Here is a 72,089-nt window from a genome sequence, read left to right on the forward strand (position 1 = left end):
ACATCGCCGCATGGGACGCTAGTTAATACTACGCTCGACAGCAGTTAACCTTAGCCTACTGTTAGCTAGCAGCTGGAGTAAAACAGTTAAAATGCTGACAGCTAAACAGTGTAAAAGTGTGTCTGTATTTCACTGTAGAGGATTGTAACACCAGACTGTACCTGGCGTTGTCTGAAAAACACAGACTCAGCCTCGCCTCGCCAGCCTTGTGGGGGGGGAGAGAGAAGTGTCACCTTTTTCAGCCCTTCTGAGTTTGCAGGTATGCAGCTAGCAGCTAGCAGGGCAAGCTAGCTACCGGCAGGATCGAGACAGGATAGGTGAATTTAGTTGAAAAAGCATCTTATTGTCACGTAAGGGCCCTGTTCATGTTGCACATACATTTTAATTAGGGGTCCAAGCCCGAGTCTGGAAGAACCGGCGGTAGCAAAGTTACGCTGCTCGCACAGCTACGCCACTCGCACAGCTACGCCGCTCGAACAGCAGGGCTGTGGAACCCTATTGTTTTCCTAAGGTTTCTTATTATTATTTTTCTCTGCGTAAAAGTGATGCTACAGCCTAAACCGTACATGGTAGGGGGGTTGGGGGCGGGGGTGCCATTTTCAGAACTGGTCCAGATCCCTGCAAGGACCTCGGAAAAGAAAAACCAGCCACTTCCACCACTAGGTGGCGCTATAGCAGAAAAAACGTGTTTGGCCTTATAACTCCCGAACCGTACATCACACAAAAAATACACATATCCACGCGTTCCCTGAATTCAACTGAATCTCCTGATATACACGCCCATTTCCGCCTAGACTTTTATGCCTACTTTTTCTAACTCCTCCTAGACCGTGCGACCGATTTGCACAAACTTGGTACCTAGCATCTCCAGACCGACCTGACAAAAAGTCATCAAAAGAATTTTTATTGGATTAAAATTGCGCAAATTACGCACAAACAAATTTGTGTAGCTAGCTATGAAATCACGGACTTTGCCATACCTCGGCCAAAATAAATGCTATCATTTCGAAACTTTTGATTCTTGTTTGCCATGACCCTCTGAGGCTCCCTAACCAATTTGTCAAAGTGGGTGTGGCTTATGGGACTCAAGTTTGGATTCACCACTTACACTAATGTGAGCAATTTTAAATTTACAGTGTAGATGTACAATGGTTCATGGACCTCAAGTACCAAAAATTACACACATGGACCACTAGCTGGCGCTATAATGACATCAAACGTGTTTTTGCCTGTAACTCCCACATTCCACATCGCACATTAGAAAACCTTACATCGAAGTGTTCCTTGACTCGAGCTGAATCTGATGATATAGGCCACGCCCATTTCCACTAAAAGTTTTTTTCGTAATATCACACAATGCTCAAAAACAACTTTTTATATCTCCTCCTAGGTCCTGCGACCTGTTGGCATGAAACTTGGTACGCAGCATCTCCAGATGCATTATCAAAAGAATTTTGCTACATTAAACTTTTCTTAATTTACAAGCAAACAAATTTTCGTAGCTAGCCACAAAACACGAACTTTAGCATATCTCGGCCAAATTATAAAGTATCAGAGCAAAACTTGGTATTGTTGTTCCACATCCCACTCCAAGCCTCTGTACTAAATTTGATAAAAACCGGCCGTTAGGGGGCGCTATAATGAACGTAGATGCGTTTTGGCAAATAAGTCAATGCATTTAAATGGATGCATTGATGAAAATGAAAAAATTGCAATGGCAATATCTCTGCCGCAGTAAATGCTATCATCACAAAATTTGAGATTATTGTTCGATATGCCACTCTGCGGTTCTACACCAGATTTGGTGATGACCGCCCTTTAGGGGGCATTATAATTGAGGTAGAAGCGTTTTGGCCTTTTACTCAATGAATGGGAAATTTGCCATTGCATTTCACTACACACTTTGGAGCTCGCACTTAGTCAAATTTCCTGACTTTTTGCCTCGCCGCCGTCGTGCTTTGGGTTCTCCTTTCGCAGGCTCCGCTTTCGTGGTCTCTTAGCATCGTCAGGGGTGACTTGCGCCAGGGCGAATTGGCGCCGGGGAGGCTTGGCCCTAACTAGAACTGCTTGCAGTACTAGTTAGGGCCCGAGCGCCGACAGCGACAAAGGCCCTATTGGAACTTAAGGAATTATTAGGGCACGAGCGCCAACAGCGGAGGCCCTATTGAAACTGAAGGAATTATTATTATTATTCTTTATCCGGCAAATGAATTGCCTTTTTGAGGGGCTTAACATATTCAAAAGTCTGGTGAAAGTTTACATATTTTAAGGGTTTTGTACGGTGGCCCTGAAGTGCAAATCAAAACAGCAAATAGGAAAACACTTCAACAAATCATAAAACACAACGGCAAATAGGAAAACAAAATGGTAAATCAGAAAACATATATTACAATATTCTGTCAGGAACTTTGCCCGCAATGTGCGAAGGTAGGTAACGTTACCGACACTGATAGGCTTTAATGTAAGCAATAGTTGTTTTCTCTTATTTATCCCATGTCAATAAATTAGTAAAATAGTCCAGTAAACACACAAACTACAAGGCTACAACCAACATATGAAAAGTCATAACACCATTGATAAACACCCACTAACACAATAAAGGTAGGTGTAAGTGTGTTAAATGGTCAACAGTTGTCAGTTAAGACCATGATGAAGAAACTACACCACTACACAGTTACATGTAACTGTGTAGTGGTGTAGTTTCTTCAGTACTTCAGTACCTTCAATATATTAGATCTCTACTCATATATTGAGGAACGTGGCGATGGCGCGCGTACACGGTTGGCGGGGCTCCGTGTTTGCTGCGCTTGTTGCACTTTTTATTGGATTAATTCATTTCTCCACGCATCTCAAATATCGGTTGATCAAGCTTTCAACACCGAGAAAATCATTGCTGCTATTTGACAAAAAACAAAGCATATGTGCGCGTCTTGAACAGAAACAATTCCAACGCCAGAGACAGCACACAAACAAACATTGCCACCTGAGTGGCTACTTGCTGTTCATTTGCGCTACAGCTGTATTTTTTGCCTCTATAGTTGGATCCTTAATACCCAGAACCCGACCAAAGTCTGTAAGAAATGTTCAAACACTAAGCTTTGTCCCCAACAAACTTCATCTGTATAACTTCGGATATGGGCAACTTACCATTTACCGCTCATTTTTAATCTTTGGTCCAAGGCGCACTTTACACACGACAACATGTCACTCCAACCGCATCAAAGCAAACAAATCTTGTCATATACCTTTTCCTCCTGGTCTTACTCGCGGGAGATGTGCAGCTCAATCCAGGCCCAGGCCTTGTGGATACACCTGTTGACGGCGCGACGGGCCTCCTTCCTCGCCAGCGGGTGGAGTCGCCTGCCCCGGATGCCACCGGTTTCCGGACCAGCGAGGACGGGGCCTGGCACTAGCACTGGGATCTGAACGTGCAGTTCCGTGACATCGGGAGGACGATGAAGCGTGCAGAGAGGCCAGCCTGCGCGGTTGAAGGGTTGACGGAGGCTGGGACGGCAATGGACAACAAACTAGGCCTAACCAGTACCCTGGACCGCTCAGCTGACAGTGCTAGCGGGCAAAGAACAGCTGTCCTCGCCAAAGTAAGACCGCTCCAAACACAAGCACTGACCAAACAGAGACAGACTCTATTCTTTCAAACTGTTAATCATGCCTTAGTGGTTTGGGATCCTACGGTAAAACCTAAAGGTATTTTGGGAGATCATTTAAACATCCAAAGCTTATTTCCCAAGCGAGACCAGATCAGGATATTGTTGTTTGAGTCCAATATCGATTTTCTCTGTATTAGTGAAACTTGGCTACATGATAAAATTTCTACCAGCATAATCGATGTTCCAGGATATACATGTTTTAGAAGGGACCAGACTGTGGGCAGGGGTGGGGGTGTACTGATATACATTAAGGACTCATTTAATGCAAAGGAAATTTATCCAACTGCAGATATTTCTACTGAATGTCTATGTATTAATGTAATATTGTCACAAAACATGCAATTTTATATTTTAGTGGTATATAATCCTCCCTTGGCGTGCACTGCAACGCTATGTGAAAACCTGGATGCGCTGTTTAAGAACTTTAAGCATAACAGCGAGGTGCTTCTCTTCAGAGATTTTAATACAAATTGGTTAGACAAACACTGCAGAAAAAAACTGAAAAATCTCATATCCAAACATGACTTCAGTCAAATGATTGAAGCCCCTACATGTATCACCAGGAATAATCAAACTCTGATAGATTTAATTTTCACGAAAAAACCTGACAGAATCATAAAAACATATAATTTAGTCACTTGTCTTTTAATTGCAAGAAAACTGACAAAGAAAAGACTAGGTGGCTGGCTAGGTTTATGAATCGAAATCAGAATTCATTTAAACTTGAAATCCCTCGTAAAAAACTGACTGAATTTGAGATCGAGTTAAAGGGTGTTAACTGGGATGAGTTCCAACAATATGACCAAGTAAACGACGGCTGTAATAAGCTTATGTCCACTATTGAGAGTATTGTTGATAAATACACAAAAAAGCAAAAAAAAATCCCAGAGAAAATTCCAGCTACCATGGATGAATGATAATATTACAAAATTAATGAAAAGGAGGGACCATGCCCTGAAAACTTTTATCAAGACTCGACGAGACATTGATTTGAAACTATTTAACGGTTTGCGTAACCAAGTTGTTAAAGATCTCAGAATGTCCAAATCAAATTATTACATTCAAGCTTTATCAGAGGCCAAAGGGAATGGCAAAATAATTTGGAAGCAACTAAACAGCCTACTAAATCCAAAGGGTAACGCCACCCAAAACAAATATGAACTTAAAATGGGTGAAAACATCGTCACTGATTCAATAACTTCTTCATACAATCTGTTAACAACCTTGCATCAAGCTTTCCAAGTAGGAACGATATAGGTCTAACAACAACAGATCAAGATCAAGACAACTCATTTCAGCTCAGTGAGGTCGGTCAGACAGCTGTTCTGAAAGCTATACAGGACCTAAACACCACCTTCTCAAAATATATTTATAATTTAGATACAGATCTTATAAATATAATAAAAATATAGTAGCATTCTGGTCCAGCCTCTCACCAATGTAATTAATATTTCCATTAAATCCAGGCAATTCCCAGATGGGTGGAAAAATGCTTTGGTAATACCTCTTTTTAAATCTGGAGATGATAAAATGTCTTGTAATTATAGACCTATTAGTCTTCTTCCAGTTTTGTCTAAAGTCCTGGAGAATATTGTTTCAGAACAACTGATGCACTACCTTGAGACAAACCATTATCTGAGTCCTCTGCAATTTGGATTTAGGCATAATCATTCAACAGAATCCGCTACTTGTTTATTAATCGAAAATATCAAATCACTTGACAAGGGAAATGAAGTTGGTGCAGTATTTCTAGATCTAAAAAAGGCATTTGATACAGTAAATCACAACACCTTAATTTCAAAATTAGCCAAGTTCAATTTATCCAAACAGTCATTGTCCCGGTTTGAATCATATTTAAAAGGCCGTGAACAATGTGTCATAATTAACAATGTGAGATCCATCTTTCTCAAAATTGAAACAGGGATCCCTCAGGGCACTGTTTTGGGACCCATATTCTTCAGCCTCTACATTAATGATTTGCTAGATGTATGTCCAGATATAGGTCTACAGATGTATGCAGTGGTTTATGCATCTGGTAATACCTGTACTTCTGTGGCTGACAAACTAAATGCCAACTTAGACAAAATATCATCTTAGCTGGCCTCATCTTGTTTAACTTTAAACACTAAAAAAACAAACTCTGTCTGCTTTTCCATTAAAAAACTACCTCTAACGAATGTACAAATTAATGGTGAACAAGTACCTGAAGTGAAGTATCTGGGAATAATTATAGACTATTAGTTGAACTTCAAAAGTCATATCAAGAAAATCTGTAAAACCGTTAAGGCCAACTTGGTCTGTTTTATGATAAGAAACTGCCTGACTCTTGACTGTGCTTTTATTTTTTTAAATTCTATGATTCTTTCACACATATCGTATGGCTTGACCACATGGTCCCAAGCTCACCAGACATCAGCTAATACCATAGAGTGTCTTTATAACCGAGCCTTGAAAGTCCTGGACAAGAAGAGAATAAGGTACCATCACTGCCAAATTCTAAGCAAACATAAGATTTTAAGTTTTGCTAATTTTATCTCCCTGCATTTTGTTAAATTGGTCTTCAAATGCCTAAATAACACTGCCCCCCCCCCCCCCCTTTGCAAAACAATAACAAAACAGCAAAGTGGTACCAGAACCATCACCCGAGCAGCGTTAACAGGCAATTGTAGCATCCCTTTCCGTAGAACATAATTTGCCCAAACTGCTTTTTCAGTAAAAACGACAAAATTATGGAACTCTCTGCCAGACCACTTGAAATGTATCCCAACATTAGCCACCTTTAAAAAAAATACCAAATTGTGGCTAATTCAGGAACAATCTTGCTCTCGTATTTAGTTTTTACACTGTGCTCTCTTTGTATACTTTCCTTCCTTTTTCATTTCATTCTTTTTTATTTCATATTTGTTGTATTTTTAATAATAATGTAAATCTGTATTTTTATTTTTAACCAAAAGCCCTACTAGGGACAAGTGTCGTGAATTAGCTTTGGCTAAAAACACTATGATACATACATCAGATGACTGTTGAAGCTTATCTATGTTTTTTTGTATCTGTCCCTATCTAAATAAACCTTTAAAAAAATATACTTGTGATACAATTCTAATGTTACCAGGACAGGTTGGATAATTACTGGCCTAACCTAAAGCTTTCTCCTTCTGTCTGCAGATAACTACTGGCCTAACCTAAAGTTTTCTCCTTCTGTGTGCAGTCTTGAAGCAACACCATCATCGGCAGCTGTGTCTGATCGCCCTTCATGTTGAATATACTTGTGTACAGTATATATAGTAATGTTTGAATAAATGTGATAATAAATATACACGTTTCGTTAATGTCTTTTTAGAGCTTGTATACCTAACGAGTTATTAAAACAGGTAGCATCTGAATATTATAACTATTCAGTTAGAAGTTTCCTGTGTCCAGGTCATAATTTGATGGAAAAATAAATGTTGAAAAACAGTTTATATTATATACACACTCAAAAACTTAAAGACACAGACAAACCAGTTAATGGATTTATTTTTTGAATGGCAATCTCTAATATAGCAAATAATCTATTCAACATCTCTCTTTGGCCTCTGTCTCCCTGCTTGTCTTTTGCTTTCCCTCTCCTCCTCATCTCTCCCTTCTGGTGATGCTAGTGCAGCCTCCGTTTATTCCTTAGTCCCCTGTTAAAAGACAGCAAACACAAGAAAAAGATATTTATCGTTATGAATCCTATAACGGAACGTTATACTTGTTACATGGGAAACTACTCATACATTTTAGCTTTCATTTAACGTTGCTAGTGAAGTTAACAAGGTGCAGCTTTACTTCCCATCCTCCAGCTACAACTGATAAACACTAATTTCTAAATCTCTGCTAACGTTACGCATATAGAGTAACGGCTTATAAAAAGAGATGAAAATGCCACCGGACATTAAACTTTACGAACACAAATGGCATAAAAGACAGCAACCCAGCTAGTTAACAGCATAATGTTAAATGATAGGTTCAGTTAGCTTAACGTTAGCTCGGGGTGTATCTACCTAATTATAATAGCAATTTGTACCAGCATTAAATCGTTAAGCTTTACATTGAAGTAACACATTAACGGTGATAACAAATGTACAACAAACACTAAATATACTTACATTTAAATGATAATTGTGCCATCAGCGATGCCGCTCCAACTCCTGCATAGGTCCACCATTGTTTTTTTTAAACAAGCCGGCAAAGTTGAAAAAAAAGTTTGAAAAAAAACGTGTTTTCCTATTTGCTGTCGTGTTTTCCTATTTGCCGTTTTGTTTTCCTATTTGCCGTTGTGGTTTATGATTTGCCATTGTGTTTTCCTATTTGCCGTTGTGTTTTATGATTTGTTGTTGCGTTTTTGTAATTGCTGTTGTGATTTGCACTTCAGGGCCACCGTAGATTCGGGAATAGGCGCACAAAAATGGCTCGCTGGCGCCCCCTACAAAATTAAAAAAATTGAGCCCCTCTGCAAAATTCGGAATGATTGAGATTTCTCTTGGCACAGCTACCAGAAGACTTATAACTTTCAGACAGGTTGCTCACGTCACATTTACGTTGTCTCTCTCAGTTGGAGGCTGCGCAGTAACGCACCGGAAAAGTGCTTCTAATATCCTTCACTGGTCTCCGTCCAGAGCAACGGAATCTGTTGGTCCATTCTTATATACTGTCTATGACCCTAAACCCAACAGGAAGTCCGCCATTTTGTCTTGAAAGTTCGAAATTAGTGAGATTTTGGCCATTTCCACATGTCGTACTTTAACGAACTCCTCCTAGAGATTTCATCCGATCAACTTCAAATTTGGTCTGTGCAATCTTAAGACGTTAAAGATGAAAAGTTATTAAAAGTAAAACTTTTCGTCATAGGGCATGGCCGTGGCGGGGCGGCCATTCTGTGCGTTTCGCCATTGAAACAGGAAGTGGGTGTAACTTGAGTGTACATTGTCCAACTGGCTCGTAACTTTTCAGGATTCATAAGACTAACTCTCTTCCTTGAGATTTCATCCGATCAACTTCAAATTTGGTCTGTGCCATGTTAAGACCTTAAAGTTATTAAAAGAAAGCCCCCAGGAAGAGCGCCATGTCTTAAAGCCAGCATGGGCTTAGCGGATAACATGGCCCTGAAAGACGTTTCACATAGACTTTGCATGGCGAAAGAAACTTAGAATATTTCAGCGGATCATTTTTTGGGGGTACATCAACTTACCAGCCCGAACACTTAAAGGGTCCTTGTTTAAAACGTCACGTTTTTAAAAATTTTAACATTCACTAATCCAGAGTTATTAAACTAGGTATGACGAACGAGCATAATGGACGTGAGCAGACACGCGGGACAGCGCCCGCACGCTCACATGACTGTTCTCCCGAGGTCCTGTAGCTGTAATAATGGATATAGTGGTTGTAATTCACCATGTGTTCTATTAATACATCCATGGTATTAGCGTATGATACACCTGAGGGATGTATGTATGCTGTAAAGCCTGTAATGTGGATGTAACGTCATGTATGAAGCGTTTCCCAAACTGGCGGGGCTATCGGCTAGTAGCTATTAGTGGTAGCTAGCATGGATGTATTAAGAGAACGGTAACACATACATAGCTATATGCCTACATAACGTTACTACAGACATAGTGATTACATCGCCTTGGTTCTCTCTTATGATAGCTACATCCGAGGGCTGTATGCTGTAAAGCTTGTAACGTTGATATGGGATGAAGCCATGGATGAGCTCTGTTCACGAAACTGCAGGCTAACCTTAGTAGCTAGGGCTAGCTAGTAGCACGACATAATGATTAAATCTCCTTGGTTGTCTAAATACATCCATCGTTTATTTAGATAAGCATGTAAACGATCAGGAACAACGAAAACAAAATGTTTAACGTTAGTGAATATTTTATACAATGAAACGGCGAGTTCATGAGTTCGGCAATTGTAAGAGACACGAGAGATAAGCTCATAAACGAGCATGTTGCTACTGGTTTCTACGACAACACAAACAAACTTGCTGATGCGCATGTCCATTGTGACGTCATGGGCCAGTCAACGCGGAAGAGCCGAGCTCCATGATTGCTTCATGCGCTTTTGAGCACTCTCATTGGAATGCACGGGGCTTCCCGCCGAACACTGTATCCAGTTCTCTTAATACATCCATGGCATGGCCGTGGCGGCCATTTTGTGCGTTTCGCCATCGAAACAGGAAGTGGGTGTAACTCGAGTGTACATTGTCCAATTGGCTCGAAACTTTTCATGATTCATAAAACTCTAACTCTAAGGACATTTACTGGACAATATTGACTCAAAGTCATAGTGCCCCCTAGTGGCAACAGGAAGTAGGCCTAAAAGTCAAGGTGCTATACTTTAACAAACTCATTTCCCATCATCCGATGGACTTCAAATTTGGTCTGTACCATCTCAATACCTTAAAGATGAAAAGTCATTAAAAGAAAAACTTTTCGTCAAACGGTGTGGGCGTGGCGTGGCGGCTATTTTGAGTGTTTAGCGATGAACGAGAAAGTAGCTGTAACTACAGTGTACATTGTCATATCTGCTTGAAATTTCCCACAATCAACAAGAGTCCAGGCCTGAGGACATATACAGGCCAATATTGACTTTTGGTCATAGCGCCCCCCGCTGGCAACAGGAAATCAGCCTTATATGACAAACATCATCTAATTTACATGAAACTTATAATGTGTGGTCTACATGTGATACTGAGCCTCCCCCTATACTTTAACCAAGCCCACTTACTCAGGCCACGCCCCCTTTCATAACATTTGAACTATTTAAGGTAGAGTCTTGTGTGAGGCATCATTGAACTCAGCAGATAGTTCCTTATTCATTGGTGATGGTTTGGCCCACCCCCCTATGCTCAAGCCACGCCCCCTTTCATAACTGGTGAGCCGTTTAAGGTAGAGTCTTATGTGAGGTATCAATGAACTCAGCAGAGACTTCCTTATTCATTGGTCATGGTTTGGCCCACCCCCCTATGCTTAAGCCATGCCCCCTTTCATAACTGGTGACCCGTTTAAGGTAGAGTCTTATGTTAGGTATCAATAAACTCAGCAGAGACTTCCTTTTGTATTGATAAAGGTTTGCCCCGACCCCTATGCTTTGGCCACGCCCCCTTTCACAGCTAATGAACTATAGGACTTAGATTCTTGTGTGAGGTATCATAGAACTCAGCAGGGAGTTCCCTTTTCATTGGTGACAATTTGCAGTGTCTGAGTGCCGCGCAAATGCATGGTCGCAAGGAGCGGCGTCCGCCAGTAACCCCGACGCGTGCAGAGGCGCGAGGGCCCGTCCAACGCTGCTTGCAGCTTTAATTGCATTTTGTGTCTGTTAAGAGGCACTACTAACTTTTTTCTCCTTTTAATTAGTCTGTATAATTTATATTCCCACTTTGCAAGAAATACAATGTTTGATGTGATTTAATAGCATAAATATTGCCGGTTTTGGGACAACTACTGCCAGATTTATATATTGCTTGTCTTACATGATATGTCCAAATTTGAGTTTAGGAACATCTGTAAATAGCGGTGTAACTTTCGGGTTTGCACGTGGTTGGGTTGGTTCAGTGGCAGAGCAGGCGCATATATATTTAGAGGTTTATGCCTTGACACAGAGGTCCAGGGTTCGAATCTGACCTGTGACAATTTCCTGCATGTCTTCCCCCTCTCTCTCCCCTTTCTCACCTATCTGTCCTGTCAAAAATTAAAGGCGGAAAAGCCCAAAAAAATAATCTTTAAAAAAAAACTTTGGGGTTTGCACCAAGATGCCCCTGGTCGCCGCCTATTCAACCCAAAACTCTAACTGGTTTAAACATCCTTTGTCAACTCTCTTTCGCTATTATGCTCTTCTCTAGAGATGGAGTAGTGAAACAGCAAAGAGGTTTGTATGGCCAAACAGTAATAATCCCCCATTGCACAGGAAAACAGTGAGTGCATACATACATAAGTATGAGTGTGTGCATACATAAGTATGGTAGTTATTGTACAGGCAGGACTGGGGTGTGTAAACTGTGATGGATGTTTACCATATACAGTTGGTGTAATCATTTAACTCTTTGTTTTTCTCTTCAGTGAAAATGGTTTGTTTTCAACCTGTCTGATCACTTGACTGCTCGTCTATCTCGTTTCGTCACCAAGTCAATGTCACTGTCTCATTATTATCAAAAATGATGGCCAAAACTATGAATGTAAGACCCAGGTTTCAATAACTAAGATGTGTAACGGTAGAAACCTATATTCGCTGACTTTGCTCCTGACTGCCTTCGTATATAAAGACACTATCTATTTCTATCTATATATTATATTATTAGGGCTGTCAATCGATTAAAAAAATTTATCTAATTAATTACATACTCTGTGATTAATTAATCTAAATTAATCGCATACATAATTTTTGCCCGGTGCCTTAACCAATACTTTTTAAGAAAGTTAAAAAGAAAAAGAAACAAGGGTACTAAACAACAGTCGGCAACATTAAAGAGGGCTTGTATTGCTAAGGCCATATGGTCAAAATTAAATGATTAATAATAATGTAATAACTATAACAATAACTTATTTCACTAGTAAATTGCTGTTGAATGAGAAAAACAACTACCAGATGGGAAAAGGGCCTTTAACAACAACTTTGAATGCACCACGACGCTGTAGGTTACCAGTTTCATTGAACGCACCGTCTGTGTTTTTCCGACAACGGCAGCTGCACATTGCATCCCGGTGTTGAATCCTCTACAGTAAAATACAGTCACACTTTACACTGTTTAGCGTTAGCTGTCAGCATTGTAACCGTGTTTAATCCAGCTACTAGCTAGCGGTAGGCTAACGTTAGCTGCTGCAATGTTTCTGTTTCCTGTAACGTCTGTTTCAGAGCATCCAAGAGAAGCACAGACATATCAGTGGCACCGGAATGAGGCGCGGGAAATCCGCGTTGCTATTCGGTCTGGTAGATGCAGGTCATGAAGGCACCTGTGCTATATTAGCACCGGATTTCGGTACCCAACCCTATTCAGGAAGAAGATTTTTATAAGTAAATGTTCCAATGAATGATCCAGGCAGCGCATTCTCGTCTCCCTCCTTCATTTTACAGTCGAATGGTGGCTAGAACGGCTCTTGGTCAAAGTTCAATATGGAATGGATTAATCTGCGTTATTTTTTTTAACGCGTTATTTTGACAGCCCTGTATATTATATTTCCTTTCCAAAACTACTCACCACTCCTATTCTTGTGTTGGTCTGGAGTGGCTCACTGGTTCCTGTATCTGTCTTCAAAAGTGTGTCTGTCTCCTCCTCTCTGCTGCAGTGTCTTTGTAAAGTCATCTGATTTGGGGCAGAGGGCTGCACTGCTGAAGCCACAGATAAGGCCTTCACATAAGGAAGGGGTGGAGATAGCCATCCTGCCACCTACTGCTGCAGCATTAGCTATCTGAACCCTTATCAAACCACACAGGCCTCCCTCCTTCATTCTCTGTCCTTCTGTTCAACTATGGGGTTTTTCTCTCACTCCCTCATTTGACCCTCTTATTCTTTCTCACCTATATGTCTCTCTGTTCCATCATGCAATCACAAAAATGCCAGTGTTGATCCATATCGAGGGGGGCAAAATGGCCGAAGGGGAAATGAGGCTAATTAAACTGATAGGAGAAATAAATGTTCGTCTATGTGTTGTGTTTAGCTGGCAGGCTCGATCGCCATGTGCTGTTGTACGCTCTTGTCTGTGTGTATGTATGTGTATCAGTCAGCAGTGTGGAGAATCACTATGATAAGGGAACAGATTTAGTATGAATTGCTGCACAGAGTGAAAGCTATCTGTACTGAACAAAAATGGATCTGACCTTGAGGGAATCTTTGAGAAAAATACACAGGCGTGTGTGTGTGTGTGTGTGTGTGTGTGTGTGTGTGTGTGTGTGTGTATTGAACTGAAGCAAGTTTTTAATATAGCTCAACGTTTGTGGCTGTTGATCTCCTAGGAGGAGTATTTCTTAACAGACAAACACAAACTTATATACACACACACTGGACATACAGTAGCAGTGAAATGCGAACTTACCTCTGTGTCGGTTGGTGGTTTTGTCAAACATTAGTATGGCATCCTCTACCTAAAAGAATAAGGGAAAATGTGTTCATGTGTTACATGTGCATGTAATACATGTGCACACACAGTACTAAACAGAAACATTGCATCTTTAAGGGCAGCACACAGAGGCAGCTTGTGAAGTGTGTCAGAACACATGCAGCTATGGTATTTATTTCACAACACCATTGTCATTGCCAGTTGATGCATGTTGACATTTTAGGATAGGTCACTGTCTCAGCATCAGCGCATATCAGCACTCCAGAAAACCAGCATTTGTATCACATTCACTTTCCTGATCCTGTAACCTGACTGGATATTTTTTCTGTCTGTCATGTCTGGTGTGTGCCACTGTCGTCAAATGACATTGGTCAGCTCGTACAATTCCATGGTGTGTGTTGAATTTTAGGATCCACTAGCATTGGGGTCTAGGGATGTAATGATGTTTGATTAGTGTGTTTCTCTCAAATTCTTCAAGAAATAAATACAGATCAGTGACAAATGAAAGTGCGAACTAACATCAGGTGCCTGCACAAAGCCTAAATAACATATAAAGATAATACCCACCAAGCCACAGCCTTTTTATCCTGCTGCTGTCTGAACATACAGAAGTATCCGCTCAGGGGCAGACTGGGACCAAAATTCAGCCCTGGCACTGTAGTCACACCAGCCCACATTACCATGCAGCCCCACCCACGGACACGTGTATTCACTAATTACATTTGTGTACAGATGGTGAAATAATATAAGCAGTACCTTATGTAACAGATTTTTAAACATTTAATGTAAGTAACTGGCAAACAATGCTTACTACTTTTTAAAGAGCACATGTTTATAACAAATGTACACATACTGTCTGTTTATGCCGTTTGTATGCTGTTACAGATATATTTTTGGGCACCAATTTATGGTAAAAACGTCTATATTTATGGCAAGGAAATCACAAAATTCTGGTGGCAGGTAACAATTTAAAATACAAAATATAATGGAATATTATTATATTCAGTAGTCCAGTAAGGGGGCTTTCACATCTGGGACATGGGCCGATACGACAACACTTGACCCCAAAGTCCAGTTGTTTAATTAGCATGAACAGGGCTTTATGGTCACTTTTTTTCCCAAAGAGCACGTTTTGCTCCCAAGTTGAAAAATGTAGGCTTGACTTACAGAGGCTACTGCTTTTACTGCTAAATTGTACAATAACACAATCATGTTATGGATACAAAACGTTGTGAAGTGTAGGCCTAATGTTTTCTATATTCTATTGATAAAAAATGATCAGTGATGTTGAGACTACAGTGTAATGGACCACCACAGTTCATACATACATGTGAACCGCGGATTAATTGCAGAGTTTAACCTATAGTGTAAAACTAAACACTACGTGAATGGGGCACAGCAGAAAGACGGAGCAGAGCGACGCTGCTTGTTCACTTCGCATCAAGTGTTAAAACCAACTGTACCAAAACACCGAATTAGACTACTATTTAACGCGACAACGAGACGTTTTGAACCGGTAATGAAACTCATTACCGGTCTCAATTTAATACTGATGCCGTCAGACGGCCGCGCAGACGGACAGCAGTCAGAGCTCCAGCTCTCTGCCCATCAGCAGTGGCTTCTCGCTGCTGCAGCCGGTCCCCCAGAGCAGCATGATCACCGGGAGTGTTCGGTACAGCCTGAACCCTGCAAACGGAGATCCCGTTTGAAGGTGACGTGCTTGATTTTGACTGAATGTCCCAATTTGAGTAACTTCTGATTGGGTCGGTCGGCCCATCTCGGGACCAGGCCGGCCGTTGCCGACTGGCCAAATGCTTAATATTATAACCATAGTGAAATTGTGCAAGCGATAAAAACCCGTCCTCGTCGGCCTGTAAAGACAATTTATTTATATTTTTAAAAAAAAAACATCTGACCGGCCCACATTAATAAAAATGGTCCAGCCCCTCTGGCATTTGCCAGAGTTGCCAGATGGCCAATCCGCCCCTGTATCCGCTGCCATAACACCAGACTACTGAGCAGCTTCTTTCCTTAGGCTACATCCACACTAATATGTTTTAGTTTTGAAACGCACAACTACATTTACGCCTCGCGTCCATATTACTCCAGTGTTTCCAAGCCCCTAAAACAGAGACATTTGAAAATGCTGATTGGGTCTTACCAGTGTGTTTCTTCACGCCCTTATCACATGACCCTTTTCCGGAAGAAACCAAAGACATCATCCCTAAATTCTATAATGCTACTACTGCCTACATGCGCAGGCATCTATCTGCTGATTTTACATTTCCTTTTGAAGTTAACAGGAAACACAAGCTCATATATATTGTGTATCAGCTTGTTCAGGTCTTCGGGTCCTGAAGCTGTCCATGGGTTTAATGTGTTTTCTATGAAAGATTTATGACCTCTATGCAGTAACATTCAACAACCCATGTGGTCCGTGTGACATAACAGCGACTTACCCTCAAAGAGGGCAGGGAGACATGTGGCACGATGGCCCATTCGTGCGAACAATAAGGAACACTGAGTGAGTGTTTGGGCTGAGTGGAGCCGAGACCACTACGTAGTGACGGTCAAATGAAGCTTCGCGAACCACTGCCCTTATTTTCTGAGCTCACTAGATGGCACTCTCTGTTCAACAAAGGGTTGAAAACAAACTGAATTGCCATTCCTTTAACCTTTTTCTTTGAACAGAGAGCGCCATCTAGTGAGCTCAGAAAATAAAGACAGTGGTTCGCAAAGCTTCATTTGACCATCACTACTACTACCTGTCACAGCCCTGTCCTTGAGAATCCCTGATCTAACTGACCAAACTGTAAAGACTCCAGGCTCACTAGTCCCAAAACACCCTTAAAAGTCACGCATCATACATTTTATGAGTTGTTGAGTAAGAGGGAAAGATTATAAACTTTGTAAAAATGCTATCTATAACAAATTTATAATTATTTGTGCCTTGCTGTAAATTTGGCAAATGTAATACTTTAAAGGTCCAGTGTGTAACGTGTTTAGTTGTTCATTATCAAAATCTGTGTTGCCCGTTCACAAACTTGTCCGTTTACATGAATACTTACCACCACCATCAATTCCAAGTATTCCTTTTGGCTTGAAATGTTACATTTGCATTCACATGAACTGGGGTAGACGCTCCATATTCATGCGCCATCTTGAAATACGTTAGCCGGTAAGGGACATCCAGGACATACTGCTCCGTCTTTCGTGTTTTCACTGTCACATGATAAACTCACAGGTGCTGCTAATGCTGCTAATGGGTATCGTAGCTTCCCGGCCCCGGCAAGTTTGAAGAAGGAAACATGGAGGACCACACGTATTCAAAATCCAAATTTCAGGAACAGCAGTCTTCTTCTTTGTCCAGAAAAAGAAAAAGGATATTGAAAAGAGCAAGAGACCGGCTTTTTGTAGCGTGAAGGATTCCGTAGCTGTAATACGTACTTTAAACTGCGTGGCGCGAGAGAGTTGATTGCGATATAGAGAAATTAGAGAAATTCCTACACATTGGACCTTTAAAACTTTTTGATATTAACGAACGTCCGTTACATTCAAGCCATTGCAAAATGAGTTGCTACAAAGCTAATCAAGACTATCAGCTCCACAAAACTCTCTATGTATTTCTCAGTATGGCTATATTGAGAAGATTGTGTTGTCCCGCGACTTTCACGCGCAGAAACTCACGTGAAGATAATTACCTCTTCTAAAGAGTCCATCATGTTTTTTTAATCCTTCGTGTCCTCCTTGGCTACTAGCAACTGTGTGGAGTAGGGGTGGGGGCTGTGCGTGATCACGGAAAGCTTGTATCATGTGGATTCGCTGACAGTTTTGTTGTCATTACTTAGAATTCCTCATGGGGGAGACAGAAACTACGCACTATAGCTTCAAGTTGTTTCTTTCTATCAGTGTCGCCGGACGCCCTAATCCTGAACGCACCATGAGTTTTTTTTCTGTGAGACATTGCAACACATTTAATGATAATAATGTAATTTGTTCACTTGGGGAAATTCATTTCTGTAAATTTTATCGGCACAGCTTTGAGTGGTTTAATACACCGGTTAATGTGAGAACTAGTGAGATACTCTTGTTCCCAACTTTACGTAAGTAAAACATTACAGTGAGCATGTGTACAGAACTGTGAATAATCGCTGATACATACACATAGTGTGCCTACAGCACACTGAACATTGTTTTGTTTTTTGCCCAACACACGTCCAAAACAAGTTCATCCATTCGCCCCTCAGTGGTCACTACAGATATGACTAAAATATTTTTACAATGTGTGAAGGAATAATAATAATAATAATAATAATAATAATAATAATAATAATAATAATAATAATAATAACAACAATAATAATAATAGCGCCTGCTGGCCGGTCCCCTGGAAGCTGACTCTTTGTTGAGGAGATCAAAGCGAGCATAAAAGGTATTAAATGAGGTATTATGCTCATCAGGCAACATGTTGCGCAACATGATGCGCTCCTGCTTTTGTAGCCTGTGATGGTCTGGATTGCCTGCCACATGTCTTTGGTGTTGTTGGCGTTGAGGTCTCTCCCCAGTCTCTCCTGATGCCTCTGCTTTGCATCCTTAATGGCAGCTTTCAGTCTCCCTCTGGTGATGCTGCATGCTCACTTGTCACCTGACTGAATGGTAGCTTTTTTGGCTCTGGACAGGACCCTCGCCTCTCCATTCATCCAGGCTTTCTGGGTGGTGAATGATTTTATTTTATTTGTGATCACCACATCATTAACACGTGTGATATGATGTCACTGAAGATGTATATTCCTCAAGATTGCCTCATTAAATTATAGCATTATACCAAATTATTTTAACTTAGTTGAGAGCAAGTTATCTCTACCACCATGGTGAAGACTCCCATGTCATTTGGCATGGGTATGCTCCCCCATGGACAAATACGAATGTTTTGGTCAGCACTGTTTTTCCCCAGTCCCACATCACACTATAATTTCCACTTCCACTTGAGATGTGAAAATGCAACGGCCAGTTTGCCAGGCAAATTAGTAAGCTCATCCATGCTCCCCACATCTGGGGCCTCATTTATAAAACTGTGCGTAGATTCTATTCTGAAAGATTTTGTGCGCCAAAAAGTCAGAATTTTCGTACGCAAAAAAAAAAATTCTGATTTATAACACCTTGTGGCACACACCGGTACACACTCTTCCTGTTATAAATATGGACATGCGTTACCTTATGTGGTCGTGCACGAGCCTCACGGTCCTCCCATGGTCGTCCCATATTTGTCCTAATAAGGTCCACGTTAATCAATCAATGAATATAGCAGCCTTGTAAATAAGCCCTTGATGACCAATCATGAAACGGAAAAATGGGGAAAAAACACGATTCAGTGATTGTGAGATCGAGGTGCTCCTAACTGAGGTAGAACATCGAAACAAAATCCTGTTTGGAAGCCTTAAGCCTTGTGTGGTGTTCATATTTTTGTTACACAGCCTTAATACTTAACAGATTTAGCTCAACTACCAATGATATTTACATCATTTATGGTTCATATTTGCTATTTACCCCTGTGAAATCACATTTATGATCATATGATAATTTTTTGTGAGAAAACAAGGAAATTCAATTATAAAAAAGGTAAAAAATAGAAACAGGATTTTTGATCATTATTGGTGCATTTCTTAGAACTTAATCAGAGCAGGTGAAAGTGCTTGAAATGTAACAATTTTGTAACTTTGTGTGGGAATAGCAGGTGCAGAAAGACATTCCCACACACAGACACCTACAATCAGACACGCCCACATATAGACGCACAGACACACACAGAGACGCACAGACACATAAACACACACACACACACACACACACACACACACACACACACACACACACACACACACAGCAGGCCCATTTAGGAGGAGGACACAGTTAAGTTTCATAGCACCTACAATTATTACACTCGGGTCCAGTAGACCCGAACACCTTATATGTAATAGTTATGTGTAGGGGGTTGTACCGTGTGCGGAAGGTTGCGGAAAACTGGGCACATTTTTACACATGAAAATTCTTTATAAATCCCGACTTTTGCAAGGAATGTTGCGACGGCAAATTTCACTCTGCTTCACGCAACTTTTTCTTGCGTAACAGGTTTTATAAATGATGCCCCAGGTCTTCCAAGGAAACAGGCAAACAGCAAACATGTTAACTCCCACCGATGAAGCAGTCTCTTTGCATAAAACTTGAAAATGACACGCTCAGCTGTAAATTGTTTTTCAAATTATTTTGAAAGAGAGATCATTAGATTGAGGGACAAACAAATTAATTATAAAATGAAAAGAGGCTTCTCCATTTTCCATTTTAACACAAAAAACAAAAAAAACTCAAAAACACTTTGACAAACGATGAGCTTCTACTACAGTAGTACTATGGAGTTTTATTCCTATCTTTATTCAAGAGCGCATTCTTTCAACTTGAGAGCATTTCTCATTGATTTTACATTCAAATTTTTTAATAATTTCCCTCAAAACCTTGCTCTCACACTCAAATAGCCACTGCTCGCATTTGGATTTGCTCTGCTTCTGCTCAAACTTTCTGCTTGGACTCAGATATGTTGTTGCTTGGACAGATTTCCTGTTCTCAGCTTTGGCCCTTCTCCTCACACTCAGGCTGCTTCTGCGTGCTTGCAAATCTTCTCTCGGATTTCTCCTGCGCTCTCGGATTTTTTTGTGTTACAACATAACTCATAATTCCCCAACCAATAGAATGTCAGGTGTAGTGTTGATCAATGAAATGATCCCTGCCCTGTTGAGGGTGCGTTTGCTTTACGTTAGAACGTCCGTTGCGGACGGCTGCTCTGTAACCGAGTTTATTTACCCCCGCCGTCCATTGCTTTATTATTAGTACAGTATACAGTATGTCAACAATGGTCGACGCACTTTCACCCGCACCCATCAGGAAACGGGAGAAATGTTTGAAGTGGGACATATCAAGTTACGTCCACAACTACGAGGGTGAGTAACATAGCACATAGCATGTGGCGCTAGCATATAGCCTAGCTTGATGTCCGTAAACAAATAGATTTAGCTAGATTGATCGACATATGACGGACAGTATGTGTGTATTTAATGACCCAACTTTGTATTTTTTCCTCGTTTGGTTAAACATGTTCCTGGGGATTTGGCTAATTTCATGTTTCAATTTCATGTTATAGCCAATAGTAAAACCTAAACCGTAATATAACTGAAAAAAACCCAAAAGAAACTGGATTGTTTGTATCAGTTTTTGTATCACTGTTCTTATAACATTAGTATAAAAATAATAAAATTCATATCAGTCTGTATAGAAAGTTGTAAGTACAATGTCACTACTATAATAAAACAAAATAGCAGTTATTTATTTGTACCCTAATGAAATCAATACACAGCAAACTGAACAGAAAAGAACAAGGATTTTGTTTCAGTTTCTCTTCTTCCAGAGACCTGTACTACGAAGCAAGATTTGGCATTGATGAGGTAACTTCAGGTTCAACCCAGGGTTTTGTGTATCACGACGGTGGATCAGTTGTTACTGGTTTAAATCACTGTGGTAACTTATGCTGATCACCTAACCTGCTCGGGAGCAGGTTATGTTGAAGTTTAGAGATCAAAGAGTGTAAAAGCACCCAATCAGTACTCGATTGATAACGGCGTCACCGTTCTTAGAAGATCCGGTGGCGCTCGGTGCGCGGAGAGAAAGAGGTGCGCTCATAAAAGTTAAAACATTTAGAGACCGACAACCCCGTTAACATTCCCTGATGGGTATTTTTATGAAAGATATAGATTTTAAGCGGAGGGAATTACGTATAGGCTATTTGTTGACTTGGCTTACCACTGCCAGGGTTGCAACTGAAATAATAGGCTAAAGCAACAACAGTTTATGGAAAGCACAAGTGTAATTATGATCAGATCTTGTGCCTGACTGATGGGGAAGTGATATTTCTTTTTTTTAAAGATTATTTTTTGGGGCTTTTCCCTTTATTTTTGAAAGTGGATAGACATGAAAGGGGGAGAGAGATGGGGAATGACACGCAGCGAAGGGCAGCAGGTCGGATTCGAACCATCGAACCAACCAAGCATTGTGATTTACGCATAACAGCGTTGGCTTTTTTTTGCCAGCTTTCCTTCCTGTTTTATGAAGCAGCGACTGTATTGCGTTTTGCCTGTAAAATTGTGTCTGTGTTCTTCATATTTATGTAGTATTATAGTTTGCTCTTCTTATGTAAAATATGCGGCTCTGGTAGATGTTTGTGATTGGTCACGATGTGCAAACACCGCCTCTTTTATGTGAACATGCACGTAGCTGGATTGGGAAGTAGAATATAGAGAGAGGGGTGATGAAAACTGGTGAAAATAACAATGCAACAAAAATAACACAAAGAAAAACTGTGGAGATAACGGAGAGAAATCAATATTATGACAGTTAGTCCATGAGCCAGGGGGGTTGATCGGTATCATCGGGGGGACAAATGCTATCATTGTTTTTTGGCAAGGTGTACACCTCTAGTACTAGAAAAATCACGATAGCAGTGCAGGGGTGGTAGCGAAATCACTTTTTTTCAGCTCATGAAGTAACTAACCCCCTAAGATAAATTCTGTTTTTGAAATCTGGTGTATATCTGGTTTAGGCTCATGATAGGGATATTGTCAATATTCTATAATATGGCGCTTGGTATCGTTGGAAAGGTGACCTTTTAGGCTTTCATTTAAGCCCAGTACTGAATCTGTCTGACAAACACAGAGGTCACATGACTTCTTTAAACCAGAAATAACACACATTTTCTCACAATTTCTGCCTAAACTGTATGCTTTCTTTTATCCCTGGGGCATGAAGGAACATCAGGGACACAAAACTCAGCAACTTCAATACTCAAGGCACTCTGATGATTCAGAAAATGTATAATATACCCATACTATTTATTTGTGAGAGCCTTAAATTAGACTTGTGCAGCCAGCACACGTCTTCAAAATAGAATAGAGCGAATAGAATGGACAAATGGATGGAGCCTTATTAGTTGTAAAAGTCAATAAAGAAACAGGTTGTAAAGTGAATATATTTAATCAAAGACTGGTTTGTATGTTGATATCCATTATTTTATTATCTAATCATCATCATTTTCCATATCGTCCTCATCTTTATCTGAACTTTCTACATAGGTCGTCTAGTTTTCATACTCTGTCAGTTTACACGTCTGTGCACCTGAGGCCATTTGCAAGACACATACGTACATCATGGGAGTGAACACTTTTTTGTGCAGTTGCAGGCGAGTAGATCCAGGACAGCTTCAGGTGCTGGCTGGCCTTCCATCCAGTGCAGCACCAACTGTTCACCTTCCTCCTCTGTCTCCATCTTCCATCCTCTGCCAGCAGGGCTTGGCACTTGTGGGTCCTTTTCTTCCGAAATGGGTTTCCTCAGGAGGGTGGCTGGCGTCTCCCTTATAGAGGAGACACACCAGCCCGATAATCGGCCGTCAGACAGTCTAGCGAGGTCGGTGACTCGAGTCTGTTCGGTGTGTCCCGTGCCGTCGGCCGTCCGAGGAGCCGTCGCCCTTCATTTGGGCCGACCTGACATGCTCAGTCAGAGACAGGGCAGTCAGGACTCACCCGGAAATGGGGAGTGGATGAGCCTCTCAAAATCTGATGAAAATCTTTTAAACTGACCTTTGTCAATCTGAAAGCCAGATTCAGAAACTGCACGGCCTATTTCTCGCTTAAAATGTTTTCAGAACCACGTTTCGGTGAACTATTTTAGTACAATATGAGATTGTATTCTGAACAAGCCGCCATGACAGTCTGGCTGTGAATTTCCAGAGAAAAAAGAACCATGTGACGCGTTCGTCCAATCAGCTGCCAGTTTTCATTTTCTGGGAAATAATCAGACTGTTAATGGAAACAATACAGAGCAGCGCCCAGTGCTTAATTTGTAAAGTGGGAGGTCCCGGAGCGCAGAGGGGGGGTGGATCCGGCGACTCAAAACGGGGGTTGGAGGTAACGGAACCAAAAAAAAAAAATTACACCTGCCTACGTAGCTTCTCTGACTCTGACTAAAAAAGCCTAAACAACGCTGTGTGTACATCAGGGCAATGTTTATTTTTATTTGAGAATGTGCACTGCATCGGTGTGAAATGTAAAAAAAATTAAAAATACACTGCAACGATCATTTTCACAAGCAGCAATTATCCATCGGACAATTAAAACAAAAAACCCACTGTGGTCTCCACATTCTTGATCGGCAGAAATGATTTTTGCTTGTTTGGGATCCGACTGGCCAGTGTATTTGAAAAGTTAAGCAAACTTTGTTGTCTTTTTGACATTTTTCTCCTGAGTGAAATGAGGCTATAACAGCAATCTCAACCAGCACAAACGCTTGTGTCACTTGGAGTGCAGCGCCTCGCTGTTGAAGTGCCTCCCCTCCCTCCATCCCTCTCCCCCCTCTGTCTCACCCTGAAAATTCACCTCAAAACGCACTGAAAATGCAAACACAAGACTTTTGTGGAACTCCAATAGGGAATAAAGACTAACAAGACAGATAACAACATTGAACACTACACAAACAGTAGTTTATTTTTTTCATTTAGGCGATTCATTTTTCATAGTGACACAGGAGGTGCCGGATCCAATAAAAAAGGTTCCGGATCCAACGTCGTAGGTGCCGGAACATGTTCCGGCGTGTTCCGGCTCAAATTAAGCCCTGGAAACGCCGCCTGCTGCTATGGAGACGTATTACGTTTTGCGCACGCGCAGAGCGTACGCTCAAGTCGGCATCGCCTCAGTGTGTTCTGAGGCACTTTTTGGACCTCAGGGACCAAACTGATCAGTCCGACTGGCTTTTCTGCCGATGGTTGGCCCGTCTGGTTGGTGTGTCAGGGTCTTTAGAGATATGGTGAGAAGCTCAGTCATCCGTGAGGAGCTCGGAGTAGAGCCGCTGCTCCTTCGCGTCAAAAGGAGCCAGTTGAGGTGGTTCGGGCATCTGGTAAGGATGCCGCCTGGGCGCCTCCCTAGGGAGGTGTTCCAGGCACGTCCAGCTGGGAGGAGGCCTCGGGGAAGACCCAGGACTAGGTGGAGGGATTATATCTCCAACCTGGCCTGGGAACGCCTCGGGATCCCCCAGTCGGAGCTGGTTAATGTGGCTCGGGAAAGGGAAGTTTGGGGTCCCCTGCTGGAGCTGCTCCCCCCACAACCCGATACCGGATAAGCGGACAAAGATGGATGGATGGATGGATGGACAAAAATGCATAAGAAATGTACCTAGCATAATTCATCTTATCGTAGGCAAAGCACCATGGGATCATGGTTCTTATAACGTGGAGGTGCAACTCCCAGTCCCCCCTCACAAGACGCACGCAGAAGGCCAAGTACTACATCCTCTACCATGTCAATGTATGACATCCAGAATGGAGAGAAACATTGTTGTGATGGAGGTGTTCTAGAAAGTCTGCCCACAGGGTTATCAGCTCAGCTGAGAGTGGACTTTGCAGCAGATTGGTCATCTTTTCTTGGTTCAGGTCACTGGTCATGTCTTTCACATGGCAGGTTTCCGACGCCTGACCCCTTTTCAGAAATCGCTTCACCAGGGGGTGCGCAAAAACCAGTCCTCTCTCCATAGCCTTTGTGGCAGGACGAGATAGCTGCCGCGTAGGCTTTGACTATAGACGGAGCTAAATCATTATCCACCAATGTTTGGAGATAAGTTAACACGAGAGGCAGGGGACACGATATGGGGTCCGCACCCTTCTCCGTGCACCAGCGCTGGAAAGCAGACCAATGCCCTGCATAACAGCCAGTAGTAGAGGGGGCTCTGGCGTTCTGGATAGTGCGCACCACAGCAGGGGGCAAGCCTAATCTCTGCAAGCATTCCCGCTCAGCAGCCAACCCCACAGCCACTGGGTTATCACCGGGGGGTGAAATATTGCGCCATTCAGCTGTGACAGAGCATCCTCGCGCCATGGTAGTTGCCAGCTCGCGCCATGGTAGTTGCCAGGGAGGGCCCACCAACATCTGAACCAGAGTCGGGAACCAGGATGCGCTCATGCGCTCCGGTGCCACTAAAATGACTGAGAGATTGAGATTCTCTTCCTGGATGCGTTCCAGGAGGCGAGGGATCAGAGGGACTGGGGGAATAGTGTATAGGAGGGTGGGTGCCGCTTTCATGGTCCTCCGTCCCCGTGAAGCCTGCCAGTCAGGAGCCGGCTGCCGCTGCGGAGGGTGGGAGGCAGGCAGAGGAGCGGAGGACGAAGCCTGGGAGGAGGACGCAGCCGCAGCAGAGGCTGTGGAGCATTTCCTCTTTGGCGGTTGTCGTGGCAGTGGCGCTGCTGCAGAGGAGCCACCTTCCAGGTGCCGAGCCTTCGCAGCCGCTCTGCCTCTTCGGCCGCCTGGTGAAGGTGGGACGTGGCCGTCTGTGGGCGGGGCCCAAATAGTCCATCGGGAGCTATCGGGCCGTACAGAAGCTCGTGTCTGACCTCCGCGGGTAGCTGTGACATGTGGTGCCAGATGTTTCGCTGGGCCACAGTCTGCCACGCCTGAATCCTCGATAACACCACCGTGGACGCAGTGGCGAGGGTGAGGATAGCGGTCATCGCTTTTCCGATCTCTGTGGCTAGCTCCGGGGGGAAGAGCTCCCGGAGTGGTAGCTGTGGCGGAGACCGTAAAGCGCACCAGAGTGGAGCCTGTTTGGACGGCGACTCCTGGGTGTAGACATCTCCACTCAAGAGGCCGCAAGAGGGGGCTGGAAGCTCAGCCGGGAGCGCTATGCCTCTCTGGTCCACTGCCTTCTTTATGATGTCTGGCAGGTCCAGGAAGAGAGCCCTGGTGGTGGAGGGTGGAGCTGCCTGTGGCAGAGGGGAAGACCGCTAAGGCAGTGCCCCTGGCCGTTCCGGAGATGGGGAGAGCCGCAGTGGGAGGGCATCGATCCCTATCTCGTGGTCCAGTTCTCCCAGGAGGGAAAACCGGTGAGAGAACCGTCATCCGGGGGAGACGAGTCATTGGACTCGTGCCCGTTGAAGACGTCCTCTTCCAGCAGATCCAGCAGGTCTCACAGTGAGGGAGGAGATCCGGCGGCAGGATGTATCTGTTTATATACAGTTTCTGCGGACGTAGTTGAAAGCCCGTGCTGGACACAAGGGCGGGAAAGAAATCTTCACTTCTTCAACGCTTCTTTCTGACATTCTAACTGAAAGTGGGTGAATATCAAAATACATGATAGAAACAAAGTGTTATGTTGACAACACTATTGAAACAATTACTTTTTATTACAACTGTACATGAATAAATAGGCCATTTGGCCCTGGACTAATAGGGTATTCTATTTTTCCATTCCATTTTGAAGACTTGTGCTAGCTGCACAAGTCCAATTTAAGGCTCTCACAAATAAATAGTATGGGTATATTGTACATTTTCTGAATCATCAGAGTGCCTCGAGTATTGAAGTTGTTGAGTTTTGTGTCCCTGTTGTTCTTTTATGCCCCAGGGATAAAAGAAAGCATACAGTTTAGGCGGAAATTGTGAGAAAATGTGTGTTATTTCTGGTTTAAAGAAGCCATGTGACCTCTGTGTTTGTCAGACAGATTCAGTACTGGGCTTAAATGAAAGCCTAAAAGGTCACCTTTCCAACGATACCAAGCACCATATTATAGAATATTGACAATATCCCTATCATGAGCCTAAACCAGATATACCAGATTTCAAAAACAGAATTTATCTTAGGGGGTTAGTTACTTCATGAGCTGAAAAAAAGTGATTTCGCTACCACCCCTGCACTGCTATCGTGATTTTTCTAGTACTAGGCCATACCTTGCCAAAAATCACTATGAGACTTTGTCCCCCCAGATGATACCGATGGCCCAAATTTGGGGTCCTGGCTCATGGACTAAGTAAGATTTTCTGAGTTTCTGAGCTACAGTCCATTCAATTTCATGTGTTGCCTGTGTGTGAAAATCTATTAAATTGCAAAAACAATGTATGAGAACTTGCAAGTTCATTTTGATAAAAACTTTACTCTAAAGTGCCACACTTTAGAGTCCACTATTGTGAGTTTAAGTCAATTTCTTTGTAAAGTATATGGTGCTAAAACAGTCTCATAAGTATTTGTAACTTGTAAAACACAATTCACAAATGAATACAGAGTGATTTGTATTCGTAAATCTGTGTTGTATCTGTGCCTCTACTTTGTGACTTGTGAACTACAATCCACAAATGAATGCAGAGCGATTTGTATCTGCAAACACAATCCACAAATGAATGCAGAGCGATTTGTATCTGCAAACACAATCCACAAATGAATGCAGAGCGATTTGTATCTGCAAACACAATTCACAAATGAATGCAGAGCGAATGCGTATCTGTGTCCGTGTGTCTAATTTGTAACTCATATTTCATCATTTGTAAATATATGTGTAAATTTCCTTCTATTTGTGTGGGTACTTCTGAGACTGTTTTTCCACGCCATTGTTGTCACAAAACAATTTGTGTGTTAAGTGACGATCCCAGCACTCTCCAGGAGATGGCGGTAATGCAACACTTATGGATGCCAACCGCTGTTAAACTACATAGAAGCCCATAAAGAAGTCTTGTGGTCGACTTTCAGGAGGGCTTTGGCGAACACTGGACTGTGACTGGGCGAGAGATGGCAGAGGGAAGTGACGGAGTAGGAAGCGGGTTGGAGATGGATGAAGGTGGTGGCGGGAGTTTTGAAACTGGAGATTGGGATGTAGTTAGGAAAAATAAACGCAAAAAGAGTAAGAATGCTAAATCGGATGATAGTGATAATGATTGCGTGCGTAGAGCAAATGTAGCAGGAAGAAGTAGAGATGAGTTTAAGGTGTTAGTCAAACTTATGCAGGAGGGTGCTTCGTTTGGTGCATGGAATCCAATTAAGTTAACCAGAGCCATCGCTAAGGAAATTGGGGCGGTACGGAGTGCCAAGGTATTGAGAAATGGAGCAATGTTAATCATGTGTAAAGATGGTGAACAACTAGGGAAAGCAATCCGGATGAGTATAGTAGACGACAAGAAAGTACAGTGTTCTGCGTTTAAAAGTAGAAAGTTGGTACGGGGAGTTGTGACAGGGATTCCAGTAAGGATATCAGACGATGACATCAAAGGTAATTAAACGAATGTAAAAGTAAGTGAGGTCAGACGTCTGAAAGCTAGTCGGAATGGGATTAAAACAGATAGTCTATCGGTTCTGATCATCTTTGATGTAGAAAGGCTTCCGGATAAGGTGTTCATAGGATATATGTGCTATGATGTGAGGCCGTATGTCCCCCCACCCCTACGATGTTTTAGGTGTCAGAGATTTGGACATGTCGCGGCGGTGTGCAAGGGAAAACAGAGATGTGGCAGATGTGGTGGAGATCATGAATACGGCAAATGTGAAGAGGGGGCAAAGCTGAAGTGCTGCAATTGTGGAGGGGAACATAGTTCAGCGTACCGTGGATGTGAGGTTAGTAAGAAAGCAGAAGAGGCGCAGCGAGTCAGAGTTACCCAGGGAATTAGTTATGCTGAGGCAGCGAAAAGGGTTTCAGGAGACAAGCAGATCACAAGGCAAAATGATAATAAGAATAAAGATGCAGGAAAGTGTATCAGTTGTGATAAGTTGAAAGAGGACACTTTGATTGTGGGTAAACAGGATTTTGTTCTGTTTATGGCAGAGATAATCAACTGTTCAGCACAGACAAATAGCAGAAATGAAAGGATCAAAATAATTGTCAAGTCAGCTGAAAAGTACCTTGATGTGACAGGGTTTCCCTGGGAAAAGGTTAAAGATATTCTTAATGATGATGTACTAGTTTCTCAGGGATGGGCTGGCCCTTCCTAATGGTGTTAATTGTACTTCAGTGGAATGCAAGAAGCTTAATAGCGAATGGTCAAGAGTTCAAGAAGTATATAGATAAGATATAATAGCACGCAAAATACTGAAACAGCACTTGATCTAACTTTTGTATCCAGTGCATTAGCAGGTATATGTACGTGGAATGTGGTGAGGCATACGACAGTGGGTAGTGATCACTATCCTGTGAGGACTGAAGTTGGTACTAAGATTCTGTTTGAAAAGGTAAAGTGCATTCCTAGGTGGAAATTAGGAAATGCTAATTGGGATGCTTTCCAAGACGAAAGTTCAAACCTTTTATGGAATACTTCAAGTGGGGAATCAGGTGGATATAAACAAGTTTAATGGTGATATAGTTAAGGTAATAATACAATCAGCTAAAGGAAACATTCCAGTAAGTGTAGGAGCTAGACGGAACAAGAACGTACCCTGGTGGAATAGTGAATGTAGGGAAGCCATAAAAAGCAGAAATAAAGCATTTAAGCAACTCAAAAAACTCCATTCTTTGGAAACTTTGGTTGAATATAAAAGGGCCCTGGCTGTAGTAAGGAGAACAATTAGGAATCAAAAATGCTCATGTTGGAGGCTGTACTGCAATAGTATTGGAAGAGAAGTACAGTTGTCAGATGTCTGGGGAATGATTAGGAGAATGGGGGGGATCCGTGGGAATTATGGAATTCCAGTTTTGGTTAGTGGGGACAAAATGGCTGTCAACAATTTGGAGAAGGCTGAGCTTTTTGCTCAAACATTTAGGAAAGTGCATAGTTCAGATAATCTTTCAGAGGAGATCAGGCAGTGTAGAAACAGAACACTAATGGAGAATCCCAGAATAGTGGATGCAGCTGTAGAGTCAAGAGATCCATTAGACTTGCCTTTTAGTATGTTTGAGTTGAAAAGAGCAGTTTTTGGTGCTCGTCAAACCACTCCTGGGAAAGATGGTGTGTGTTATAAAATGTTGGAACATATGACAGAGAACTCACTAGCCAAAGTGTTAGAACTTTTTAACAGGGTTTGGGAAATCGATCAACTTCCATCAGTGTGGAAACAGGCGATAATAGTGCCTATTCTAAAACCAGGGAAAGACCCCTCAGATCCATCTAGTTATAGACCTATTGCCTTAACATCACATTTATGTAAAATCATGGAAAGAATGGTTACTGAAAGGTTAACGTATTTCCTAGAAAGTAAAGCTCTTTTTTCTCCATATCAAAGTGGGTTCCGTAAAGGTCGAAATACAATGGATTCAGTGTTGTGCTTGGAATCCGAAATTAGGAAAGCACAGACCAATAAGGAAGTAGTGATTGCTGTATTCTTTGATGTGGAAAAGGCATATGATATGCTCTGGAAAGAAGGACTGCTTATTAAGTTGAAATCCTTGGGAATTGGTGGTAGAGTATATAATTGGGTTTTGAATTTTTTATGTGAGAGGAAAATACAAGTTAGAGTAGGTGCACAATACTCCAGTGTTTATGAGGTGGAGAATGGTACCCCGCAAGGGTGCGTTTGTAGCCCATTGCTTTTCAACATTATGATAAACGATATATTTTGTCATGTTGATCAAGGTGTGGGAAGGTCTTTGTATGCGGATGATGGGGCTTTGTGGATAAGAGGCCGCAATGTGGCATTTGTAAATAAAAAGGTACAGGATGCTGTAGCTCAGGTGGAGGGATGGACAAATAGATGGAGATTCAGACTGTCTGTGGCAAAAACTCAGGTGATCTGTTTTTCTAGACGGCGTAAAATGGCACCCATGATGGTAAAACTGTATGGTCAAACTCTTGAACAAGTAAAAGCAATTAGATTTCTGGGTGTATGGTTTGATGAAAAGCTCATATGGAAAATGCATATAGGAAAGATTCAGATTAAATGTAAAAAGGTTATCAATGTACTCCGTTGTTTGGCTGGACAGGAGTGGGGAGCAAACAGATCATCTCTTCAAAATATATATTGGGCTCTCTTGAGACCAGTTTTAGATTATGGTTGTATAGCTTTCATGTCAGCAGCAGAATGTCATCTCAAGAAGTTGGATGTCTTACAAGCTCAAGCTTTGAGGATTTGTAGTGGGTCTTTTAAAACATCTCCAGTTTCAGCGATGCAGGTGGAAATGGGGGAGATGCCTTTGAGAATAAGACGGGTCAAGTTAATGCTGGCATACTGGGTTAATCTCCAGGGACAATGTGATTCGCATCCTGCAAAGGGAATTTTAATGGATTGCTGGGAACACAACGAGTCAGATTTCTTTAGCTTTGGATGGATTGGTGATGCTAAAGCAATGAGCATTGGATTAGGTCAATTACAATATAGTCCTACTGTTTCACTCTCCTCCATTCCTCCATGGTTATTCCCCTTGCCAAGTGTAGATCTTAGCATACAACAGGAACTGAAGAATAAGTCAGAACTTCTTCCAGTATGGCGCATAGTCCAGAATTATGTTAAAAAGAATTTATCAGACTCTGTTTTCATTTTCACAGATGGCTCTAAAGATCCAGAAAAAGGGTGTGTAGGTGCAGCAGTGTATATCCCGGTGAGTGATACATCAATAAAGAAAAGGTTATCTGATCATTTATCAGTATACACTACAGAGTTGATGGCAGTGTTACTGGCATTACAGTGGATAGAGGAGAAGGGATTACCCAAAACTGTTATTGCATCCAATAGTTTTTCTGCACTTTCTAGCATTAGAACAGGCCGATCATCATCTAGAACAGATATCATCAATGAAATATTTATTGTATTGTACAGAATGAAAATTAAGGGTTTATTTACAACTTTCATTTGGGTTCCTGCCCATGCAGGGAAATGCGAAGGTGGATATTCTGGCCAAACAAGCACTTAAGATTACATATGTAGACCTACAGGTCCCAATGAGCAAAGCGGAAGTTAAATCATTCATCAGGACATATGCACAAACAACCTGGCAGGGGTATTGGGACATTAGTGAAACAGGAAGACATCTTTACAATATACAAAGAGGTGTTGGTGATGGGAGGAAGGTGGGCTTTAAACGTCGGGAAGAAAGTATCATTACTCGTCTTAGAATTGGACATACAGGTCTTAACTATTCATTATATAAGATAGGCAAACATTCTAATGGAAACTGCGTATACTGTCATCAGCCAGAAACTATTGAGCATGTTCTAATTCATTGCAAGGAATACGACACCCAGAGAGAGCACCTTTTTCAGACACTTTGTAAGGCAGATCACCATGCATTTTCTTTGTCAGGGCTTTTGGGGACGCCAGCTGGCAAGGTATATCACTGTATTATGAAGTTTCTCAGAGAAATTGATTTGGTAAAGAGGATTTAGTCTGCATATATCTCTCGTTCACACTCCAGTCCAGTTGGTGGCGGTAATGCACCTTTTAAGTTGGTTTGCCAACCGCCAATAAACCATAAAGAAGAAGAAGAAGAAGAAGAAGTCTTGTACATTTTTTCAGAGACGGTTGGCAGAAACTCCTTGACGTTACTCCAGGTAAGTTGATATTATTAGGACTTTGTCGTCAAATAAATTACATTTATGTTTTCAGCATCATTGGTGCAGTGCATTTACAACGTGCTTTGTGTTGTTATGGCAGCATTGACAGTTTACTACTTTTTGGAGCGTGCTAACGTTCACGTTCTTGTAGCCTACAGCTTGAACAGCGATGCTAACTTAGCTCTTTAAAGTCAGCCCTGTAACATGCTTTGCCTGGTCTTTGTATGGAATGGGCAGTCTTAAATGTTATTAAGCACTCCTTAAACCTGTAGGCGAGCTAGTGAATATATTTGGTATCATTTGAAACTAGACGATCGAAGAAATCTATGAAGGTAAATATGGTGCAAAAAGGGAGAGCTTGTAGAATACAATGTGAGAACTTGCAGAACAAAAAATCTGAACTTGTATGTTAAAATTTGCACTTGTAAAAATTGAATTTGCACTTGTAAAAATAAAATTTGCACTTGTAAAAAATATTCACACTTGTATGTTAAAATTTGCACTTGTAAAAATTTAATTTGCACTTGTAAAAATAAAATTTGCACTTGTAAAAAATATTCACACACATGTATTCTGAATACACAAATGTGTAGATTGATATTTACATGAACACAATGACAGCTGCAAACTTATAATGCAGAGCGGGATCAGCCAATCAGAAGACGAAGCGGTCTTTTCTGTTCTTCTTCATGTCGGCGAAGATCCGCAATGGCTCAACAAGAAAGGGTAAGTTGGTTCCAAAAGCTTTGTTTTGGTAGATTTTTAACGTTACTGTGATTAACAAGTAAATAAATGATGCCACAGACACCTCACATTCCTAATAACGTGTTACGTTAGTAACAAAATAAGAGTCAATGAATGCACTTTGGCTAACATTAGCTCTATGTTAGCTAGCTAGCTAGTTGTATATCGCTAACGATATAACAATGCAGTATTCAAATGCAGTAGTTTCAAAGGCTTCCAATGAGGCTCCAAACATCTACTACTGAGGACTCGCCTTGCATTGTAACGTCAGCTAAAGTTATGATTTACCCGCTAGCAGTTATTTATTTAACATAACCTAGTCTGCTAACTAAGGTTAAGGTTAACTCTGAACTTGTAAAGTTAATAAGTAAGCTAATTATCAATAATATCTACATTTCATAAAGTTACAAACTTCATAGCCATTTTTAGCTTTTGGATTTAGGCAAAGGAGACATTAATAATTATTACATGGGATGCGACAGCCGGATACACTGTTGTTCCAGACACATAAGGCTCTCATTAATGTCCTGGTATCATTACCTCGACGTTAGCTGCTTAGAAAGCTGTTATTACATTTTTGAAAATCACAGACCTGAAAAATCAACATTTCTTTAATTTTTTTTACAACAGTTAGTTAGTGTTACATGTGCCTCTGGTGTGTGTTTCTTGTTTTCTCTCTGTCTCTCTCTCTGTGCCTTGTTCTGCCCTCCTCCCTCTGCCTGTTGAACACCTGAGCGTAATCAGTGCTCAGTTAGAGTGGGGGGAGGGGGGGAATAATAAGGCAGAGAGTGAAGGGACAGAGCCACATGGAGGGCACGCCAGCAGCACACTTTAACCATTTTTCTCCACAAGCAGGTTTGTGTTTCCCAACCTCCATACACACTTGTAGTGTTTATTTTGTTAGTTTGGGCTGGATATTAACAGTAGTTCAGTTATCCCTCTTTGGTTTGTTCTAGGATTAGGTTACCCCTTTTTAGGTAATTTAGGGGGAGAAGTGGGGAGTGATGGCCCATTGCGAGGTTGGTCCAGCGTCTTCCCATCTTTTGTTTTTTTTGGCTGGGGTCTCCGGTCCCTTTTTTGTTTCTCTTTGTTTGCTACTTGGTAATATTTTTGCATTATTTAATCAAGCTTGTTGGTTAATTGTTAACCTTGTGTCTGGCATCCTTTTTTATATGTTGCATCCTCCAATCCCTTTTGAGCCTTTGTTTGTTTCTGTAAATGGAGGCCGTAACAACAGTACATTTATAGGGTGACAACAGTCCCCTTCATAGAGAGGCAGAGTTGCGGTTGCGATCTGTATTACCATATTTTGTAGGCTCACATCCCATGGCCACCCTTAGATTTGTCACATTCGTCGTCTGTTATGAATGTGTGTTATGAATGTGTGTAACGTTATATCAGTGTCTGTTTCTTACTGAGCTTGGTCCAGTGTCTATGCCATCATGTATAGTCATACGTTATTTTTCTCTCAGGAACCACATGATGCTGCAATTGAAAATGCAGTGAGAGGTCTTCTCAGCTGCATCCAAAACTGTAAAAAATCCAATGCGGAGAGGCCTAGCAGTTCTCTAAGGCCCATGGAATCTCCTGGAACTAGCAGTTCCGTCAACAACCCTGTTCATCGGGAAATGCAAAGGTAAGTTAATATGCGCTTAAATTAATCCAATTCCAGGATTTTGTGTTTGTCCATGTAAATAGATGGCAATTAAGTTTTTTTGACACTTTAAACACATTTTAAATTGCAATACTGGCCTGTTTTTACTCCATTGTTCATTAAATAAACCTTTTACACCCAAAAAATACAGGAAAAACTCTTAAAACATACAGTTTTGTCTAGTGTTACGCCTTGTATCAAAAGGTTAGTATCAATTACCAAACTGGGGTCTGTTTCAGAGAGCAGGTTTAGTGAAAACTCTGAGTTTGTTAACCCTGAGATGAGGGAAACTCTGGGTTTTCTGTTTCAGAAAGAGAGGTAACTTAACCTCAGAGTCAGTTACTATGGTAACTGAGTCTGTGAACCTAACCTGGTCGGGAGCAGGTTTTCTTCACGAAACCCTGAGTTTCTCTCAGTCTCCTCCCTCTGACACAGTGTCAGAGACTGAGAGAAACTCGGGGTTTCTTCTCTCTCATTTCCTCATTCATTCATTCATTCATTCATTCATTCATTCAGTCTGTATCAGGCGCATTTTCATGCAGTTTATCTGCATGAATAAAAACTTAATAAATAAAACTTATTGTTAGGCAGATTATAAAAGTTTTTTTCTCAAACATGTCATGTCCTTTTGTCGACGATCCCGTTGATGAAAAGCTGTATTAATTCAGAGTTTACGTCGGGAGATGATATTGAGTCCTGACTAAATGTATTTTCATTTCCACATTTTTTCACAGTCCATCAGATACATGTAGATAGGCTACCTTATCCGTCCTCATATCACTAACATCCACTATCGTGGACATGCTTTAACATCCCAGCAGATTCTTTGTCGCATTACGTTTTTTGCAAACGGCATTTTTATTTATTGGTGATGTGGATCATACTGTAATAGTGAAGCCACTGTAGCCGTCAGAAAAGTGTGACTCGCTCTGAAACATTTTTTAAACATTTTTTGTAGTGTTCCCTGGACACAAACCAGTGCCATTAAAAAGAAATAAATTATTATACATTATAGTTCTGTTAATGATCATGGTGCAGCCTCAGAATGGGATATAGGCCTAGTAGTAGCTTACTTTTTCGCCCGCAGGATTGCACCCAAATGAAATTATAGGTGTAATACAATTCCAGTATTCACCAGTAATATTACATATATAGTTAAATATGTGATTAAATATGAAATTAATACACTGTTAATGCTTACGCATTGACTCGAGCAGCAATTTTCTCCCACACCAATTCTCTCTGTTGCAGCAGTCGCTTTATTAACGAAATAGCCTACATGTTAAAACTTGCTGTATGTGCGCATGAGTATTTCTGCCGACCAGTTTGTTTGTGGTTGTTACCATGGTGAATCGTAGTATCATGGCGCCATTCATGCTACCTTTTTATTGTGGTGGTGCATGCGCGTGAACATACACTGAGTTGATTGAACCAACTCAAATCAGCTGTTCTGGAACCGAAAACTCAGTTTCCCATCTCAGGGAAAATTAACTCAGACATCAGGGTTACACTCAGAGTTTGTTAAACCTCCTTCCTGAAACGGACCCCAGAAGTGTGTCTATTGCTATTATTTTGCTGGAGATACCCCATAACTTTTTTTACCCTGGTGGCATCGATACTCTGCAGTTATTCAACTGTAAAGTGCTTACTAATACTGAAATGCAGCCATTGTTAAAAATATCCCAAGACCAACAGCTGATTCTGTCAACCTTGTTGATTTTGCTCCCCCCTCTTATTTTTCAACTTGTTTCAAGATCTTTTCCAGCAATATATGCTGGAAGCCGTAAAAGAAAGGCACCTGAACCTCCAAGATCAACTTCTAAAGTAATAGAACTCCAGTTCTGCCTGCAGCCAGAGAACTCCGATAGGACACCAAAAGACGAAACCATGCTCCTGCAAGCGGGCTTAGGAAGGAGAACTGTACATGTTAATGACGATGCTGATCACACTGAGGTACGCCATTTTTTTTTACAGCATGACACTTTAGTTAGTATGAAAAATATTATCAAATCAAAGAAGATATCATTGTGGAGATACAATATCATAAATGTAAAAAAAGAAGTGTGCTTTTTGGGCATTATTTTGTACATGTGACGGTTGAAAATGTTTCGCTATCAGTATGGTAATTTCATTCATTGTTAATGAGCATTGTTATTTTCTGTCTACATGTCTACTGTAGTTTGTGAATGTAGCCTGACACTCACCATTGGCAGGGCTTAATCCGAGGGGCGGGATAAACGGTTGTCTTTCAAATTTCCTCTGCACGCTACAACCAACCAGAGCAAAAACATCTTTGTTTTCAAGTAGCAGGGAATTAACACGGAACCGTCGCAACTCTGCCGTCATTATGTTAAGCCCCGCCCACCGACTCTATACACGATGTGATTGGCCTGACCAGAATTTGGTATATCCAGCTTGCAAGCCAACGGAGAGTTGCAGACGAACCTGGCTGCAACTTACATTTTCTGCTGCTAGGGTGCATCTATTTCTATGATTTCTAGGCTACTGTTCATGGGCTGTTTTGGATCAAAAATCTCTTCTGGAAGGTTATAGGACAGGTGTTGAGTTTAGGTTAGATTGTAGCAAAAAGTTTTTTTGACCGTTACAACATAGCAAAGTAACACACAATTATAGAAACATATATGTAAAGTTAAAAGTTTTGGCACTGAATGAATAGTAATTAAGTAGCCTAACTTCTGCTACAAAGTGAAAACATTAAGTACCCTGACAAAATTAAAGACAGCACAAAGCAAGTGATTGATTCCAGCCCCCAGCATCATGTGTATGGAATGTGGTATCATTACCCACTTTCCATCATGTGTTTTGATCTTCAGATAACCAGAGTTCTGCTTGAGGAATACCCTAAATTGAGAAATTTGCGTGGCGGTTGGCTTCTCCAAAAAGCTGCAGGTGAGCTAATTTACACCGGGCAGAAGAGTTGAGCCTCCATACCTGTTCAGTACTTCATATTTGAAAACTTTTGGAATAATAATGAACTTCCATTTTTGCGCTTTTTTAATTTTTTTCTTTCAAAGGAGGCAGTGGACAAAGGAAGACTACTCCACTGGCCCATGGTTCCCAGGGCTACACAGCAAAAATATTGAAGTCCTCCTCAAACAATGGAAAGAACATCATCTATATTGTCCCCCTTCAAGAAAAGATTGACACAACCCCCTTGCCATATGATTCACCGGAGTTTCAGAATATGCCAAAAAATGACTGCATGACCTGTGGCACATCAGTTCCTCTTCAGTTGCTGCCTTTCCACATTGAATCCTGTCAGTGTCATGATAATGTAAGTGATCTGATTCAATGCTGTTGCTAAGAACAATACATTCCCTTAGTTGTTTAAGGCTTTATAATCTATACCTATTCCTAACATATAATACATGTATTTGGGTTGTGTTCTGCATATTAGTTAGATATTACATGTTTGTAGAAAAAATGATGATACTTTTTTTTCCCCATTCCTTGTGGAGAATTTTGAACTTGTGGCAGAAGAGGAGAAAGACCAGGAACCAGATGTTATTTGTGTGGTAAGCAATTATTAAGATTTAAATTAACAAAGTCACAAAAGCTCAAATCAATGCTGAAGTCTCATTGCTTGAGTCCAATTCTCACTTTAAATGTTATTCTGAAATCAGTTAGTCATTCTAATCTATCAAAAAGGTACTGGCCCTGATGTTATTACTTGAGATTTTACAAGTGAAAAGTGGATGTCAGTGTCGGTGGGCTCGTCCATAATCGGAGGGACCTGATGTCCGAAATACACCCGGTGTGAATTTCACTCAGCGCCTTGATTAAAGCTGAACTGCTGCATAGATCACGGTAGCCACACACATCTGCACGGGCATCACACTGCTTGTCTCTATTTTTTTACGCAGTTAGTCTATAACATAAATACCTCATTGTACCCGAGGCAATGTGACCAGCAGAGCAACCTTGTAGGTGTTTGTACTAGTGTTAATTTCGTCAGAGTAAATATGTTCGTCAATTAACTTTTTTTCCATGACTATGACGAGACTGCACCAATGTCCAAAAACGCTGACTAAGACTAAATGAACATGCATTATTGTTGACGAAAAAGACGAGATTAAAATGTTTTGCATAAAATAAAAACTAAGATAAAATCTCTCTACATTTTCGTCTACAATCGTCTCTACTTTTTACCAATTGCTGCTTGGTTCCCAGTACCCCCCAATCAGAAATGTCAAATAATTTATTTAAAAAGACTAAAATGTTTTGACTAAAACTGGACTAAGATACCTTGTTCCCTTTTGACTAAAACTAGACTAAAATGACGAGACTTTTAGTTGACTAAAACTTGACTAAAAAAAAATGTGACTGAATAAATATGACTAAAACTAACAAGGACATTTGGCACAAGACTAAGACTAAATTAAAAATAGGTGACAAAATGAACACTAGTTTGTACATATCACATTAAATTAATCAAATTAATGTATCCATAATCCTGTAGTTAAAACGATCCAGTTAATAATTCAGTAATAGCCTACGCTTTCACAACCTACCAACTGCATTACATTAATATCGATGCAGTGAAGCTGGCAGCAACTACACAGAGCAAATATGGAGTCTGTGTAGCAGGTTAAAAAAAAACCTTGCACAACTTGTGTGACGCATTGCATCCCTGCCCCATGTTTTGGCTGTAATATTCATGTATCTAATTTAGTGTCATGTGAACCTGGTTAATCAAGTGTTATACTAAACCTCATTGTTGACTCCGCAGGATTCTTGCCCAATATGTGGAGAGCAATTTGCTGCTGAGGCGATGGCCCTCCATGCAAGTTCATGTGGGGAAAGGTAATGTCAACATGTCACTGGAGTATCCGCAACAGTTGACACTATATTTTACACAATGGCAAGTGAAACAAGGCCCTTTAACACCAATTAAAACCATCACCAAGTCACTAAAGGAGCTGCAACACAGCTCAAAGTCATAACTAGGGTCCTACTAAACTCTTGGCCCTGAGAATTGCATTACAGACTGAAATCAACCATTTACTTTGTAATTTACCTTTTTTTTCTATTAAATGCAGAATTTAGGTGAGCTTTGCATTAATTAGTTTGATAAAATAGTGCAATGAAATGTTTATTTTTTAGCTTTATTTATCATTTTAGATGTCTGTAATGCATTTACAATTTTTGTTTTTGTCAATAACATCAAAATGTGTGTGGTTTTTTTTTTTTTTTTTTTATCATCTAGTTTTCCTCTGAATTCCATAATGGCGGCTGCATCTGAAAACAGCACTTCAGCACCAGAGGTTTCCACAAGCAGTGTCACTGAAAGCAGCCTTGCTAGCCCATCCAGTTATGGGTACTTAACACCTGGCACATCACAAACCTCAGGGCCAGTACCTGCAATATCTGACGGTGTGTTTTCATGTGTCTTAACATTTCTTTTACTTTTTTTTCCAGAAACAGAATGTTAATGATACTCCCACAGAAATATTATACCCTTGTACAAACACAATTACGAAAAATATTTTTCAGCCTGGAAGAGGGTTGAAGTTCCAGAGAGGGCAGCGATACTATACAGAAGGCATTTGCTTCAGGAAAGAGGATGAACCAACACTGAAAGTAAGAATTGACATGAGAGAGGACGTTGAAGATCAGGAGGGAAGACTAATCAGCTTTTACAAGGTTTATAAAGTAGTGTTGGGTACACGTAGGGGTACAGATCAGATTATTGGCATATTATCAAAGATGTTTATCAATATTAATAAAGTTATGAATATGGTTATTAATAACTTTATCAAATCAACAAACAATCAAAACGGGGCACCACCCTGGAACTTCAGGGGCCAATATTGAACTGTGGAATAGTCTCATTTGTCAGTGGAAGGGTGAAATCCGAGCACTGACCTGTGTTTAACCAGCAATTGATACAATAAGTATACAAATAATCACAAACAACTGCTAATTAACGTATAGTAGAATTTATTAACTTCAAAATTATCAATGGCCAATCAATAATCCTTTGATTAATTAAAACCAATATATGTTTCTTTTAAGTACAACAAAACAAAACTGTGTGTGTGTGTGTGTGTGTGTGAGAAAGAGTAGGGGGTGACGAGGTGTAGTCTAGCCAAAGACTACAAAAATGGCTAGTCTTGTGAGCTGCACAAAACTGTTTCACCCCAAGAGGGAGGTATTGATAGGCTAGGCCTAAGATTAGCTGTTAGCTCATTCAGGCTAAGCTATGTGCTACCAACAATAGGCTAGCTGCTAAGCTAACGTGTCTGCACACGTGTGGTTGACAAGAGGGAGACACAGGAGCGCAGATCTGTGGAGCGGTGCACGCTCTGCAGTTTGTGTGACTCGCTGTTTGGCTAGCTGTTCACCTTAGCGCGTGTGGGTAACTAGCTATGTGTTCATATATGTGTGTGTAAGAGAAAGGTTAGAGAAGATAGATAGATAGATAGATAGATAGATAGATAGATAGATAGATAGATAGATAGATATACTTATACTTGGATCTAACAGTACCTAAAACTCCTCAGCAGTGGGAGAAGCAGAAAGTAGCATTTACAGCCTGAACAAGCTAGCTACATATTCAACACAACATATCAACAATGCACCGTGATCATAGTACATTCACAGAATAGATTTGACTCAGCGGTCACAATCCTAGATTAATACATTACACGCGCAGCAGTAGCGCTGTATTAATCAGATCACATTAATGGTAACACAAAGTAGCAGCAATAGCAAATTACTCATTAATAAAACACACTATTTATCTCTGCCCAGACGTAAGCCTTCTTACTGTGTGTTCAGTCCGTTTATCCGTAGGTTTCCACGAAAGAAACGGGGTCCGTGTCTACTCGTCAGCAGATCAGGGGAAGCTCTCCTTCCAAAAAGAGCAGAAGGAAGAGAGCTAGGGTCGACTTGAGAAGAAAAACGTTGTTTCCTTCTCCTGCAGATATGAAAACACTGGCGAGTGGTTTCAGAGGATCCACGGTGCTCCCAGCACCGAAATTAAATCCACTTAGTTTCAAAAATGGAAGTTTTAGCACAAACTTGTAGTGCTGACCTGTCGTCAACTGGAGTTGAGGTGGAAAGCATTTGTTTCTGTGTGTCATGCTGTAGTGACCAAAGTCACAGGGCAAAAGACGAGAGGTGGGGGGTGACATGGAGTTTTATAGCTCAGGCCACCAGACCTGGCTCCATGCTGGTTTTATGGTACCTCTGAACCAATGGGAGAGTCAAAGTGAAGCTGAACGTGTTGAACCTTATCTGCAGGCCCCTCCCTGACGCCATTTTGCGTCTTTCTTAGCTCCTTTCCTTCATTGAGTTTGGAGCAAGGGATGCGGACTTTACCGTAGGCCAAGATCCTTTGTCTGAAAGACCACATGGTCTCTGGGTCTTTTGTCTTTGAGTCACATGTTGACTGAAAACCCTTTGCTTGAAAAAGATAATGTTTAACCTCCTCGACGGTCCCAACAGTAGATTGGGCCAGACCACTCCATTGCAGATTGGAAGGTAACTACATTTTACAAATATATTGTACCTAAAGTAATATGTAGTTGCTTCAATTGACAAGTAACAATAGTATTTGTTTTATAGGTGATGTAGCAACTGGAGAGGGTGTGAAGCGCCATTTCTTCAGCCTAGTGATGCACAAGTTGCAGAATGGATTCTTGATGGATTTTGGCAAGTTTTTGGACAGTTTATTAATTTAATTATGTAGCCCTTTTATCACAAGCATGTTTCAAATGACTTTACAGAGAATGAACTTTACTAAAGTCTACATATGTGATAACCGTATAATTAAAGGAGATGCCCCATGCTCCATTGCTCTCCATGCAGGAAATAGAACAAGCACTATGCTTTTTGAGGGCCAAGCTGATCACCTCATCCCTTCCACCTCCCAAGTACTTGTGCAGAGTGACTTGTTCAAGATGGCAGGGAGGATGATAGGTCACTCTTTTCTGCATGGTGGTCCTCCACTGACAGGTGTCAGCCCAGCAATTCTGCACGTTTTGTTAGGTGGCCCCCGGGAGACAGCAACCATCGTGCTGGAAGATGTGGCAGATATCGATATCCGCGAGACAATACAGCTGGTAGGTTTGGAGTGAAGTATGAACTAAGCCACATGAATACTTGCATGCATGTCACCATATTCATATATCTTGTCTCAACCATCCAGCTTGAGAGGAAAACAAGCAGTGAGCTGACAGAGGATCAGAGGGCTGCTGTTAACCAGTTGGCATTATCTTGGGACCTTCCTGTGTTGACACAAGCCAACCATGTCTGGCTTTTACACAGTCTTCTACAGCATGCGGTAAGCTCAAACAACCAAAACTTTATGTTCATAAAGAAAGGGATTTCTCTGTTGTGGTAAGAGTTTGATTCACCAACTGTTAATTTTGCTATTTCTGGTGAAATGTACAGTATTTTACTGCTTAATTATGATTTTTAAACCATACCAAGTTTTTATGCCCATTACTCCTTGAAAGAATTAACAACTCACTTTAATATCTATGTAGGTGTTAGGGCGAACCTCCCAACAAGTGAAACAGCTGAGGCAGGGACTGCAGGACACTATGTTATGGCCACTGTTGGAGGCCAGGCCAGATGTGGTTCCAGTGGTTTTCCCACATCAGTCTATGGCTAAATGCAGTGCTCAGGTATTTTAATCCATGTTATTAAAGATATATATTGCCGATTTAAATCCTTCTGTGTCATGGCAGTGTGTACTAAATAGTGTTTGACTTTTCTCTGTGGCGCCAGTGCATGGAGCAGATGAGGTCTACTGGATCTTGGCAGACCTCTGTTGCTCTGCACAGGCGCCACGGAAGGAAGACAAGCACACTGTCCACACAAACATGGCTCATAGATGTTTTAAAATTGGCAAAGTATCCCTAAAATTAATAAGTTTTGCTTTTTTTGTACTGTTCACTGCATTCATATTATTCAAATATTACATTCAGATGGTTCTAGACAACATCATCTGGCCTGGAGAAGAGGAAAAGGAGGACGACAATGGAATCTCTGTTGCAATCAGATGCAAAATGGCTGGCTACCTACGTCAGTTTGTGGAGACAGGTATATCGTTTTTCATACTTTCCAAGTTGTGTGCATTTAGGATCTACAGGTTTTATTATGGAACATGTTGAAAGCAATAACATTTACAATAATAGTGAAGACTTAAAATAACACACATGGAATTCTGCAGTGATCAAAAAGCTGTGTTAAAAGATAAATTTTAGATTGTGGCCTCCTTGTGCCTTCATGGAAAGATAAGGGCTTTAGAAAGAAATTCATACATACCTTTACTATTTATTTGTCTAAACTAATTTTGAGCAATTAATTGCAGACTTGAGTCTCAGAATCATAATATCATTGATGTAACATTTGTTGTCCTCTCTTCCATTGGTGTGTTATTATCCATTTAAGTGACCGAAGAAAAACTCAAGCAGCTGGTAAAATTCTGGGTTGGCTGGGAGCTGCCCATGCAGGACATGCAAGTGGAGGTGGTGCAGGCAGACCATCCAACATCTTCCACCTGCTTCCATATCCTGCGCTTGCCTGGTTACTACACCAATTACCAAGAGTTCCATGATCATCTGGAAGGTTGCATTGCAACAAATGATACTGGGTTTGGACTGATATAAAGTCTAAAAACATGGTGGCAAGTTCTGCTGCGTGCTATTGTTAGGCCACACCACAAATTGGTGTTAAAGCAAAGTTCAGAAAGTAGGTGGCAGCCATTTTTGCTTTTCATGAAAAACATAAATACACATGGTAGTTTTCATTTTGTTTTACTTTTAATAACAAGAATGTATGCATTTTATCTATGCATTTTATTTATTGACAAAGTTGTTTACATTTACCAATATGGTTGGGCATCGAGAACCGATTCCTACTTGGAATCGTTTCAAAAATTACGATTCCAGTAGAATTGTTTCTTTATTGGAATCGTTTGGAGGATTTGGTTTGAAATCTGATCATGGGTTTCAAATTTAACATGCGCAACTTTTTGTTTCCGAAGCGGCCAGGCGCTTGTTGTGTTGCAGCCTTGGAGCACAGTAAGCGGTGCTCTAGTGTAGCTTTATTTTACGTTGAAAAAGCCCCGTCAAACTGCAACCCACCATTGAATCAAAATAAAACTTTCCTCTTTTGTGAAATAAGCATGTGACCCGTTTCAACTCCACACTCAAAGAATCGGAATAGAGAATCGATAAGAACCGGAATTGAAAGGAAGAATCGCAATTGGAATCAGAATCTTTAAAATCTAAACGATGCCCAACCCTACTTACCAAGATGTTTATATAGTGTCTTCCATTGAAAGGGTTTGTTTTATTTAACAGTAAAAGAAGTGTTTTAAAACAATAAAATAATAAAAAAAAAAAATATGCTTGAAGTAGAAAGTTGCATGCTGCCTGAAAACTGCTGACAAAGACTGATAAAGAGTCAGCTTTAAACTAAAAGTAGTCGCTTGCACTAGTGTACCAGACGAAAACAAAAAATTGACTAAAGGTTTTGTCAGTTACAAGAAAATAGGAAATTGTATAAAAGGAGTCACTGATAATGATCAAGCCGTATTTTAACATTCTGTTGTGTTTAAGACCTAAAGTTAAACTGATATCTCAAAGTATAGTAAAGTGTCTCTCTCTCTTTTATCTATTTATTCTCCAAATATGCTGCATAACCACGTCAGTGAACAACAAACAGGTCAGGAGGGATGTGAAATATTACATATATTTAAGATCAACAGAATAAATGTGCTTTTCAGTTATCACACATAATTTAATCACACTGCACTAATAAAGATCCTAGTCTCTAGTCCTTGCTCGTTTTTCAGGGGGACATGAGAAGCAGTTTACAGAGATTACCCTACTCATAGCCAATGCTGTGCATGTACTCCAGTGCAGCTAAATATCTGTCTACTCCCATGCATGTTGAAGGTCCCATTGGGTCCACAGCAGCACAAAGTCCAGCTAGCTCATCAGGTCTCAAAGGGCAATCACTTTCAGGGACATGGATGCCACAGTTTGGATCAGAGGGTATAAGGCCACTACTCTCCCAGTCAATCAGAGGGATGTGCAAATCCTGTAAGATCAGAAGTAATTATTTATTCTGCCTTAACTCCATGCTGTGCTGAGCATATTTCAGAAATACATAACTCATTGTACTCTCTCTGTACAACTGAGTTGTGCTGTAGTCCCATGTGCCATAGTTGGTTGGGAGTGAGATTTCTCTCAGTTGAAAGGGGATGATTGTCCCAGCCATCTGTGAACACATCAAGCTGGGCTTGCAAGCGGGGAATAAACACATAGTGGCAGCAGAAAAGGTGAGCACTACTCGACAGGTCAAGAAGACCATCCTCTTCCAGCTGGTGCAGCAGATTGTAGAAGAGACATGTGACTGCTCTAAAGACATCTCGCCAGAGACGTTCAATTCTGTTTAAAGCACAATAGAGGAAGTGAGAATCAATTGATGATGTCATGCCATTTAATAATAGCATAACAATTTTAACACATTTATGTATATGTTTTCTCGTTACCTCTGATTATGCACACTTTTTCCCGCGATGAAGCCGTTTCTCCCAGCTCCTCGAACGGAGAACATAAGGCGGGCCACATCAACATTTTCCACCCCATGGTCTCCCCGAACCCTTATAGGTGAAGTTTGTTATAGTTAAAGGTATACATTGTTTTCAATTTAATGAAGAACCTTTACCTTTGTGGTAAGCCATGCTTCTCAACCGCTTCATTGAAGAAGGCAAGAGTAGTGGAGGCCTTGTTGTTATCAGCAACACCAAGATACATTATCTGTGAGAATAATACAGAAAACACTCCATCACACCCTAAACCGCATATTTTGATTTGGGTATACAAGATTACATTCATGACCTGAACTTTAAATTACTAGGTGTCCATATGAAAATTTAGATTTTCTGCATAAACAAATAATTAGTCAACATAATTGTTATGCAAAAATTAAAAGGCATGTGTGATTATCAGTACCTTTCTTGAGTAGCCATCAATTCCTCCGAATATCACCATATTGTACCTTAATTGACATGGAGAAAAAATAGGCATAATCATTTATCCCCTTATTTTCTACATTGTGAACCTGCAATAGTTTTCTATTAGACTAACACAACAAACCTTATAAGTTTGTGGTTTGTGTCAATATGCATCAAAGATCTGGGGGCTGGGACAGAGTATGTCCTGCGTACCACACACCGCAACTCAGCCATTCTGGACACAATCCCTACAGTGTCAACTCTGTGCATTGATGCACGAATCCTCTGCCACTGTACACGATGTCCCTGTGCTCGCAGCAGTCCCATCATCATACGGTATCCTGCATTTGGGTTGCTGGAATGAATGGCTGACACCAGGATGTCAAGTTCATCATCAGTTAGGTCACTGTACAGACCCCTCAAAGACAAACCCCATTTGTTCATGCGTCTCTGCAGTGTCCACCTAGAAACCCCTACAAGCTTTGCAATGCACTTTACAGATAGGCCCATATTAAGAAGCTCAGACACATATTCCTCGCTTAATATAACTCTAGGGCGGCCACTATTTCCCCTTTCCAGCAAAACTGTTACAGCTGTTTCCTGTTCATTTTTCCTAGAGACTAAGCGATGCACCTCAGTAATGGCATCATACACAGCTTGAGGGATCTCAAGCTGGCTTGATAGTGAGCTGAGTACAACTAGCTCCTGCGAACAAATAAACTCGAGGTAATCTATGTCCAGAGGGGCACGATCGAGGGCACTTGATAGTCTGTTGTAGAGCCTGGTCAATAAATGATCGAGCAGGTTACAACCAGGATACAACTTTTGTTATATATCACTGTTAGTGACCCAGATACGCAGGTTCACAGCCTACGAAGTAAACCACGCCTCTTTATTATCATAAAACATTGTATTTTTTGCTTAAATCTACAAAAAAAAATTAAAATAGAACATTTATTACCGTCAATAACAAACAAAGCATAATCAGAAACAAAAAACAGAGCATGTTTAATTCCTCTGGCTTTAGACGGTCACACCCCAGGATGTTTGGCTAAACAGTCCAACCAATAATCATTTATATAATTTAAATTTGGCATATCTAAACACAATCAATTATCATCAACAGTCATACCCCTTAGGACGTTAGCAAAAGTTAGCAAACAAGTTGTTCTGTAGGCTACAGATTATAAAAATAAAAGCGCAATCCCTGTGGAACTACGTCAGCATAATGTTATTGAATGACGGCCATTTCTGCTACAGCATCGTCATTTAGCTAGCTACAGTAACGTTACTAATTAGAGCTAATATTAGCCAAAGTGCATTCATTGACTCTTATTTTGTTACTAACGTAACACGTTATTAGGAATGTGAGGTGTCTGTGGCATCATTTATTTACTTGTTAATCACAGTAACGTTAAAAATCTACCAAAACAAAGCTTTTGGAACCAACTTACCCTTTCTTGTTGAGCCATTGCGGATCTTCGCCGACATGAAGAAGAACAGAAAAGACCGCTTCGTCTTCTGATTGGCTGATCCCGCTCTGCACCCCCCCCCCCACCTGCTCTCTCACATCTTCAGAGCTTCAAGTGCAAGTTTGTTTTGCACCAAATGTATCGTCAAGAGTGTTGTGAAAGTCGAGGTGCGCAGATTCGCCACTTTGTGATGCGAGAGAGCACATATGTGAAGTTGCAGTGACAGATTCGAGAGGTTGTAATCACTGAGTTGTGGTTGTGATGGAAAATGAACCAGAATAAAAAAAAAAGTATACGAGTAAATGTTGCATTATAAGTTTGCAGCTGTCATTGTGTTCATGTAAATATCAATCTACACATTTGTGTATTCAGAATACAGGTGTGTGAACATTTTCTACAAGTGCAAATTTCAACTTACAAGTTCAGATTTTTTTTACAAGCTCTCATGTTTTTTTTCTTTGTATGACTTCAAATTCAGATCACATGTGTGTGAATATTTTTTACAAGTGCAAATTTTATTTTTACAAATGCAAATTAAATTTTTACAAGTGCAAACTGCATTTTTATTGTGTCAGCTGCCACTAGCAGGGGGTTATTAGCCAATATCTGTAAATATGAAAAGAAGAGATAAGATCACAGCAGATAAGGAAAAACTGACTGAGCCTTTGAGAAACAGCGTATCTAAACGTCCCATGCCTGTGCTTACTGCTTTATCCCAATCTTACTCTGAAGAGCTGCACAGAAACATTTTTTTAAATGCCAGTTTTATTTCAACCAAGACGGGTTAGGGTGATAAGAGTTCTCTTTTGAAAAAGGTCCTCGGTATCACCTACTGGAAGAAAATAGTCCCAAGTTTTTCAGTTGCCACCCAACACCTCAGATATTGGTTTTAAGACCACAATTTCACACACTCCCTAAACTCCATAATATTAGATTGAGCTCAAATGTTTTCACACATACACTGTAGTTAGGTATATCTTGAAAAATGTGTCACATTAAAGCATATACTGTATTAAACTGCTATTTATTTAAAGAGGTCTGGGAAACAAAGCATTCATAAGACATGACAGTGAAGATCAACAATAGCAGCGGGCAATAGCCTACTTTTAAACCACGATGTGGGTGTAAACATACCACGATGCTCTATGCTGCATGTAAAAGCATGCCTCTTTGATATTTGCACTCTTCCCACTTTGTACTGCAACTGCTGCACAGCAATTTCCCTCTGGATAAATAAAGTTGATCTTATCTTGAAGTTCACTGAGGTGAAAATAATATAATTTCAATACAACAAGGTCTGTCTCAGGCAAATACCCGCAGGAAGGAAACAAGATAGCAGTCAGATGTGTCAGGATATACTTTACCTGAACTCCACTCTCTAGCTTGAAAGCTCTGTGTTTTATGGCCCAGCCATCCACCATGACCAACTCCCTACAATGACCATGGCGCTCATACATCAGCAGTCAATGTGGCACATACAGCAATAAATATGTGGAATACATATGGATTACAGTGCATTACTTGTTGTAGCTATATGTATGAATGGTTCATGAGAACAGCCTGATCAGTTGATTGGGAATCCATGTGACATTGTGGCCACTCTTTCTCTCTTCCTGCGTCCATATTTGGATCAACTCTTGTAGTAATGATTGGATGATGAAAATGGCTGACATTGGCACCACACAGATCACATATGGTCTCCTTCCAACAGTCAACATTGCCAATTATTTTTTTTAAAGATTATTATTATTATAAGACAGCTGAAGACAGGAAAGTGGGAGAGAGGGGTATGACGTGCAGCAAAGGGCCGCGGGTCGGAATCGTAACTGGGCCACTGCAGTAATGGCTGAGCCCTAGTACAGTAACCAGGTGAGCTACCAGGGCTCCCCAACATTGCCATCGTTTAACCCACACCACGATCTTTCTTAAACTAAATCGGTGTAGGTCCTATATCTTAACCAAACCTTCACCATGGAGATGGCAGTCAGAAAACACACATATTTTGTAATGGTCATTTGGATCATTTTGGAGGAACCACTTGTGTAGTTGAGGTCATCAGGTGCCCCATATTCTGGACTGCATATTGCAAAGCTCATTTGTAAACAGGTAACCAGTTGTGTCACTGTTCACACCACTATGGTGTATTCATGTCAGTGTTGCTGCAATGTGTTGTATGTATGTATGCTGAAATGTTTCATTGAATGGCCAAATGGACCAGAGACCATTTTCCACCTTTGTGGACAGTATTCACCAACATACTGTAGGTGATTTAGGCTGTTACTTCCACACGAAACAAAGAGGAAAATAACCATTTTCAAATCTAGCAAATTTTGTGTGTGTCTTAGGAAGCCTGGAACTGAGTCTATAGTGAGTTTAGAGTGAGGACCAGTTGCACCTGACTGTCTCCCTGTGCAGCTGCCAACCCCATGAGACGTTCTGCAGAAAACAAGCTATTCTCCAGGGAAGCCAGGCTTATCCCAGCTGTCAGTCACCATTATCGCTCTGATAAAGAGTTCACAACAGCAGGTGCAGAGGAGAAGCTCAGAGCAGACAGGTGTTGGTGATCGAAGCAGAGTGAAATTAGTAAAGTTGCCAAATGGAAGTAAATGTACAGTGTAGGTTTCAGTTTTTCCATGAATAAATACTGCAGCTCATCAAGACCAGTAAAGTTCCTGTCTTGCTTCCCAACTGCTGGGTAAAGTAAAGGGAGTTAGGCCCAAAGTGTGCATCAACTTTGGCCCTGGATGCAAAAAAAGTCTTCCCGGCCAAGAAGAGTGATTAGAAAAACATTAAAACAGTGAATATGTTTTCTGTTTCTTTGTTGTCCTAGGCTAAATATTCTCTGTATGAATTGAAATGTATTGCTAGTATTTCTTTTGCATGCAAGTGCACATGTACAGTACCCTCCCACCCCTGAAAAGTAAGACGACACGGTGTCATTTGAACCCTGGAATTTACCATGCTTGTAATGTTTTTGTGTAAATATATTGAACATTGAGTGACATCATTGTCTACATTAAATGATATCTAAATGATGTAAATGTAATTCCTTCTTTTTCTTTACATTTCGGAGATTATTTATTATATTCAAAAATAATAATTGCCACAGTGGCAGGCAGTGGTCAAAGAAATATAAAGGGACATATATAAATACACAAATTGGCTAGAAATCACCTTTGGTTTAACCAGCAGTGGAATTTATTCCTTACATCGCTTAATATTGGCTGATGGAGATAACAGCGGACTCATTGTCATTCCTAAATATTGCTAGCTGGAAGGTTGTATCAGCTGTAGTATTAATAAAGGTTGACAAAGATCGAGCCCATGAAATAATATTTTGCATAAAAATGTAAATTAACTTATATTTTGATCCAACAAGTCCTCATGCCTAAACAACAAAATAGGCCATTTGTTAGTGCCTTCCAAAATGAGCCATGACTGTAAGAAAAAAACTATTCGCCAGAGCATTGTGTGATCTGCCACATCAATGGATAAGTTTAATTTTAGACAACTAAAACTACTTGGTTAAATTAAGCTTTCCAATTCTTGACTTTAGAAACAACAGTGGACAAAACAACTCTCACATGGTCCTCTTACTGACCTGTGAAGATTTTGACCGTATCAACTCCATCTGCAGATGGAAATGTAGATGTTTACACTTTTCATTGTTCTGAATTCTTTGTATGACTTTTCATCAATGCTTTAAAGTTAGGCTTGACATTACTAAAAGTGCTTAGAATAATGGTAATTTGGACAGCTACAGGCAGGGGCGGACTGGGACCAAAATTCAGCCCTGGCACTGTAGTCACACCAGCCCACATTACATTACATTACCACCCACGGACACGTGCATTCACTAATTACATTTGTGTACAGATGGTGAAATAATATAAGCAGTACCTTATGTAACAGATTTTTAAACATTTAATGTAAGTAACTGGCAAACAATGCTTACTACTTTTTAAAGAGCACATGTTTACACAACAAATGTACACATACTGTCTGTCTGTTTATGCCGTTTGTTATGCTGTTACTATCATTCTCTACAGTATGTTGACTTTTGTTGTCACTGTCTGTTCGATTGTCCGTGTTTTGTCTCTGTTGACACTGTACATATTGTCTGTCTGGTTCTCCATCTTTTCATCTGTTTTAACTCTCTAACTACTACGACTGCTGCTTTTACTGCTAAATTGTACAATTGTACAACACAATCATGTTATGGATACAAAACATTGTGAAGTGTAGGCCTAATGTTTTCTATATTCTATTGATAAAAAATGATCAGTGATGTTGAGACTACAGTGTAATGGACCACCACAGTTCATACATACATGTGAACCGCGGATTAATTGCAGAGTTTAACCTATAGTGTAAAACTAAACACTACGTGAATGGGGCACAGCAGAAAGACGGAGCAGAGCGACGCTGCTTGTTCACTTCGCATCAAGCGTTAAAACCAACTGTACCAAAACACAGAATTAGACTACTATTTAACGCGACAACGAGACGTTTTTAACCGGTAATGAAACTCATCACCGGTCTCAATTTAATACTGATGCTGTCAGACGGCCGCGTGGACGGACAGCAGTCAGAGCTCCGGCTCTCTGCCTGTCAGCAGTGGCTTCTCGCTGCTGCAGCCGGTCCCCCAGAACAGCATGATCACCGGGAGTGTCCGGTACAGCCTGAACCCTGCAAACGGAGATCCCGTTTGAAGGTGACGTGCTTGATTTTGACTGAATGTCCCAATTTGAGTAATTTCTGATTGGGTCGTTCGGCCCATCTCGGGACCAGGCCGGCCATTGCCGACTGGCCAAATGCTTAATATTTATTATTATTAATATTATTATTATTATTATAACCATAGTGAAATCGTGCAAGCGATAAAAACCCGTCCTCAGCGCTGTCGCCCTGTAAAGACAATTTATTTATATTTTTAAAAAAAACATCTGACCGGCCCACATTAAAAAGAATGGTCAATGGCCAATCTGCCCCTGGCTACAGGTCCATGATAGCTGAGCAAACTGCATCTGCTGATCAAGATGGAGGCTGACAAGATTGATTTTTCAACTTGTTTTAAGGTTTTAAGAAGGTTGGATTTTATAATATTTGGTTTCATGATGACACCCCCTAGTTTTGCATTAAATCAACGGAATACCATTCCAGTATCTGTCTACGTATGGAGCTAGAACAGTAACAGTAAACTGAGGTATTAGAAATAGAAATTGGCATTGAAACAACAAGTATTGGCACTGAAAAATGTTCAACTGAAAAAAAAATCTTAAAATCCTATTATTTTATTTTATTTTGATATGTTTATGCATCATGATAGGTTTTTCAATTTCAATCTTTACACATTTTCTCGATTTCTGTTTTTTTTTTCAATGAAAGCTTTTTTACGCCGTCAGGATTTTTACAATGTCCCTGGTTTTCAGTTTCAACTTTCTGTCACTGTTTTGGCGCAGAGGGGAGGGGCTTGAGGGGAGGGACAAGGAGGGCACGATTTACGGATAATTTGCATACTCATGAGAGTGACTGTTTGGCTATGGCGCCCCCTTCGACCTGAAAAAAACGGCCTTGAGTCCGTCATCCTCACCAACCCGGGTTGTCCTCACAGATGCCTGGAATGACCTTATGACCGCATGTCTGCGATCGATTCGACAAGTTCACCTGCAGCCACCGAATCTAAAGTAAGTCTGTTTACTTCTGCAGTTTTTTGTTTTGTTTTTTTCAAATAGAAGCGGGCAGGTTTAATGTTAACTTTTAATGGATGTTGTGCTGTTTTGGCAGATGTTAGCTCGAACAAGAGCTAACGTTAATGATAGCTAACATTGCCTAAATTGTGGCTAATGGTAACGTTAGCTAATTTCTCCCGCGATCAATCAATCTCAATCTGTCCTCTATAATTTAGTATTGTTTCATATTCTGTCTTCTAAGAGTTTGAGGCCAGTGTTATTGCTGCTGCACAAGGCCTCATAAACGTGCTAACGCAAAATATTCAGCAGCATTGTCCCCCAGCACAGCACAAACACCGAACATTACATCAGGCCAAAAGAGGTGTTGCTGAAGTAGATAGAGATGGCAGACTCGCGGACAGGCTCCAACAGATAACAGAAATCAAATTTGCCTTTCTAATATTGTGGAACTTTTATGGTGATCTGTAAATAAAGATAGAGGCCGCATTGGCTACTTCGGGCTATTCAATCAATCAGACATTATTTGTATAAAGTTTGTAAGCACGATTCATACATTGCAGTTAGGGGTGTCCATTTTATAAAATGTTCCTAACCGACGCTTAACTATTATTAACCAATGTAAATATTAATATTAAACTACTTAGAACGGATGAGTGTATGCTGCACCTGACTGCACCTGCCGCGCTGTCAATGGAGATGCACAGACACTGAATCCTCAGAACTGCATGTGCTGTGTATGACCACATAATAGACCAGATCTCCATGTAGGAAAATGTTAAGGAGCTGGGAGAAAGTGACTGCATTTGCTGGCACTTATTAGAGAACGCCAACACAGGCTGTAGGCCATGCATAATGCCTACATAACAAACCTACTGAACTGATTCTTGAGCATCTCTTTAGCCCCGCGCTCTCTGTCTGCCGCAAAAACACACTGTTATAGGCACACGGAACATAACATCCCTCCCCCATAACTCTACTCCAAAGGTATATCTACTGACTGACAGGTTTCTAGGCAAATCACACACTCACTAACAGGCATAACGCGTTCACTGACATGTCTTAAACAAACTGCCTTAGAACATAACAGTTAACATTATAAACATGTTTCTCAGTCCAGTACATTTTTAACTGTTTAACTGATAGTGTTAATCAGTTTCCTTGGACATCCCGTATTGCAATACATCAATGTATTTTTTGTAAACAAAAAAAAGTATTTTTATGGTATTTCTGGATGAAGGCATAACTATTACGTCTCATCCGATTTCAGTGAGTTGTCTGTATATTCTGTATAATTACAGGCGCCTTCGATTGGGAGGCAGTTCATGGAAAGAATGTTAAGAAGGCTTCAGGAAGTTCTGCAACGTCAGCCAGTGGATTTTGACTATTTACATTTTGTTTTAAGCCATGAAATGGGACTTGTGCACTCTTTTGCTAATGTAGTAGAACTGCCACAAGATGTTGTTCGTGCCTTGTCTGATGTTTTGAGAATTCTTCGTTTGCAAGTGGAGCAGCAAAGACCTCTAGCTTCTAGCTATCTTTTTGATGTTGCCTTTCTTTAAATAACTGTTCATTTCTTATACTGAAGTTGCATTGTTGACACTGTATGACAATCTATATAAGCATAAAAAGAGAAATTCCTATTTTATCTGCTTTTATATATTTAACTGTTTTAACTGCTCTTCAATGTTTAATTTCTTATACTGCACTGTAACTTTTATTCTCGTATTTTATCTGTTTTAAATTTTTTAATCTGTTTTCATGTAAAGCACTTTGAATTGCCCTGTTGCTGAAATGTGCTATACAAATAAAGCTGCCTTCCCTTGCCTAGCCTTCTTCCTATGTAGAGTTTGTGGGGGGTAGTAGGGGACAGCCAAAATTTCTTGTATCAAAAGAACATCTGCAAAACCTCATTGATATGCAGCTGTCCATCCCCTGCATAGCTAAGCTACCGGGGGTCTGCAAAAGGACTGTGTTTCGGCGAATGCGAGAAGAGGGACTATCAGTTAAGGGATCATACAGCAACCTGACAAATGAGGAGTTGGACAGCCTTGTGCGTTCAGTTAAATTGAGGATGCCACATATTGGCTACAGAATGATGAAGGGCGAACCGTAAGCTATGGGACACCATGTAAGATGGGAGCAGGTTTCAGTGTCCATGCACAGGGTGGATATTGCAGGAATCTTTGAGAGATTTACAGGCTTGGACTGTGTCGCTAGAAGAATATATTCCGTCAAGGGTCCCCACTCACTGGTCCACATGGACACAAACCACAAACTTATCAGGTACAGTACAACTCTGTAGAATATGGGTGAGCCATATACATAAATGTTGTCTGTTGTAACAATAGTCTTTTTCTGTCTTGTTTGTTTTGTCTGAGCTTACAAATAATTTGATGTAACTCTGACCATCTGAAGAACATTGTCTCGAATACTAAGACAGTTTTTTGTGTCCAGTGATTGCACAGTCCTAGTTGAACAGTGTAAAATATATGAACTAATTAAGAAATTATGTTTATTTATATTATATACCCCCTAGTAAAGCATCCATTTATATTGTGAACACATTGTGTAAAACTTAAACTTCATGATTACATTTATTTCACATAACTTTTCCTGTATATTGTCACATTTAGTATGAAAGATGCTGGTTACATCACCTGACTTCTACATTCAAAAGCCATTGTTTGAGTAACACTTCTCCTGCCACTGAATTATTGTGGGTTTTATGTATTTTAAAGCTGCTGTTCATGTCCAGCAGTAGGTGTCACTTCACCACTCATTTTCTGTGATAGTCACATGGTCATCTTGCATAACATTAACAACATTTCTCCTTAAATAGTCTGCAGAATCCCTGGGAAGTACCTGGTATGAAAAGTTAAAACTGACAAAATTCATCTTGTGTTCACAGCGTAGAACTATTTAAATATCAGAGGTGATACTTTCTGAAAATCTTTTTTTTCTTCAGATATGGCATTGTTATCTTTGCCGGGATTTAAATTGGATGTTTTTATTTTTGTTCCAAACAAACTCATTGTAACTGAACCTACCATATTTCATAATGTATATTTACTAAAGTATTTTGTTTCTATGCTGTAGATCATGTACCTGGGTGCTTCTAACAACAACAGCACTTGGCTTCTTCATGAGCTCTGTTGAAAAGTTTGGCTTTCCATTAAGGTAATAGGATGGCAAGAGACTCCAGTATTGTCCTTTTTCATCAAGATGCATTGGCTGAAAACATTACGCTTTGTCTGTGTTTCTTATGTTATAATTTAGAGTTAGAGGAGACCAAGGGGTAGAAAACGTTGGCATCGCTCACTCCATGTTCACTGTTCGTGGCTGTGGCAGAGCAAGCTACATATCTGGAAAAAGTGTGCATAATCAAAGGTAAATATCAAAATAAGGGTTACTTTTGTTTGTTGGTATAAGGTTTGGTACCCCAAATCACAAGACAGTACAGTATTTTCCCAATTATCCTATCCTATGTGTACATCTTACCACTTATACTCCTGTGACTACCCAAATGAAATGTATGTGAATGTGATATCAGCTTTTCAGAATTGCTTTCAAAGATGTCAACAGCAGCATCTCGTCTAGAAACTATTCAGATACAATGGGATAATCAGCACTTACTGTGAACTGTGTTGGCGGCAGAAGTTTTAGAGGTTGCAATTGCAAAACCATCAAAATGTATTCTGTAATTTGTGTATTTATGCCTGTAATATAAAATATGTACTGATTCTTTAAAATGGTGCACTGATAGTTTTTGTATTTATCTTGTAGGGTGGAGCGCTTGTGGCGTGATGTGTGGCTGGCGGTAACGTGTATATTACAAACTACTTCACAGTCTTGAAGAGGATTGCCTGCTAGATCCCTCCAACAGTCTGCATTTATTTTGTGCCCACTATATATTTGTACCACGTCTCCAGAGGGACCTTGACACTTTCACAGAAGGGTGGGATAACCAATCAACTTTGGACAACTTTGGACAATAGGACTTCTCCAGAATCCTGTGCCTGCTCCAGAGAACTTAGAGGTACAGCTAAAAATTGTTCACTTCAACCTTTTTAAAATTTTGTTTTGGATCATTTTTATATAAATTAAATGCAAACCTAATCATTTGAGTTTAATCCTTTTGTGAAGTATTCTAAAAGCATCTTATAAAAATAACTTGTAAATTACAGGATATACAAGATCTTTTCTTGGACTGGAACCATGACAGAGTGACAGAAGAGTATGCCAGTGGCGTAATTCTACCACCCATCCAATGCCCTCTGGGGTCACAGGCTATGGCAGAACTGAGAACAGTCAAAGACCTTTACAAGGCTGCACTTGACTATGTGATTCTTCACACATAAATATGGCAGGATAACACACAAAAACTAAAGGTACATAACAGTAACAAAGAATAATGTGACTAATCCTGCCTCTCTCCAGCATCATGCAGCAAGTTTTCTTCATCACACTGGATGTCTGCGTCATCTGCGTATATGTTCACTAACTAGTCTAAAACAAGACACCTGCTTAGGCTTTCAGCTAAAATTGCAATCAGCAGTGTTTGATAGGCACCAGAAATCTATTCTGTTTAAGTGTGGTTAACAGTTTTCACAGCAGTGTGTTAGCATTTGAAAAAAGTGCTGTAAATCCACAGTGTTGTGCACGTGTTCAAGCAATGAAAAACTAACTAGAGTTTGGTCCACATGAACTGCTGCTGTGCAGACTGTAGTTAGTTTTGCACATGTGGCTTCAGTTGTGCCCACTGTCATTTAGCAATCGAAAAAAACTGTAACATGGACTAAGCTGTACACTTTCAATGACTAACAAATAAATACAGCCAAGTAAGAACTGACCATGGTGTTAATTTCTACTGGAAAAAGAGACCCCAAATCAAATTGAGGTTTATTTGACAACTCTCAACATTAACCAGATTTGTTATCAAGTCAATCTTGAGGACCATTTAATTGGAACTCCAAATTCCACAGAAAATGTATTTCAGTTGAATAACATGATGGCACAATTTGAAAGGTCTTCAATAGTAACAGTTACCTTGATCTGAGGAACAGAAACTGAGCATCACACTTGCAGTTTTATCCTTAGGTTCTTTACTTACTTTTCAATCTATTATGTTAACATTGTTCCTAAAATACACATTTTGTAATTTTCAGTACAAGAACCAACATGCTATAGAGGAATCGGGCACACATTTTCCATGCAACTGTGTTTACATTGAATATTTATACAAAATAGTGAATCATTCACTGAACATATTTTTCAAACATCTTGCCATTAATGGCATCTCTTGAAAATGCCTAACACACAATACTGGCTGACTTTGGCTAGTAAAACATGGGTGGTCATGAAAACATGGCTTCTAAACTCGACCAAAACCTCTACTCATTCTGATCGCTACTGTCATTATATCTCTGAACTCACTCTATGTATTCATATGTGCAACAGGAAGAGTTATTGTATTTGTGCAGGCACTCACAAGTGGGTAACAAATGTGGTGACCAGGCATTTGTTCTTTGCAGTGGTGTTCAAATCTTACATTTATTTTAAAATCTGCCCTTTCTGAGGGAAGAAGGGGCTTGTGCATTTGTCCAGTTAACCACTGCATCACTGTTAGGACCGACAGGCTCAAGTTTATTTGCTGTTCCAGACATTCTTCATTCAGACTTTGTGGTGCTTCTCGGGTCAAAGGCTCACACACACCCTGGTCTTCATCCTGACCTGCATGATTGAAAAACAACAAAACCAAAAAACATTTTTCATACAAATCAGCTTTTTATTACAATGATGTAAGAATCAAAAACACATTTCTGGAAAACACGGCCCAATTCAGCCTGCACCTACTGCATTTTTTTTTTTGTTCATGTACACTTACATGAAAGTTAAAGAAAACTATAAACAGTTATTTTTCAAGTAACAACTGTCTGCATGGCAAATTGGGCTGAAAACTCTTAAGTTTTGTTTGCTGTAAGAAAAAAAAAGTCAAACCTGTGATTTCGAGGTCTTGCAGAAAGTCCTGGAAGAGGTTTATGATGGCATTTTCTCTTAGATGCCTTGGACTTCCCCACTCACTCAGCTCAGGCACTAGGATACTCATTATGTAATCAGCATCTGTCTAAAGATAAAAAATAAAGTCAACAGTTTACATTATATACTGTATTCTTTGTATTCTTCCAAAACGATGTGCAACAAAGTAATAACAGCAAGTCATGAAAAGATGATGGTGCAATAATCATAAAAAGAGATGCAGCTATACAACATGTATAATCCTGTCAAATAAAAGCAGTAAAGCAAATGTGGATGATGAAATGTCCAGCATCTTTACTCTGTCATCGTCCTCTTTGGGGATAAACAGGTTTGAGCAGAGATCTGGGTGCCTCCCAATCAACTCCACAAGGTTGTAGACCTTCATGCCTTTTCTGATTTGCTGAAGGATAGGAGTCAGACGCATTGTAACATGTAGAACAATGGCTCTATTGTGAACAGGAAACAACATTTGTCTTGATTATTGGAGAAGCAAAACAAACCAACAAAAAAACTTAACATTTCTGGAAAAAGACCCAAGGCTATGCTCTACTTACTATTTAGAGTACAAATGTGGCACTTCCACAAACAGTGTAGATGAGGATTTTTTATAATAACACATTTGTATGTTGTTTTTGCCTTTAATCATCATCATCAACCCTCTTTCATACCAAAAGTATTTTGACATCAGCTAATGTATACACACCATAGTGGGCCAAGAAACTCCAGTTCTAAGCTATGCCTTGGTCAAGGGCTTTGGCAGTAGAATTGACCTAACATTTATGTTTTATTTTATGTATAATATAAATACATTTTCTCTGCTAAATGTATGTGTACATACATAATTTACACACCTTATAATACTGTCTTTCCTGTGTAACAAGCCCTGTGTAACCACAACTCACAATTTCTTCTGTCAACTCTGTCAGATCAGTCCACCTAAAATTAACAACCCTAATTCTTTACAGGATAGCAATGGAATATTGTAGGTCAAGGAAAGCATTCTGTCTTTGTTTCTTTCACTGTTTTCTAAAGCTACTAACAGCAGATGTACTCACCCTTTCTATGAGTGAAAAATATTCCTGATCGTCCACATTGTCTTTGGTCAACTGCAAAGTGTCAAAGTCTCCTGTTGCAAGGAACTGGAAACACCAATTTCTAAAAAAGCATGGTGCTGGGCCACCCTGAGCGAGGCTGACTGAGAACACTTCTCCTGCAGTTCTGCATGTCATCAACAAAAATGCAAACATTATACATGACCTTTTCACACTTACATGCACAAACTGTAGAACGAGGACAAGTATGAAAACCTGTAGAAACCATTTTCTAGGTCATTATGACCAGACAGGACTCTTTCCCTTCTTGCCATTGCCCTCAAACAGTTGCCTCTCAATGCCATTCATCATTTCTAAATATAACAAATGAAGACAACACAATTAAGGAAATAACTCAAACTGTAACTGAACCTGTACTTCTGAAGTTTCAGTACATTACCCATCAAAAAATATTTGCTTAATGCACCAGTGTCAATTCCTGCTTCTCCAATGAAAGTCACATTGAGTTTGTTGACAGGGGAGCCCTTCTTTTGTCTTTGCCACTGAATGAAGCCTCTTTGGACAAGGTCATCTCGGGTGATGCAGATCTTAAAATCTTTGCTTACATCTATTTGATTTGCAAGCAACTGGAGGATATAATCTTCACTGTTAAGAAAAGCAAAAGAAAACAATAACTGATGAATGATAAATGATAAATGCAGAACACAAAAATCACCTAGATATATCAGCCATAGGCACACTTCCCTCACATAGCACACTACTAGTAGGGCCAGATGTAGGACAGAAGTCGGAATTGTAGTCAGGAGTATGTACAATCATATGTACTCTTTAGCAGTATTTATAATTTCTATCTGTCCAGACCTAACTCTGGACAGGAAAATTACAACCCAAAAAGTTAATGAAAAGATCAAACATTTGTGAAAAACATGTTAAGATGTGCATATTTAACATGACAGAATAGCAAACCTTTCACCACACAAGCTTGCATGCAGAGCAATGTCATCTGATGGAAAGCAACCACAACATATAGGGCATTCCTTTCTATCCTGTGAACAGTTGTAAAAGTCAAATCAAAAACACAAATATCTCGTGTAGAATTCTAGACAGATTACAGTTCAACATTATCTCCTGTTCATCTCTGGACTCTTTCTTAGGGTGGTGAATTTGTGACAGAAAGAACCTGGACCTCACTTCGCCAGTCCTAAAAGTAGCACACAACAGTTGTATCCATAAATAGATGTGGGGAGAAATAATCAATATTAAAGTATATAGTGATATGATAGATAAAAAGGGACCAATATTGGGACATTCCATAATTACTGAGGCAAAATGGTTTCTTCCCCAGCATAACTTTGAACTCTCTTTGAAAATCAAAGGAATTGAAAATGTAGTGAACTAATACACTGCAGGTCCAATTATAGGAATAGTAGTAGTAGTAGTTTTTAGTCTTCAGTACTGCAGATATTAGGATGTGTTGTAATATGGTTGCCAAGGACAAAATATAATAGCATTGTATGAAAATTGTATCTCAGAATCAGAATCAGAAAGGGTTTTATTGCCAAGTACGTTTTTTTAACACATACAAGGAATTTGTTTTGGTGTTGTTGCACCAACAACACCAAAACAAATTCCTTGTCATACATTCTCTAAATGGAATAGTAAACAACATAGGTATAGGTATAAACAATATAAGTATAAGTATATGTACACAGTATGTATTAAATAAAAAATAAAGATAGAAATAAAAAGAGCATTACAGCAGAGAGAGTACGTGGCATGAAGAGCCAGGGGTGGAGTGTGGAGAGAGTCAGGGTGGCTTCCGGGCCTTGTTAATAAGGCTAGTGGCGGATGGGAAAAAGCTGTTCATGTGGCGTGAGGTTTTGGTCCTGATGGACCTCAGCCTCCTGCCAGAGGGGAGTGTGTACAAATGTGTAAAACAATCTCACACACCTCCTTATCATGTGTTGCAGATTGTATTGCAGAATTATTAGAACTTCTAAAGGTACAGTAATATAGTAACATGTTTTCAAAATAACTTTATATTGATAACAGTGTACTTGTACTGTAAAGTCTATAATAACAATTTATTGAAATTTAAAAAGTGGTTACACTACTGCTGCCTGGCTCATATCGTCTGTCAAGGTGAGGGACCTCTTCCCCAACCCTGCTTGGCTCAACTCCAACTCTTCCGCAGCAGAAGGAGTGCTGGTACAGCCTTTATTAACCAAATATGCATATATGCTGAATGGCTTAACGTTAACGTTACATACTTTAGGCTTCCCTGGAGTGGTTTGTAACGGAGAAAAGTGTTTTTTGCCTTTGGAGTAGAAGCCAGGAAAGGAACTGCATGTGGGAAATTATTAACATTATGAAATACAACTTCCCATTGAATAAGTCCAATATCAATATATTGTCAATATAGTTAAAAACCTAGTCATCTCCTCCTGGGATCCGTTTCAGAAAGCAGGTTTAGTGAAAACTCTGAGTTTGTTAACCCTGAGATGAGGGAAACTCTGGGTTTTCCGTTTCAGAAAGAGAGGTAACTTAACCTCAGAGTCAGTTACTATGGTAACTGAGTCTGTGAACCTAACCTGGTCGGGAGCAGGTTTTCTTAAGAAACCTCGAGTTTCTCTCAGTCTCCTGACTGAGAGACCAGACTGAGAGAAACTCGAGGTTTCTTCTCTCTCATTTCCTCATTCATTCATTCAGTCTGTTATCAGGCGCATTTTAATGCAGTTTGTTATCTGCATGAATAACAAAAAATTATTGGTTTATGTTAGGCAGATTATAAAACGTTTTTTCTCAAACATGTCATGTCCTTTTGTAGACGATCCCGTCGTTGAAAAAGCTGTATTAATTCACAGAGAGTTTACGTCGGGAGATGATATTGAGTCCCGACTAAATGTATTTTCATTTCCACATAACCGATTTGAGAGGTATTTTTTTCACAGTCCATTAGATAGGCCTATGTAGATACTTTATCCGTCCTCATATCACTAACATCAACCATCGTGGACATGCTTTAACATCCCAGCTGATTCTTTGTGTCGCATTACGTTTTTTGCAAACGGCATTTATCTTTATTGGTGATGTGGATCATACTGTAATAGTAAAGCCACTGTAGCCGTCAGAAAAGTGTGACTCGCTCTGAAACGTTTTTTAAATGTTTTTTGTAGTGTTCCCTGGACACAAACCAGTGAGAGCAATTAAAAAGAAATACATGATTATAAATTATATTTCTGTTAATGATCATGGTGCTGCAGCCTCAGAATGGGATATAGTAGCTTACTTTTTCGCCCGCAGGATTGCACCCAAATGAAATTATAGGTGTAATACAATTCCAGTTTTCCAGTGTTAACTGTGATTATATGAAATTAATGCATTGTCAATGCTTATGCATTGACTCGAGCAGCAATTTTCTCCCACAACAATTCTCTCTCTGTTGCAGCAGCAGCCGCTGTCTTGCTTTTTTAACGAAATACATGTTCAAACTCGCTGTATGTGCGCATGAGTATTTCCGCCGACCAGTTTGTTTGTGGTTGTTACCATGGTGAATCGTAGTATCATGGCTCCATTCATGCTGCCTTTTTATTGTGGTGGTGCACGCGCGTGAACATACTCGGAGTTGATTGAACCAACTCATATCAACTGTTCTGGAACCAAAAACTCAGAGTTTCCCATCTCAGGGTAAATCAACTCAGACATCAGGGTTAGACTCAGAGTTTGTTAAACCTCCTTCCTGAAACGGACCCCTGAAGTGTTTGTTTATTTATTTATTTATTTATTTATTTGAAAGGGGACAGTGAACATTAATCAACATTAAAACAATGTAAATGTGCCCGAGTTAGCTCAAAAGTGCTTGTGCTTGTTTTTCTGTTTGTGCTTGTGGATTCTGCTGCTCTTGTAACTGCACTGAATTCTGCTGTGCGGGGGGCCGATGCTGCTGAATATTTTGCGTTAGCACGTTTATGAGGCCTTGTGCAGCAGCAGTAACACTGGCCTCAAACAACTAGAAGACAGAATATGAATTACTATAAATACTAGATTATGGAGGACAGATTGCGATTGATTGATCCCGGGCGGGAGAAATTAGCTAACGTTACTATTAGCCACAATTTAGCCATCGTTAGCTATCATTAACGTTAGCTCTTGTTCGCACATCTGCCAAAACAGCACAACGTCCATTAAAAGTTAATGTTAAACCTGCCCGCTTTTATTTGAAAAAAAACAAAAAAAAAAAACTGCAGAAGTAAACAGACTTACTTGAGATTTGGTGGCTGCAGGTGAACTTGTTGAAGCCATCGCAGATATGTGGCCATAAGGTCATTCCATGCATCTGTGAGGATGACGGACTCAGGTGGAGGGGCGCGCCATAGGCGCTCACAGTCACTCTCACAAGTATGCAAATAATCAGTAAATCACGCCCTCCTTGTCCCTCCCCTCTGCGCCAAAACAGTGACAGAAAGTTGAAACTGAAAACCAGTGACATTGTAAAAATTCTGACAGTGTAAAAAAACTTTCATTGAAAAAAACAAAACAGAAATCAATAAAATGTGTAAAGATTGAATTGAAAAAACCTATCATGATGCATAAAAATATCAAAATAAAATAAAATAATAGGATTTTGAGATTTTTTTTTTTTCAGTTGAACATTTTTCAGTGCCAATACTTGTATGCCAATTTCTATTTTTAATACCTCAGTTTACTGTCACTGTTCTAGCTCCATATCTACGTAGATGGAAACCTTATTTCGATACGGCAGCAGCAGTAATGTAAGCGTTCTATTATGGATGACAGTCACACTTACCCAAACAGCAGCTGCTACAACACAACAACCCAAATTCACTTATGGCGCTTTTCCATTACATGGTACCTGCTCGACTCGCCTCGACTCTACTCGCCTTTTTTGGTTTTCCATTACGGAAAAAGTACCTTTTTTTAGTATCACCTCAGTCGAGGTTCCAGTCGAGCTGGCATATAAGACGAACAGCCACGCTGAGGCGGTACTAAAATCTGCAATGGAAAACAGACGCACAGTGTGTCGCGTCAAGTCGAGGCGAGTAGAGTCGAGGCGAGTCGAGCAGGTACCATGTAATGGAAAAACGCCATTACTTGCATCTGCTTATCTAACTTACAAAAATGAACACACGTCTTGTCCTGCACCTTAGTTTGTCAAGTGTGCAACAACAAAAAAAGATTCTCGGGGAAAAGTGCAGTGCTAACGTCAGTTTGCAGGCTAGATAGCTAATAAGCTTCTAAACTGCAGCACATTAAAGGAGAATTCCAGTCGATTCCAGCACGTAGCTCTGTTGTTTTTAAATTTGGAGTGCTGTCAGTAGCGAGAAAAATGAAAACAATCGTGTTATCCTCCTGCTAGCATTAACACCCAACAGGCTTAAACAGGGCAAACTACAACACTGAAAAGAGATGCAAACATATTTTCAAAAATAGGCATATGCTTATTTTTTAAAAGTAAGTGCTGTAGTACAACTAGCAGGAGACAAGTTATAATTGAGGTAAGTTTGGAGACACTACCTTATTTAATCATTAAATTAATAGCCTACATATTTTTGTTGTATCTCTTTTCTGTGTTGTAGTTTATAGATATATCTATATATATTTATAGATATCCCTAAGCACTCTTAACTGCCATCTCAACACCGGAACTAAATAGAGCTGAATTAACAAAACTTTCATGCATTTCTTTCACATCTACTGCAGTCAGATTCACTGTGTTCACTCGGAAGGAATCACTTCACATGGCACTTTTAATGACATTTTGAACATGTTAAGAGGCTAAAAACAAGTTTAAAACTTGTCCTGTTTAAGCCTGTTGGGCGCTAACACTAGCAGGAGGATAACGCAGTGTAGGCAGCACCGATTGTTTTCGTTTTTCTTGCTATGACAGCACTCCAAATTTACAAACAACAGAGCTACATGTTGAAATCGACCGGAATTCTCCTTTAAACAGCATGTAAACTGATCTGCAAATGTCACTTGTTAGATGCTGCTGTGGTCTTTACTAATATGACTAACAAAACGCTGTCTGCCCATTACATGTAGGCTACAGCACACGTTTGTTTCCTTTGTCTCTCGTTCCCTACGGTAACATCGGCACTCTGGCAGTCACAGAGGCCGACATGTCCCTCTAGCCGGCTGAGATAAAAAGGAGCATTTCTAACATTTGCAATAAAGAACTATTAACAATATACTTAAAATACTTGTTGACATTATTATTGACTAAAAAGGGATGACTAAATGTGATACCACTTGGATTTTAAGGTTAGGGTTGGGATCCCTTAAAAAGTATTCCGTTGAAGCACCACTGCCTTGGAGTTTTTTGCATTCCTGGATTTGGGAAGTTTTCCCCATTTACCCTGGAGTGTCAGTGAACTCCATTCTTTAGCTCCTGCACAGATTTTCAAAGAAATACGCCCTTGTTGTCCTAAATATTGAAACTTTCCTCTAGTAATGTGTGATTTTGAGATTTTTTTCTTCAAAAGCCTCTGATGTTTTCTCAAAATTCAGAAAATCATGTAAGGTTAATGTATATGTAACCAGCAGGTTAAGTCCACCTTGTCATGCCCACTCGGTCACCTGATCCCTCCCAACAAACCAATGCCGTGAGTCTCCACATCAGTCCGTCTGTAATAAAGACCGGTAGTAAACCCTGTATGTTCGCTCTGCACCATATCCTGTTTCTCCCTGTGAGATATGTAGCGTGCTCCGTTGAGGTTGTGATGGCGTGTTTGTTTTGTTTAAATATGTTATTTAAACTTGTTAAATATTTTCCCGACTGAGGTCCCTTTGTATTGTCGCTCCCACGCCAAATCGGAACAGCCTTGAACGTCCAGCGCGAAAGTCTGCTTGGGCCAAGAGAGTTGTTTATAATCCCGATTAGAAGCATTGCTACAGCCAAAGTAAACAGTTTTGTCAGGACTGGTTGTATATGTTAATGCTGTTTAAATAACTGTACATTAATGCATGTCTTTGTGTCCCTGCAGCACAGACTGCCACTGCTGTTTTGTTTATTTAGAATTTTTCACAAGGTGACTCGATTTTTATTATTTCAGTTCTTCATTTTAGTATACTTTTGCCTGGTTTTGTATTATACAACCTTGTTTTATGGTTTTGACAGGTTGTTTCTGATAATTTCGGCTTTGTTGTGTTTTTAGTTTTTATCATTATTTGTGGAGGAAGCTACGGAAGCAAGTAAACGTTTTTGTAAGAGAGTTACATGAGTAGTTGATAATGAAAGGAGTGGCCAATTCTTCTCTTATGAGCATGTTTTAATGTGTGCCTTTTTGCCGTGACTTGTTTTATTGATTTAATTGATTTTGTTTTGTTTGCTGTGTTTTTATGAGGTTTTAGGCCACTTCTTCTTTAGTTGCCCCTCCTTTTGAGTGTGGCTGTAACTCCTGTCGTTTTTTTTAAGTGTCTCCTCCATTTTTATATTCTGTTCATTTTATTTCTGATTAATTTAAATTTCAGGCATTAGTATTTTACATTTAGTTTTGTCTTGATTTGTATATTTATATTTTTACTGATTGTTTTAATAAAATATATTCATGAATTTGAATCTACGTCTCGAGTTTTAATTGTGGACTTGCCTGTGTTCGGGAACCCCTATATAAAAACAAATGATCTTTGAGTAATCTTTGGTTGAAAGTGCCAAGGTGGCAATGTCGATATTTTACATGTGATACAATTTGGCCGACACCCCTCTACGTGTCCGGTTACATATATATTAAATTAATGTCCTAATAAAATATTTACAATGCTTATATACAGTTGACTATTTACATTTTTATGTTTACACAGTTAATTATTTAGATATTTACATGTTTAAATCTTTTCATCAGAAAATGTAAAGCAGTTGTCTGCCTGGCTCACTCACTCACATAACAGGATCCAAGATTAAAAATTGCCCAATGTCCCAGACACAGTAAAAAGTTACATCGGACTAGTAAATACAATTAGCCAGTTGCGGGCCAGTCCTCAAAAAAGCGAGCAAGTAAGCAACATGTGTCTGCTTTACTCTCTCTCTACTTCATAGATGCAATGGTGCTCAATCCTAACACAACATACAAGTTGAAAAGCAAAATAACATTTGTTGCATCTTGGAGAAAAACTCGACTGGGTTAATGATGAAATGTGTTATAAGAATAACGTAGCTCGTTTGGGGAATAGCTCAGTGTGTAGCCTGCTGTGTGCTAGAGAGAACCAGTGAGAGACGGTGGATGCGCTCAGAGCACAGAGACAGCTGTTGGCTACAGGAAAAGAAGAAGGAATTAAATTTCTCTTTGCATTTTATTTGATCACAGTCTGTTTTAATCAAAGTGCTTGTGAGATCTCACATGTGGCTTTGACGTACAACTGAACATTTAGCCCACTTTGTTGAAAATACCAAGATATATATTGTGTATTGCCATTCAGCCTAAAAATACTGAGATATGATTTTTGGTCCATATCGCCCAGCCCTACCTTCTACCCAACCTCAACAGGGAGAAAAGGCTGTTACCTAGGTGGATTGTATCTTTAACGATCCTCTATTTCCTCAGGAGCTTGAGATTATACAAACTCTGCCTTGCCTTTCTCTCATTAAGTCTGTATGCAGTCAGACATCAGACCCTCTGTGATGTGGACACCAAGGTACTTGGAGCTGTGTGCACCCTCTGCAACGAAGACCCATTGATATTGGATATTGGATATGTGGAGACTCACGCCCCCGTAGTTCCTTCCCTGTTTCTTCCCAAAGTCCACTGTCATGTCTTTAGTCTTGCTGACATTGATGAGTAGGTTGTTGTCTTGACACCAGCGGGCCAGGTCCTCCACTTCTTTCAAGTAGGCCAGTTGTCTGTGATCAGGCCCACCACAGCTGTGTCATCAGCAAACATGATGATGGTGTGGCTACACAGTCGTGTGTGTACAAGAAGTACAGCAGTGAGCTCAAAACACAGCCCTTTGATGCTGTGATAAGGATGAGGATGGAAGGGAGGCAAGGATCCACATGCACAGTGAGGTCCTTGAGCTTTGTGAAAAACCTGGTAGAAACTATGTTGTTACATGCTTAACTGTAGTCAATAAACAGCAATCTCACATAGATTCCCTTCTTTTCCAGGTGAGCTAGGGTGGTGGGAGGATGTCTGCTATGGATTCTTCCATTGATTGGTTGAGGATGGTAGGCAAACTGTAACAGGTCCACTGTGCTGGGTAGTGAGGAGTGGATGTAACCACCCATCCATTAATCTCTGCTTCAGCTATTTCTGTTTCCTAAGCAAGATGGCCATGCGGGTAGTGATTCCGCTTTTTAACCGGTTTTGAATGCTGTATAGCAGAGATCCAGAGTGTTTATTGTCCTTGTTGCACAGTCAATATGTTGATGGAAGAATTAAGTCTCCAGCAATATTGAGCACAGCGTGAGGAGTTTAGGTCTTTGACAGTAACTCCAAATCAGGTGAGCAGGAATGGGATATTTTAATATTCATGCTGTCACACCAGTCCTTATTTACCATAAAGCACACACCTCCTCCTTTTCCTTCCCGGAGTCCTCTCTTCTGTCACAACAGTGTATTGAAAGAGTCACAAGTGCAAGGAACAGGTGAGAGGTGGTCCAGGCAGTAGTATGTAACCACGAGGAAGAGAAGCAAATGTCAAAGACAGTGGAACAAGAGTCCCAGAAAACACACGTATTCAAAAACACTACATGCTGTTAGGAAAGTTGTTCATCATATGGGAACTCTGAAAAGGTTGCTTATTTTTCAACTTATTTCAATCTCAATGTCAGCTGAACTTGTATCTTTTTCCAAACCAGCATCTTGTATGTGCTGTCAGTGTACTCTAGCTTTCACCACCATTTGCAGCAGAATCACCACAATCAGGGCATGAAATTGGCACCCGCCCACCCGCCAAATGCGGGTAACTTTTGTGATTGGTGGGTGAAACTGTCAATCTACCTGCCACATTGGCGGGTAGCCAATGAGAATTGAGTGATTCAGACTCGTAACTATCGGTAAGCAGGGTACACGGTTGCTTACGGGCCTGGTCCAATCAGGGGCCCGTATCACTGGAAGACATTGATTGACAGCCGGGGCCCCCTATCGCATTTTCATTACTCACACAATCCCCACGTGCAGCCACTGACCAAGCGGGAGTGAGAACGGGTAAAATTAATTTCCTAGTTTCTGATATGAAGACGAGACGTGTGTGTGACTCGAACATCTCACATTTACCAACAAAACGTACAGCGAAAGACCGTGCAAAACATTTCAGACCGTCCTGCCAACCTGTAGACATTTTAACATCAATGTACGCTGTAACGTTTTTTCACTCTAAAGTCAGCGGCTGCTGTTTCAAATTGTCGGCTCTCTGCAG

General features: G+C 40.4%; 1 protein-coding gene and 1 long non-coding RNA gene across 5 annotated transcripts; both read left to right on the top strand.

Moving 5' to 3' along the window:
• The first annotated feature begins 34,589 nt into the window (after nucleotides 1-34,589).
• Nucleotides 34,590-45,122, top strand: LOC116064559 (G2/M phase-specific E3 ubiquitin-protein ligase-like). 4 transcript variants are annotated; one of them, XM_031319794.2, is made up of 9 exons: nucleotides 34,590-34,665; nucleotides 35,283-35,446; nucleotides 37,219-37,417; nucleotides 38,299-38,374; nucleotides 38,500-38,759; nucleotides 38,944-39,000; nucleotides 40,215-40,288; nucleotides 40,692-40,858; nucleotides 40,979-41,151. In XM_031319794.2, the coding sequence occupies exons 2-9, from the start codon at nucleotides 35,388-35,390 to the stop codon at nucleotides 41,050-41,052; spliced, it is 966 nt and encodes a 321-aa protein (XP_031175654.1). In that variant the 5' UTR covers nucleotides 34,590-34,665; nucleotides 35,283-35,387; the 3' UTR covers nucleotides 41,053-41,151. The 4 variants fall into 4 exon arrangements, 3 of the variants coding, with proteins under 3 accessions (XP_031175654.1, XP_035857549.1, XP_031175655.1); XM_036001656.1 differs by lacking the exon at nucleotides 38,944-39,000 and having other exon boundaries at nucleotides 40,979-41,150; XM_031319795.1 differs by lacking the exons at nucleotides 34,590-34,665; nucleotides 35,283-35,446; nucleotides 37,219-37,417; ... (4 more) ...; nucleotides 40,692-40,858; nucleotides 40,979-41,151 and adding exons at nucleotides 43,311-43,551; nucleotides 43,638-43,772; nucleotides 43,978-44,118; nucleotides 44,422-44,536; nucleotides 44,888-45,122.
• Nucleotides 45,123-57,710: 12,588 nt separating this feature from the next.
• LOC116064561 lies at nucleotides 57,711-58,516 on the top strand. The gene is made up of 3 exons (XR_004108560.2): nucleotides 57,711-57,804; nucleotides 57,904-58,014; nucleotides 58,411-58,516. It is a non-coding gene; the product is annotated as an uncharacterized LOC116064561 (long non-coding RNA).
• The last annotated feature ends 13,573 nt before the right edge of the window (nucleotides 58,517-72,089 follow it).

The sequence above is a fragment of the Sander lucioperca genome, chromosome 5 (genome assembly GCF_008315115.2).
Source record: "Sander lucioperca isolate FBNREF2018 chromosome 5, SLUC_FBN_1.2, whole genome shotgun sequence".
In the NCBI taxonomy this organism is placed as follows: Eukaryota; Metazoa; Chordata; class Actinopteri; order Perciformes; family Percidae; genus Sander; species Sander lucioperca.

Coding starts and splice junctions, on each gene's coding strand:
- LOC116064559 (XM_031319794.2), top strand. CDS start 35,388: ATGGAATCTCCTGGAACTAGCAGTTCCGTCAACAACCCTGTTCATCGG. Junction 35,447..37,218: donor GTTCATCGGGAAATGCAAAG/GTAAGTTAATAT, acceptor ACTTGTTTCAAG/ATCTTTTCCAGCAATATATG. Junction 38,375..38,499: donor GCTTCTCCAAAAAGCTGCAG/GTGAGCTAATTT, acceptor TTTCTTTCAAAG/GAGGCAGTGGACAAAGGAAG.